General features: G+C 37.6%; 6 protein-coding genes and 1 pseudogene across 19 annotated transcripts; all 7 read right to left on the reverse strand.

The window, feature by feature from the left end:
- Positions 1–3,994: 3,994 nt before the first annotated feature.
- On the reverse strand, positions 3,995–7,866 carry LOC131314703 (scarecrow-like protein 33). 5 transcript variants are annotated; one of them, XR_009196479.1, is made up of 3 exons: positions 7,606–7,866; positions 4,602–6,932; positions 3,995–4,311 (listed from the first exon to the last, which is right to left on the reverse strand). XR_009196479.1 is itself a non-coding variant. In XM_058343532.1 (2 exons), exon 2 carries the CDS (start codon positions 6,908–6,910, stop codon positions 4,691–4,693), a length of 2,220 nt encoding a protein of 739 aa, XP_058199515.1. In that variant the 5' UTR covers positions 6,911–6,932; positions 7,606–7,828; the 3' UTR covers positions 4,334–4,690. The 5 variants fall into 5 exon arrangements, 1 of the variants encoding a protein (XP_058199515.1); XR_009196478.1 differs by having other exon boundaries at positions 4,597–6,932; positions 7,606–7,828; XR_009196480.1 differs by having other exon boundaries at positions 4,399–6,932; positions 7,606–7,828.
- Positions 7,867–13,588: 5,722 nt separating this feature from the next.
- LOC131314711 (scarecrow-like protein 14) lies at positions 13,589–16,156 on the reverse strand. Its single transcript, XM_058343546.1, has one exon. It carries the CDS (start codon positions 16,028–16,030, stop codon positions 14,048–14,050), a length of 1,983 nt encoding a protein of 660 aa, XP_058199529.1. The 5' UTR covers positions 16,031–16,156; the 3' UTR covers positions 13,589–14,047.
- A 4,218-nt stretch (positions 16,157–20,374) lies between these two features.
- LOC131314707 (scarecrow-like protein 33) lies at positions 20,375–26,057 on the reverse strand. The gene is made up of 3 exons (XM_058343539.1): positions 25,429–26,057; positions 20,748–23,159; positions 20,375–20,667 (listed from the first exon to the last, which is right to left on the reverse strand). Exons 1-2 carry the CDS (start codon positions 25,578–25,580, stop codon positions 20,927–20,929), a joined length of 2,385 nt encoding a protein of 794 aa, XP_058199522.1. The 5' UTR covers positions 25,581–26,057; the 3' UTR covers positions 20,375–20,667; positions 20,748–20,926.
- LOC131314712 (scarecrow-like protein 14) lies at positions 25,673–30,529 on the reverse strand (annotated as a pseudogene).
- A 4,337-nt stretch (positions 30,530–34,866) lies between these two features.
- LOC131314709 (scarecrow-like protein 33) lies at positions 34,867–40,203 on the reverse strand. Of its 5 annotated transcripts, none has more exons than XR_009196483.1 (4): positions 40,146–40,202; positions 39,850–39,939; positions 35,567–37,920; positions 34,867–35,332 (listed from the first exon to the last, which is right to left on the reverse strand). XR_009196483.1 is itself a non-coding variant. In XM_058343543.1 (2 exons), exon 2 carries the CDS (start codon positions 37,896–37,898, stop codon positions 35,646–35,648), a length of 2,253 nt encoding a protein of 750 aa, XP_058199526.1. In that variant the 5' UTR covers positions 37,899–37,920; positions 39,850–40,147; the 3' UTR covers positions 34,867–35,645. The 5 variants fall into 5 exon arrangements, 1 of the variants encoding a protein (XP_058199526.1); XR_009196484.1 differs by lacking the exon at positions 40,146–40,202 and adding an exon at positions 38,977–39,083 and having other exon boundaries at positions 39,850–40,074; XR_009196482.1 differs by having other exon boundaries at positions 39,850–40,203.
- Positions 34,867–47,913, reverse strand: LOC131314710 (scarecrow-like protein 33). Of its 4 annotated transcripts, XR_009196487.1 has the most exons (3): positions 44,395–47,429; positions 43,987–44,252; positions 34,867–35,175 (listed from the first exon to the last, which is right to left on the reverse strand). XR_009196487.1 is itself a non-coding variant. In XM_058343545.1 (2 exons), exon 2 carries the CDS (start codon positions 46,626–46,628, stop codon positions 44,439–44,441), a length of 2,190 nt encoding a protein of 729 aa, XP_058199528.1. In that variant the 5' UTR covers positions 46,629–46,644; positions 47,767–47,913; the 3' UTR covers positions 43,669–44,438. The 4 variants fall into 4 exon arrangements, 2 of the variants coding, with proteins under 2 accessions (XP_058199528.1, XP_058199527.1); XR_009196486.1 differs by having other exon boundaries at positions 43,987–47,428; XM_058343545.1 differs by lacking the exon at positions 34,867–35,175 and adding an exon at positions 47,767–47,913 and having other exon boundaries at positions 43,669–46,644.
- A 9,008-nt stretch (positions 47,914–56,921) lies between these two features.
- On the reverse strand, positions 56,922–61,932 carry LOC131314708 (scarecrow-like protein 14). 3 transcript variants are annotated; one of them, XR_009196481.1, is made up of 3 exons: positions 61,819–61,907; positions 57,072–59,597; positions 56,922–57,018 (listed from the first exon to the last, which is right to left on the reverse strand). XR_009196481.1 is itself a non-coding variant. In XM_058343541.1 (3 exons), the coding sequence occupies exons 2-3, from the start codon at positions 59,396–59,398 to the stop codon at positions 57,309–57,311; spliced, it is 2,019 nt and encodes a 672-aa protein (XP_058199524.1). In that variant the 5' UTR covers positions 59,399–59,597; positions 61,819–61,843; the 3' UTR covers positions 56,922–57,308. The 3 variants fall into 3 exon arrangements, 2 of the variants coding, with proteins under 2 accessions (XP_058199524.1, XP_058199523.1); XM_058343541.1 differs by having other exon boundaries at positions 56,922–59,306; positions 59,378–59,597; positions 61,819–61,843; XM_058343540.1 differs by having other exon boundaries at positions 56,922–59,597; positions 61,819–61,932.
- Between the last annotated feature and the right edge of the window lie 9,448 nt (positions 61,933–71,380).

A 71,380-nucleotide genomic window follows, 5' to 3' on the forward strand; every position in this document is an offset into this window, starting at 1 on the left:
TAAACCCCAGATCTTTTAGATAAATGTTCAAATTCCAACACTTTATCACTATGGTACACAATTGAGAATTTGTAATTTTAAAGGCTATTAATTATATAATATTTTCTTGTATGTTGGGGCTTTATTTTCAGGCTAAAAATTTGAGAAGACAGAGACCTTAAATGCCTCCGTCCTAGTGCTGGGCCTACACTTGTAGATCATATTATAGCCTATGTCATTGGTGTAAATCAATATGTCGACTATAATATTTTTTTTTGAAAAAAAGTACAATGACAATAAATTTACAAAATTATTTAGATATTACTTTCACGACCTAGTTCCAAGGATCACCATTAAATTTTGATTGGTATGCATAGGGTGAATGTTTGACACCGATCCATGTGTCAAATATATAGTGTCAATTGTTAAATGCACCGCCCTGAATATTAATAAGATTGGGTATTAATATTATTAATTTCACTAATTACAAAAAGGGGAGTAATTTTCACACTCTATTTTTTGGTATTCACACTTATTTTTTTGTACTCCATTTTAGTGTCGAAAATGTATGCATTTGAGACAGTAGGATAATTATTTTTTTAGCGACCTCTCATTTTCCACCAAGGAATTTTGATTTTTTGAATTAAATTTTGTAGAGAAAGAATTTGATTTAGACAATAGTTTGAGAGGAAATTGTAGTTGTATTCAAAAATTTGGATATAGTACTTACTTTTTGGTGAATTTCTTGGATGAAAATTTTGTGCGAGAACTTCATTTTTAGTTTAAATTATTGAGGTATTGTGTAGGGACAAATAAGAATTTGAAAAAATAGTATGGAGGGAATCGAAAATTAAGATAATATGGTGAAAATTTTAAAATTTTAAAAAAATAATGTGGTAGGAATTGAAAATAATTAGTGGTATTGTATTTTGCCAATTATAACTATCGTTTACTGAACATTCCGATTGAATTTTTTTTATACGACATGTTGTTAGTATGAAAACACCAATTTATGGTGTTGTCATAACAAATTTGGTTATATTACTAAATTTGTGGTATGATATTTTGTTAATTATAACTATCGTTAATTGAACATTTTGATTGAATTTTTTTATACGACACGGTTTGGGTATAAAAACGTCAATTTATGGTGTTGTCATAACAAATTTGGTTATATTACTGAATTTGTAGTATTTTAGACATGTGTTATTACGGAATATTTTAATTAATTTCCTTTGGTACGTTATATTGTGGTAAGAAAACGTCAATTTATGGTATTGTCATAATAATTATGGTTTGTTATATAATTTGTGCTATTTAAATATGTTTTCTTTTGATACAACACATTGTGTTAAGAAAATGACAATTTTAGGTGTTGTCATAATAATTGTGGTTATTTTATAAAATTTGTGGCATTTTACAAATATTTTTGGCTTGAGTATAACAATTGTTGATTCTAGTACGACATATTTTGATTTTGTTACGGAATATCATACGAGTCAAAAAAAAATTGGTATGATTCATTGTGGTAAGATAATGCCAATTTATGGTATTGTTATAACATTTGTGGGTAACATTATTTAATTTTTGATATTGTACGCATATATTTGGTTAGGGTACAAGTATTATGAATTTCGGTACGAATAATTATGGTTACATAATAACAATATTTTTTAATTATGGGTAACCTGCTAATGACCTATTCAACAGGTAAATTTTAATGTACAAGTCGTAACTAGAATCATAAATATGCATTAAAAAATCAAAAATCGGCATAATGAAAATCACAAATTGTCATAATTTAGACATACGGTATACCCTGTGTACGATAGCTTCCTCCTAGTTCAACCTGTCAAACACAGAAAAGGACATCCGAAAAAGAAAATGGGGTTCTGATTAATATTCCGTTTGTATCCTAAGGGATTGTTTGGCTAAAAAAGCTAAGTGGCTTATTTTTTTTATTTTTATTCAAATTTTTTTCGCATTTATTAGTTTTTCGTCAATTTTTTGAAGATTATTGCTTCGTCGTGACGAGAGGAATCTAAAATGTTAAAAATTACGATAAAAACCTAACTTTTTTGAATAAAGACAAAAAATAAGCCAATATGCCATTTTTTTCATTTTTATTCAAAAAAATTGGATTTCGATCATAATTTTTTACTTTTTAGATTCATTTCGTTATGATGAAGCAATAATCTCCAAAAAAATTGAGGAAAAACTAATAAATGCGAAAAAAATTGAATAAGGACAAAAAAAATAAGCCACTTAACTTATTTAGCCGAAAAATCCCTCAGTGGGTGCAACATTAACAATAAGAGAATTTTCTGGGTTGTTCCAGATCAGGTCATACACCTCCATCTTTTTTTATCATGGGTCCTCGGTCAGTCTCAAAGTCTAATCTTCTATTGCTTTTTTAATTTTCCTTATTTTTGCAAGCCGGCTTATTTGACTTTGTTCATTCAAAGAAGACTTCAACGTTGGCTGCAGATGCTGTGAGTTTTGGCATACCCCGTCGGTAGCTTCCATGAGTATTTGCTTACGGCCCAAAAATTGTCTCAAATAGTTTGAAATTAAAAAATATATTCATTATCATCCTATTGTATTTATTTTTTAGCGGAAATGTTTTGAGAAATTGGATACACGGGCAAAATATTCCCGAAAATATAATTTCAAAACTAGATCGCAACCAGAAGGTTCTTGTTTAGAAAACTATAACAGAAAAAAGAAACGAGATCACTTTTAGTCTCACCTTCTAGCATTTTATGAACCACGTAAAAAGGTTAATAGTATTACTCTCGTTATTTTCGCCTCTTTTCTTTTGCTTCCCTAAAAGAACTACAGAGCGATTTGAACATCCAAACCTAACTAGAACAGCTGTGGCAACAACAAAATGCTTGAAAACTATGAGAATGGCAATGGCGAGGAGCAGATATACGACAAGCTCCATCACAAACTGAAATCAGTTCCCATCCACAAGAGTGCATGAGAAGATTCAAATAAGAAACTAATGCTAGCTGAGAATGAAGTTAATGAGAAGAAGGGGTTTTCTCTTACTGGTGAGATATTAAGCAGCCTACTGGGCTGCTTCCTTCTTATGAACCTGCAGAGGTGTGCATCGCTGCTGATTCCACCTTTGCTGCACGGCATAATTATTACTCGAGTTCTAACAGTAACACGATATTATTAAGCAAACGACAGAGAAGCAAGTTTTCAATGACAGACATAGATGCATATACATCAGAATCCATGTTCTACAGCTTCTGACTTATGGAAGCTCCATTTTTCTGAACAGAAAACAAATGCCAACAAGTAAAGGTTATTTACTCGAATAGTTGGTTTTCAGTTTGTTGGGATAAGGAAGTCACTAACCATTAAGGCTTGGTTTACGTGACGTCACCCCATAGGGCTAAAATCGTGAGTCCAAGAAGACATGATCAAACATATTACAAACTTGGAGCACTGTTGAAGAGGAACCCATAAATTCAAGACCTCGAACGAACCATGATATGAACAAATAAAGTAGATAAGTTAACTAGAAAAGTTTCGAGAACAAAATAACTTCATCATTTTGATCAACCCTCAAGCGACGAGCATCCAGGAAAAAAATATGACGACTAGTTCCATAATAAATTAGACTAGCTCCGAAAATAAGTGTAAGTACCACTTCGGACATAAGTGTTGTTATATTTGTTTCCCTCTACGATACACTAAGGATGTGAAAGGTCTGACACCGTAATTTTTTGGGTGCTGCCATATATCTGCTTTCAGCTTTCATTTTGTGCTTCAGCGCCAATTTTAAGCTACCATTTCCAGTTAAGGGAAGCAGGGAAACTGGTACTCAACGAGTCAAGAGTACAAGATAGCAGAACTTTAAAAATGAACATCCATTTGTACATCTGACCAAACCACCAAATAGCTACTAGCTTAGACATATTTTCAACAAATAAGCAGTGCACTATTCTCAAAGTCAGATCCACCAACAATGCAGAAAAGTAAAGGAAGAACATAAGATTGGTTAACAAAATCTTGACAAGCAAACATTAATGGATACTTGGATAGCATAGCACACTGATAAACCAACACTAGAGGTCCTTAGTGAGTGACAAATATTTACTCCAGTAGACCACTTTTACATCCATAAATTCAAAACCATATCGAGATGAAGTTTCAAAACCCCGAGCAGTACGAGTTGTGCCACAGAATTCCCAAGACTGCCCATAAACATTATCCGGTCGTATTAGTACATGACACAAAATTCAGATAACCCATAAGCATCTTCTGCAATAATTTCCAAGCGTGTTTTGCATGAGAGCAGGTACCATTGCAGATAATCTGAAAGCAATAAACAAACAAATTCAACTCCTTTTGAGCACACAAGGAAATAACAAAATTTCAAACCAATGGTTGAACTTATAACACCTGAGAAATGTATAGCCTCGGTGTCATATGAAGAAGCAGACAAATGTATACTTCCGTGTACAAGCATACCAAGAAGAAAACACAAATACTTGAAGATGCATGCATGTCAGAGAGAGAGAGAGAGAGAGAGAGAGAGAGAGAGAGAGAGAGAGGGAGAGAGAGAGAGAGAGAGGTAATTAAAGTTGAAGAAACAGGTACATTGCCTGTTTTGTCAAACATCCTTGGCCAGCCACAGTTGGAACAAACCCATAGTCTACAATCCAGAAGTATAGTAAGCATGAGTCAAATACTTCTATGCAGGTAACCAACAGGACGTAGCACAGAATGTCCGACCCTTCCATCCTTGCAGCATCCATTGACCATCTTCCTCGATCTCAAAATGTTCATGATAAAATGCCTTCACCTTACCCCTGAACTTCTTCACGAGCTCCTGCTTCAGTGGGAGGATCCTGAAACCAGCCCTAATACTGCGAGCTTGCCACTGCTTATAAGTCTCAGGCCTCTCTACCCTTTCCAAACCCTCACATGCAATTACATTCATAATCTCACGCCCATAGAACCCTTGCTCAAAATTCCTCCTGTGCTGATTTTCGCTGGGTATAGTAGTGTCAAGCATATCAAACAGTGAAGAATAGTTGAAGAGAGCTTCACGAAATCGAGTGATAAAGAAGGGGGCAGTGTAGGAACCATTGATAGTAGTATGGACAAAAATGTCCGGCTTTATCTTCCTTATTAACATCAGAACGGCATCTCTTGGACTATCCTCCACAACTGAATCATCAAGTAGGTTCTTCAACGTGAAGAGAGAATTCACAGCAAGCACCTCATCATCGTATATTTTGAGTTCCTCAAGTTTGACAGTTTCCCATTTCTGAGCTACGGCATGGTATTCAAATTGGACATTATAGCGTTCACAATACTTTGCCAAGCGACGCCCTGTCTCCTCAACAAACTCTGCAGGGCGGAAACCAGGTTGAGGAAGCTCAATCCCGGTAATTCGCAGTTCAGGGGCCCCACCGGGAAGGGTTGAGAGATGTTTGATAAGCATGGGCCACTGAAAACCATATTGGATACCAAAATCAACAATATGGAGCTTTTTTTTGCATGAAGTAATTGCTAAATCTGCAATCATCAAGTTCGCATAGATAATACATATCTTCTTAAATGGGCAAGCTGAAAAATAAAGCTGGTAAGCTTTCAACTTTTCAGCAGCTGAAATCCTCTTGAAAGCTAGGGCTGCATAGAGCTGGCTTCCAGTTCCAGCCAAACGTGCCTCAAGGCCGTTGGCGAAGACATTTGCCAACCTCTGAGACCCATCACCAGAAGGAGAAGAGTGCTGCCTAATGTTCTTTAGTTGATCATATGCAGTTCTGCGATCCTCTGCAGCAACAGATTGTGCGCAATTAATCAAGAGTGTCCTCAAATCCACCACTTCATTTTTACTTTCCTGTTTCTTAGCACGAGTTTTCCCACCTTTAGATGCATGTGGTTGTTCATTCTGTTGGGTGGTCTTGGTTTCTTCACTCTGCACTTCTTCATCAGCATCACAGCATGTAGGCTCCGCTTTCTCATTACACTGCAAAAGCTTTTCAAACATGTCTGATAAGTCAGACTCTTCCACATAAACTGCTGAAATTTTGCTACTCCTCTCCTCTTCTAAGTCACTATCCTCGCGGTGATGACGATTCTTCCTACCCCTTGAGACATTAGGTGAGTCTTCCCTTTCATCCTTCTCCGTCTTGACTACAACCTCCGGAGCCTCTTCCTTTGACCCTGGAACCATCGTATAGCTCTCCAAATCAATAATCAATGGATTATTACTAGGAAGGAACTTGCTAGCTTCCTCCACCCCTCTCTTGAACTGCAATATGAACTGGCTATCGCTAATCATGTTTGGAATCAAATGGCTACTCATCGAGGAGTTCATTGGACCAGTACTGTTGTCAGTAGAACTCGCTGTAGTTGCCTCAAAATTGTATCCGAAAGTACCAGGATCAACAATCCATTGAGACTCAACAGAGTTGCCAGAGGTAGTGTTACTGTTACTACTCTGCTCACTAGAACTACTAAATAAGTTCTCATTAGGGCTTTCAGAATTTTGATTGAAGTAAAGAGGAGGTTGATTTGGGGAAACAGGGTACTTCTCACCAATAACATCGTACAACGATTTCTCAGTAGCTTGCAGGGCCAAAGGATCGTGGAACATACAGGGTTTCTGCTCCATGTTCTCTTCCATGAGTATTGTGTTGATGAACTTGAGAACATCATCAGAAAAGTCACTATCGTCAGGAGATTCAACTTCTGAGCTTCCACTCGAGGTCAAACCCACAAAACCGGGGTTGGGATCAGGGGGAAGAAAATGATCTAGTAAAAAGCTAAGATCATCAGGCTCATCTTGAGCTTGGAATGTGTTTCCAAGAATTTCGGACGGACTGAATGCAGGTGAGAAGGCATCATCATCGAATTTGAAACTGCTTGTCGGATAGGATACTTCAGTGAAACGTGGATCCATGACTGTATGCAACTCAAAAGCCCTATCAAAATCAACAAACGTCTTAATACCTTCTACCAAAACTAAGTATGTTTCAGGAAGTAAGCTTTCAACATCCAATCTAGGTCAGAAATCTATTCACCCAAAATTAAGTAGTTTCGAGGAATTAAGGTTTCAACATCCAATTCTAGGTTACAAATCTACCTACCCAAATTAACAATTTTTCAGGAAGTAACAAGTCTTCAACAAACAATTCTAGGCTAAAAATCTATTTACCCAAAATGAGTATTTTTCAGGAAGAAAGCTTTCTACATCAAATTCCACCTCTGATGTCTAATAACTTATGGAAACAGGAAAACCGAAAAACGAAAAAAACAAAAGTTCAGCAAATCAGAAAGCCAAAATCGCAATACAAAACTTAACGAAAAGAAGACACGAAATTTATAGATCACCATACCAACCATACACTAAAATAGCATAAAGAAACAAAGGCTGCAGCATACAACGAGTTATAATTCTTGGTGGAAATATATCATCTTAAAAACAACGAAGAGGAAAATAGACTAAGAAAGAGAAACAAGTCCCCATAAATTATGAGCAATAACGATGTCCAATAATACACTAATAAGAAAGAGAAACAAGTTGCATACCTGGCGCGCGCGCGCGCGCGCACACACACACAGTGTTAGAGAGAGAGAGAGAGAGAGAGTACTGACCCTTGTGAGAGGGGGAGATGGACGGAGCTATATACTATATAGACTGTATAGAATAGAGAATGGAGGGGTCGCAAAGGGGGAGAGAGTAGTGTCCACTTTCTTTATAAGAGATCTGGATTGAAACATGGGAAGTACTGGAAGTGGAAGTGTCCGATGAATGCTGATCAAAAAAAGTGTCCGATGAATAATTATTAGTCAAGCGGTGATCACCGGTCAACCCAATCTTCGAATGCCATTCGCTGGCCTGCTGGGTCTTTCTTGAGATATTAAACCACGTTTCGGTTTTCAATAATTATACAACCACGTCCATTCACACACTTGATGTGTGCAGGCTCCACTATCGGTATGAGTATAAGTGTGTAAATGAGTATGTAAATAAGTGTGGTGGTAGAAGGATTGTTCTGTGTTCCGGGGTTGGGAGATGCTTGGCAGCCGTGCGAACCGTCGTTTCAGCCGTTCATCTCGTCAATCAACGGTTTGGATCTTGATCGAACAATGGATGATTCAGATCTATGTGTGCGTTCAGATTCAATTCGAGTCGTCTGTACCGAAATAAACGGCCGGATGTCACTCAACATCCGCTTGACATCGGGATGCTTGGTACCATCTTTTCCATGTACGTGTAGGCTCAATCCGTCAGACGTATCCACAAAATTCACACCACATCACTTGGGCACAGCATGCATAAGAGATTTTCCAGTACCAGGTGAGTATCACATGGCTGTGCCTATGTAGTACCCGTGCTATCCATCCGAGCCGTCCAAAAGTGTTCTGGACGGCCCACATTGAAACCCTCTTTCTCCGCTCACCTCACCACTCTCTCTCCTCTTTCTCTCTCCAAATCCGAACCGCCCAAAATCAAAATTAATGGCTCAGATGCACCGAGCGAGAGGCACGTGATACCAACTGACACTGAAAATTTTCTCCAACATGCATACTTCTTTTACTATTTTTCTTATTTGTTTTTAACCGCCTCTGATTTCATGCTTACTGTTATCAAATGAGCAAGCAAAGAAAATTCCAAAAAAAAATAGTACTGTAGTACTTTGTCATGGTTTGATTAAATAAGTCAAAAAATTGAAAGAAAAGTACTACCAAAAAAGAGCAGTCGTCCATTTGGGCTTGCAATGAGGTTAACGAATGGATTTTAAATTTCCTTAACTTATCTCTTGCCAGCATGTTACATCAACTACTCCACACACCAATGAAGATAGTACGATTGTACTAGTATTTATATTTATCAATAGGGTCAAAGGTACCGAGAGTGTTCCGGTTTTTGAAAAAATAAAAAATAAAAAAAATAAGATAATTTTAAATTTAAATATAATGAAAATGAAAAATATATTTTAATTTTTTTTCATCGTTTAAAAGATCTCAATGAGATTTATCAAACAAGATTCATATTGGTAGCAAAATTATTTGCGTAAACACATAATTTTTGAACTTGCAATTACCTTTTTTTTTTCTCTAAAAGTTCTTTTTTCTAGAAACCGGAACACCCCCACTACTAAGGCTCCGTTTGTTTGGACGTAAACTATTTTTTGGTAAAATATTTTATCTATTTTTCGGTGTTTAGTTACGTAAAAAATGAGTAAAATATTTTACATGTAAAACATTTTCCATCAATTGGATGAAAATGACTTACTCTTAAATCCTTCATAAGTTATTTTCCGAAATGAACCCGCTGCCTTCTAATGTAATTCTCACTACTCAATTTTCTAGATTGTCAATCCTGACCCACGTTCAATTCTAATAATCTCATACCTCTTCACTGTTTAAGCTCCCTATCTCTCTCTTTACACTATTTTGTTGATTTCTGAAAATATTTTCAAGTGCCAACCAAACAACGGAAAATAAAAGTTTGAAGTTTGTTATCTAAAAAAATATTTTACATTGTAAAACATTTTACATCGAAACAAACGGAGCCTAAAATGTTGATCTGTTGGCTAGATATATAGTCCAAAAAAGAAAAGAAAACTAGTGCTGACCCAAAGGATTAACTAACAATCTCCTTAGCAAATTACGTCGATGTATATGGATGTCCCTATGTTGCATCCGCTTAAAAATAAAGAGAAACAAATAAGAAGAATGGTACGAACTTCGAAAGACACATAGATTCGATTGAAAGAGTTATGAATTACGATTTCCCTTTTTATAACTAAGTTTAAGCAAGTTGAAGTCAGGATTCACTTTTGGTTTGTCTATAAGTTTGACAAAAGAGATTCAGTGATACAAATATTTTTTGTACTTTAAAGTTTTTGTGCTAGTTTTTAAAAGACCAATCATGGGGAGAAATATATATTATTGCAAAACTAAATTCTGAATCACAAAATAAAATTAATTTTATTCGATTTCATGAAAATGAAAAAAATGAACATGGATTTATCAAGAAAATTTGTATTCATACTTCTTCTTTGTACGCAAGTTCGTTTTCACCAAAAAAGAAAAGTGCAAGAGCTACAAAAATAACAGTATATTCTTTGGAATACACAAAACGGTCTTGCTATTGTCAGCTCAATGGGCTGACGATAAACACACTATAAGACAAGGAAAACACGCATTTTTGTGTATTTTTTTATACCTTTTAATACACATACACATTCACACTCTCACTATTGTCAGCCCACTGGGCTGATTTTAAAATTTTCCTACACAAAAACATGCCCAAGAGACAGCAACATAACACAAAAGACAAAGACAAAGTCAAACAACCAGATGGAAAACCTATCAACAGTTATCCATGCTTGCTTGCCTAAAGGAGGATTGGCGACCACCTTTTTGTGTTGGGTTCTCCCGGGACGCGGGGGCTCTGCTGCCCGGGGGGCGCAGTAGCCCCTACCCACTCTTTTTAAACGGCACCGTTTTTATTAAATAAAAAATCTCAACCATCAATTTGCAATCTTATAGATCAGAAACGTGATTATGAGAGCTTTAAAGACAAAATTTGATTATATCTCTTTAGAATAATATGATCAAAATAGTAAGATCTTCACACCCGTTCAAACAAATTAAAAATTGGACCACTTAATTTTTTAACCATATTTTTAAAAAAAAATTATTGCTCAAATTTTCACTCCGATTGAATCGGTACAAAGATCTTGTTATTCTTGTCATATTATTCTAAAGGGTCATAATTTATTTTTATCTCTAGGGCTCTCATAATCACACTTATGCTCCATAGGGTCCTAATAAAGAATATATACTTAATATGAGAGCCCTAAAGATAAAAATGAATTACGACCCTTTAGAATAATATGATAAGAATAACAAGATCTTTGTACCGATTCAATCGGAGTGAAAATTTGAGCAATAATTTTTTTAGACCGTTTATATATTAAAAAATATGGTTAAAAAATTAAGTGGTCCAATTTTTAATTTGTTTGAACGGGTGTGAAGATCTTATTATTCTGATCATATTATTCTAAAGAGACATAATCAAATTTTGTCTCTAAAGCTCTCATAATCACGTTTCTGCTCCATAAGATTGCAAATTGGTAGTTAATATTTTTATTTAATAAAAACGGTGCCGTAGAGTGGGTAGGGGCTGCTGCGCCCCCCAGGGGCTCTGCCCCCGCGTCCGTTCTCCCGAACATGCCCTCTTAGAGAGGGGGAGGAATTTGGGTCGTTTCGCATCTTTGGGTGGTGGCCCACAAGCACTATTTACATATTGTTGCAAGTTCTAAATTTTTTTACTTTAGTGGGTTTTTTGACTTTTCATGATTTACCTCTATGTCATTTTTTCCTTCTTAGTTTTTTGTTTTTTGTTCTTTGCGCAGGGTTTATTTGTAAAATCACTTCGCCCAAATCCTGTGTTTATTATTTTGCACACGGCTAGAATCCTCCCAAGATATCTAATAAAGATTTGATTCTGATTCTGTTTCTCTACTCCAATAAAGATTTGATTCTGATTCTGTTTCTCCACTGTTAATTCAAATCAATTGAGAGAGAGAGAGAGAGAGAGAGAGAGAGAGAGAAAAGCACATAAAGAGTAGTAAGCATTAAAGAAAGAGATAGAGGAGAGAAAATGAATCAAACAAGGATTTGATTTCAATTTTGAAGATTTGATTCTGATTCTTATTCAGGCAATGAGCAATAGAACGTCGCGCTCTTCGCTAGTTAATCCTATAGATCCTAGAGCCCAACAATGAGTCTTCATGCACAAAGCAGCAGCTACCATATCCATGTCCCCTGCTGAAAAATCCTCATATTTCGTTACCCAATAGGAAGTAAATGGTTGCAGCCAAAGATAGCTTGTAAATATAATCACATAAACCTTTTCCTTTCTTATGGTTCACTGCTCATAGCAGTTCCTGCTCCAAATGAAGAATGGCCTGAGATACGACATTCCTATTCAAGACTTGCTTCCCAAATCGTAGCAGAGAAATGGCAATTGAAGAATAAGTGAGGATGAAATTCCACTTCATTCAAACACAGGCACAACACACATTGAGGAGAATAAAAAGAACAAAAATGAGGTTATTTGTTTCATTTGAGCAGGATCACCTTAACAAGAGAATGAACAAGATAATTGATGAAATATTCTTGAAAATAGAATTTCAAAAACTAAATGGAAAAAAAAAAAAATCTTGTGTAGAAAACTAGTATAACAGAAAACAGGAACAATAGATTCACCGTCCAGCTTTTTATGAACGTTGCCAAATGATATTACTCATTACTTCCACCTCTTTTCTTTTGTTTCCGTCACAATTAAAAGAAAAACAAGAAGGTGATTTGAACATCAATCCTAAAAGCAGACGAAGTAAACTAGTATTGGCAAACATCAATTTCCTCTCAAAATATTTCTCCAAATCAAATTCTCTCTCTAAAAAATTTAATCCAAAAAATCAAAATCCCTCCAAATTTTCATGGATAAATGAGAGTTTACTAAAAAATTAATTATTCAACTGTCTCAAGACAAGGATTGGGGTTCGACCTTTCAAGAGAAATAAGTTGAGTATGATTGTCAAAAGTATGACCAATTTTAAATTTAAGTTTCGTTTTTTAATTTTTTGTTAGGATGATTGATCTAAACCGTTTGGATATCAAGTCTTACGATATTCAACATTGTTACTAAAATCAAAGATTATCGGATATTGACAAGTATGTATCAGAAGACATTAAAATTTAAAAATGTCATGTTGATCAAATTGGACTAAAAAATTGATCATATTGAACAGTCTAACTTTATTGGTTTATTAAATTAGTTTTAAATTATTTTATTGTTTTCATAATTTTAAATTTAATAGTTTAGAAATTAAAAAAAAAATCCTAAAAACCCAATTTTTAGTCCACCCAAATTGATATTAGACCGCATTTGAAAGCTCATTAAAGATAGAAGAGAGAGAAACTCAACAATAGAGTAAGTGATGACCAGTTAGACATGTTGTCCTTTTTTTTAATTAAGAAATTGAACGGTTAAGATTAGATTATCTCAAATCCAAAAGAATATATAGACGGTGCGTATGGTACACACTTATTAAGCAGTAATGCTACACACACAGCAAATGTGCACAGATTTTGTGCACAGATTTTTTGTGGGGCCCACTACGGATCACACACAAATAATCCGAGCCGTTCATTAAATGTAAAACATTTTTTCAAGGGCCTCCGCAAAAAATCAGCTCAATCCGATACTCATAGATGCTTGATTCAATCATTTAACTTTTCATTCGAATCTTAGGATAATGAAAAGTTAAATGATTGAATCAAATACTTATAGATATCGGATTGAGCTGATTTTTTGCAGGAGCCCTTGAAAAAATGTTTTACATTTAATGAACGGCTCGGATTATTTGTGTGGGACCCGTAGTAGGTCCCACAAAAAATCTGTGTACAAAATCTGTACACTTTTGCTGTGTGTGTAGCATTTCTGCTTATTAAGACATGGTGTTTACAAGAGAAAAACAGTGCACCATTCTCAAAGTTGATCTCAACCAACAATGCAGAAGAGCAAAGTAAGAACATACGATTGTTCAACAAAATCTGGACAAGCAAACAGTTATGGATAATATAACACACTTATAATCGAAACTACAGCATCCTTAATAACAGACAAATCTTTACTCTAGTACACCGCTTATACATCCATAATTCAAAACCATGTCAAGATTGAGTTTTTTTTTTTTTTTTTGATGTTTTAAAACCACAAGCAGTACGCCTTGCGCCACAGAATTTCTAAGAGCACCCCTAAACATTATCTGGTCGCATTGGTACCCGATACGTCTTCAAGATAACCCATAAGCGCGCGCGAGAGAGAGAGAGAGAGAGAGAGAGAGAGAGAGAGAGAGAGAGAGAGAGAGAGAGAGAGAGAGAGAGAGAGAGAGAGGTAATTAAAGTTGAAACCAGTACCAGTTCCTCTGTTGTCAAACATCCTTGCCAGCAACCGTGGAAACAAACCCGTAGTCCACAATCCAGAAGTATAATAAGCATGCATTAAATACTTTTATGCAGGTACCCAACAGGAGCTAGCACAGTAATTCCGACCCTTCCATCCTTGCATCATCCATTGACCATTTTCCTCGATTGCAAACTCTTCATGATAACCTGCCTTCACTTTACCCCTTAACTTCTTCACGAGCTCCTGCTTCAATGGTAGGATCCTAAAACCAGCCCTCATACCGCGAATCTGCCACTGCTTGTAAGTCTCAGGCCTCTCTACCCTTACAAAACCCTCGCATGCAATTACATTCATAATCTCGTGCCCGAAGATCTCTTGCTCTAAATACCTCCTGTACTGATCATCGCGGGCCATAGTAGTGTCAAACATGTCAAACTGTGAAGAGTATAGGAAGAGAGCCTCACGAAACCGATTGATAAAGGAGGAGGAACCGTAGGATCCATTGAGAATAGCATGGACGAAAATGCCCGGATTCATCTTCCTAATTAACGTCAGAACAGCATCTCTTGGACTATCCTCCACAACTGAATCATCAAGTAGGGACGTAAATGTAACTAGAGAATTCACAGCAAGTGCCTCATCATCATATATGTTGAGTTCCTCAATTTTGATAGTTTCCCATTTCTGAGCTATGGCATGGTATTCAAAATGAACATTATAACGTTTGCAATAGTGTGCCAAGCAACGCCCTGTCTCCTCAACAAACTCTGCAGGGCGGAAACCAGGTCGTGGAAGTTCAATCCCGGTAATTCGCAGTTTGGGGGGCCCACCTGGAAGGCCTGAGAGATGTTGGATAAGCATGGGCCACTGAATACCATATTGGATGCCAAAATCAACAATATGGAGCTTCTTTTTGCTAGAATTCATAAATAAATCTGCAATCATTAGGTTCGCAAAGAGCATCAATATCCTCTTGAATGGGCTAGCTGAAAAATAAAGCTGGTTAGCTTTCAACTTTTCAGCAGCTGAAATTTTCTTGGAAGCTTGGACTGCATACAGCAGGCTTCCGGTTCCAGCCAAGCGTGCCTCCAGGCCATTGGCGAAGACATGTGCCAACCTCTGAAACCCATCACCGGAAGGAGAAGAGTGCTGCCTAATGTTCTTTAGCTGGTCATATGCAGACCTGCTATCCTCTGCAGCAACAGATTGTGCGCAATTAATCAAGAGTGTCACCAAATCTACTTCTTCGTTTCTGGTTTCCTGTTTCTTAGCGCGAGTCTTCCCGACTTTAGAACCACGTGGTTGTGCATTCTGTTGCATGGTCTTGGTTTTTTCACTATGCACTTTTTCATCAGAATCACAGCATGTAGATTCTACTTTTTCATCCCAAAATAGACACTTATCCAACATATCAGATAACTCTGATTCTCTATCATAAACTGCTGAAAACTTGCTTGTCCTTGCCTCTTCTAAGTCACTATCCTCGCGGTGATGATTCTTCCAACTCCTTGAGCCCTTAGGTGAGTTTTGCCTTTCTTCCTTCTCCGTGTTGGCTACAATCTCCAGAGCCTCTTCCCTTGACCCCGGAGGCATCGTATAACTCTCTGAATCAATTATCAATCGATTATTACTAGGAAGGAATTTGCTAGCTTCCTCCACCCCTCTCTTGAACTGCAATATGGACTGGCTATCGCTAAACATATTTGTAACCAGATGGCTACTCATCGAGGAGATCATTGGGCCAATACTGTTGTCAATAGAACTGTCCCTAGTTGTCTCAACATGGTTGCCAAAGCTAGTTTTATAGTTAATACTGTGCTCACTGGAAGTACTAATTAAGTACCCATCTGTGCTTTCAGCATTTTGATTGGGGTAAACAGAAGACTCCTCACCAATAACATCGCGCAAGGATTTCTCAGTGGCTAGCAGGGCCAAAGGATCGTGGAACATAGAGGGTTCCTGCTCTATGTTCTCGTCCATGAGGGTAGCGTCTATGAACTTGAGAATATCATCAAAAATGTTACTATCATCTGGAGGGACAACTTCTGAGCTTCCACTCGAGGTCAAAGCCACAAAGCTTGGATCCATGGCCGTATGCAACCCAAATCCCTATCAATATCGACAAACGCTCTTAAGAACTTATACCCAAAGTCAGATAAAAATAAAAAATAAAAAAAGCTTATACCCAAATTTAAGTACTCCTTATGTTTCATGAAGTAAGCTTTCAACATCCAATTGTTGTAGGTTACTTACCCAAATTAAGTGATGTTCAGCAAGTAAGCCTTCAACACAGTAAGTACTTATCATCAACATCCAATTCTAGGTTAGAAATCTATTTCCCCAAATTTAAGTATTTTTCAGGATGAAACCTTTCTACATCCAATTCTAGGATTGTAATCTAATTACGAACTATAACCATTTGAAACGGGAGAAAAAACGAAAGGTCAGCAAATTAGAAATCTTAAATCAAACATCATCACTTAGCAAAAGAAGAGAAGAAACTATAGATCACCACAAAGCCTGCAGCACAGAACAAATTAAGGCATGTTTTGGCTAAATAATCAAGAGGAATATTTGTTTTGTCTTTTTTATTAAATTTTTTTTCGCATTTATTATGTTTGCTTGAATTTTTCTGTGAGTTTTTTTGTTTTTCGCATTTCTTTTGTCTTTATTCTGTTTTGGCGTATTTTTGGTTGTTTTGTATAGTTTTTACGTTACATCTTTCATCTCAACCAGGGAGAATTGGAATAATGTAAAAATATACAACAAAGCCAAAAAAAAAAAATATGAACATAACACTACCAAAAAACAGTAACTTTTTCCAACTCCCCTGCTTAGCCTAAAGATGTGATGTACCCAAATTCATTAGAAAAACAACTAAAGGCAATGCCAAAAAGACAGGCGAAAATTTAGCCCAAAGGTCCCTAAGAAGAAGACAACATCGCACCATGAAAGAAAAACATGTTGCGTACCTGAGAGAGAGAGAGAGAGAGAGAGAGAGGGAGAGGGAAGGAAGGCTGTACAGGGAAAGCAATTGATAGTTTGATACAGAAGGGGTCGCAAGAGGGTGAGAGAATAATTAGTACCTATGATCAAAAGTCAACAGCATTTCGAAAAAAGAAAAAGAAAAGGTCAACATCACTTCGACGAATAAAACTCAACTGGTGCCGGTAACCGGTCACATCAGTATCCGAGTGCCGTTTGGTGGACTGGGTTTTTCAAATGGTTTGGACTGCATGAGATAGTTCATCTATCGACCTTGGAGTGTAAATTCTATTCACATTAGGTTGAAATTTCATGTTTTTCACCACCATCAATTGTGGGTCCCACCGCATGAGATAACCTCTTCGGACTGGTACAAACGAATTGAAAATTGGAGCACTTAATTTTTTAATTTTTTTTTAATATATAAACGGTCTACAAAAGTTAAGTGTTTCAATTTTCAATCCGTTTGAACCGGTGAAAAGATATTATTTTTCTGATCATTTTATCCTAAAGGGTCATAATTAAAATTTTCCTCTAGGGCTTTCATAATTAAGTTTTTCCTCCGATCTAAAAAAAAAATTAGAGGTTAACTGTTTGAATAGAATTAGAGGAGAAGACCAACGAGGTAAGGTGTCATGTGTAGGAGAGTGGGACAGGGATCCGGTGCCGAATAGGAGAAGTATAAAAGTACTTCCTTAGCTCATCATCAGTCAGTCTCAGTCCACTTTCACGAAAGGTAGATCAATGGTAGATAATGTGTTGCTTATGCAAGAGTTAGTACGAGGATATCATAATTCATAGGGATGATGGGGAACCCGGATGTGCTATTAAAAATGATTTACAGAAGTCATATGACTCTGTTCACTGGGATTTTGGGCTATTCTTATATACTTTTCGGATTTTCGTCGTTAGGCCTGAGGATGTAATGTAAAAACTAGACACAAATCAAGTTAGAAAAACAACCAAAAAGACTGCAGCTCCGAGGGTTAATTTGGTTGGCTGGTTTGTTCCCCACACAATTGACCATATTGGATTCTTGGGGTCAGGCGGTAAGAAAATAATTTCTTGTGAATTCCATAGTCCCTGCGCAGATAACTTATCTTTAACCGAACAAGGAACGAAATCTAGTTAAAGTGCACGTAACCTGGCCCTACACCCACCCCTACCGTTGAACAAAAAAAAGCATTAAAGACAGTCAATAAATCAATCTACATGGGCCTAAGAAGAAAACAATGTCACATCAAAATCACTATAAATTAGGGGCAATAATAAGAAGGAGAAACATGTTGCGTACCTTAGACAGAGAGAGGAGCTAGAAGGAGCACTGTACAGAAGGGGTCGCTGAGGGTAAGAGAACAACATAACAGGAAACTACTTACGATCTTTTTTCTACTAAAATTTCCACAGACCATATGATGAAGACTAGAAGTGAAAGACAATGACAATGTCCATGTGATACCCGTCTCGGACATTTCAGTATTTTAATTCACAATTTTATTGAATTATATGTTACGTGGTTTAATTGCATGCTTTAGAAATTTGAGGGCCTTGTGTGTGTTTTATGGGTGGAGCATAAGTTAGCACATGCTTTCTCTTGCACTCAATGATTTTCCTTGTGATGTTAACAAATATCCTGGGGAGATATTTCTCCCAATTCTCATTTTGTTTCCTACGGAGGGAGAGAGAGAGGGAGAGTCGGCTGGAAGAGAGAAGAAGAGGAGGAGAAGGAAAGGTAGGGAAAAACTAGGAGTTTTTTTTTTTTGTAATTTGCGCATTTTATAACCAATCAACTCAAAACAAGGGGATTAATCCCTCAAATAAGAACCTAAAAAAGGAAACTCATACATTCTGCCAAAGCTACGGAAATTCTACGAACCAAGCACTTTACTTGAAATGTTCCAGCATCGGCAAAGACTTCGATTTTCAAGAGAGTTTGGGAAATGCTCCCAGGTGCAAACTCGAAGTCTCACATTATCTTCAATACTCGCAAGCACATTATCAGCTCCTCTATGCTTTCCTCCAAACACTCGAGTATTTCTTTCCAACCACAAATGGTAAACCCCAGCTGCAAAAACTAATTTGAACAAGAAGGCCCTAAAACTTTTACCTCTATCAACAGCCCATGTGAGCTCACTATCCGGTTCATGTTGATCCTACTTTCCTAGAATTGAAGTCTGCACTTGGTAATTCATGCTTTCTTGTCCTCAAATTCATTTGTTAATTGTTGAATTCCATGTTTTGGTGGTGAGTTCGTGGGTTGGTACTTCGGTTGAGGTGGAGTTGGGTTTTGGGTTGAGTTCTTGGTGAAATCATGATCTTAATCTTGAAGTTTAGATCTTGTTTTGTGTTATGGGTTTGATGTTCTTGAGTAGCTCTTTGTTATATATGAGTTAAGCATGATTTGGTGAAGTTTTTGAGGAGTTTTAGATGTGTTTTGAGTTGTGGAAAATGGTGGAAATCGGAGAAAGAACAAGCTGCATTTTCACTGTTTTTCTAGTTAGTTCCGGAACTAGGTTTTTGGACTTTCGGAACTGATTGCCTCTGTTTGTTTAGTTCTGGAACTGAGTTTTTGGACTTCCAGAACTGACATGAAAATCTGCATTTTTGTGTAACTTCGGACATGCATAATTTTTTCATCCGAACTCCGTTTTGGGCAAATTATATATCAAAATTGATGAAACGTACTTTCTAATGGTGGTGGTTTCATGATCTGATTTTAATCCTAAAAGAAGTTAAGATCAGAATACGATGGAATGGTTATACGATCCTATACCGATTTTGGAGGTTATGTTGTGCTTGAATGCTACGCAGGTTTAGGAGATATTGGTGGCCTTGTTAACCTTTTTGATATGTGTTAGCATGGTAAATATGTTATGGGCTGTATCATATATTTACTTAAACATTCCAATGGATTCATATGCTAATAGGAGTCCGCTTGTGACTAGGTAACGAGCCAGTCAAATAGGAGGTGCCGAAACCGTAAGTGTGGCACACACATATATAAACATCCATATACACCAGAGCGTGATCACTCTGTCACTGCGTCGCCGTTGAACCAATAGAGCACAACCGAAACATCGTCATCGAAGTCGCTGCCTCGCTGTCTAGGTCGGAGAGAGAGCGGGGGGGGGGGTGGGGTGTTTGGGGGTTTTGGCTCGGCAAAACCTTCACTCGGAGGGAGAGGCGAGGCTGCTGGAGATGCTCTAAGTTCACTATTAAAAAATTTCAAGAACAAAATTTCTTCATCAAAGTAACCACCCTTGGAGTTGGGGCAACGAGCAGATAAAAAAGAACTACCCATCCAGCAACATAAAATAAGTCGAAGTACCAGTTCGCATAAGCCTGTAGATTGACCAAACAACTAAAAGCCTACTAGCTTAAGACATATTCGCAAGAGAGGAACAGTACAACATTCTCAAAGTCCTGTCTCAACCAAAAATGCAGAAAAGTAATGGATAGTATAAAATACTTAGTATTAATCAACACTACAACATCCTTGATAAGTGACAAATCTTTACTCTGGTAGATCGCTCTTACATCCACAATTCAAAACCATGTCGAGATTGAAGTTCTGAACCACGAGCAGTAAGCGTTGTGCCGCAGAATTTCCAAGAATACCCCTAAACATTATCTGGTCTCATTAGTACACGGTAGGTCATTCAGACAACCCATAAGCGCCTTGAAGTCTTCTGCAAGAATTTCCAAGCACATTCTGCAATAGAGCAACCATTGCAGAAGATCTGGAAGCAATAAACAAACAAATTCAGATCCTTTTGAACACCCCAGGGACTCAAATAACATAAATGAATTTGTACATTACCAGAGAAATGGACGGCCTTGGTGCGCATCGGTAGAAGTAGAAAAATATATGTTTCCATGCAAAAGCATACCTAGAAGAATACACAAATACTCGTAGATGCATGTGTGTGAGAGAGAGAAGCGATTTAAGTTAAAGAAACGGTAACTTTGCCTGTATCATACATCCTTAATGCTTGACAGCTAACTTGGTACCCAACAGGAGCTAGCACAGAAAATCCGGCCCTTCCATCCTTGTAGCATCCATTGACCATCTTCCTCGATCAAGAAATCTTTATGATAACCTGCCTTCACCTTAACCCTGAGATTCTTCATGAGATCCTGCTTCAATGGGAGGATCCTGAAACCAGCATTCGTATTGCGAACCTGCCACTGCTTGTAAGTCTCAGGCCTCTCTACCCTTTCCAATCCCTCACATGCAATTACATTCATAACCTCGCGCCCGTAGAACTCTTGTTCAAAGTTCCTCCTGTCCTGATCCTCGCGGAGTAGAGTAGTGTCAAACATATCAAACAGTGAAGAGTAGTGAAAGAGAGCCTCACGAAACCGATTGAGAAAAAAGGGACTGTATGATCCGTTGCTAGTAGTATGGACAAAAATGTCCGGATTCATCTTCCTAATTAACATCAAAAGAGCATCTCTTGGACTACCCTCCACATCTGAATCACGAAGTCGGTTCTTTAACGTGAAGTGACAATTCACAGCAAGCGCCTCATCATCGTATAGGTTGAGTTCCTCAATTTTGATAGTTTCCCATTTTTGAGCTATGGCATGGTATTGGAATAGAACATTAAAGCGTTCACAATACTTTGCCAAGCGACGCCCTGTCTCCTCAACAAACTCTGTGGGGCGAAAACCAGGTTGTGGAAGCTCAATCCCTGTAATTCGCAGATCGGGGGCCCCGCCAGGAAGGCCTGAGAGAAGTTGGATAAGCATGGGCCACTGAAAACCATATTGGATACCAAAATCAACAACATGGAGCTTCTTTCTCTTAGAATTTATAGCTAAATCTTCAATCATTTGGTTCGCAAATAACATACATATCTTCTTGAATGGACTAGCTGAAAAATAAAGTTGGTAAGCTTTCAACTTTTCAGTTGCTGAAATCCTCTTGGAAGCTAGGGCTGCGTAGAGCTGGCTTCCAGTGCCAGCCAAGCGTGCCTCAAGGGCATTGGCGAAGACATTTGCCAACCTCTGAAACCCATCACCGGAAGGAGAAGAGTGCTGCCTAATGTTCTTTAGTTGTTCATATGCACTCCTGCGATCCTCTGCAGCAACAGATTGTGCGCAATTCATCAAGAGCGTCACCAAATCCACCACTTCGTTTTTACTTTCCTGTTTCTTAGTGCGACTCTTCCTGCCCTTAGATCTATGTGGTTGGCCATTCTGTTGGATTGTCTTGGTTTGTCCACTCTCCACTTCTTCATCAGCATCACAGCATGTAGGCTCCGCTTTTACATCACACAACAAAACCTTATCAAACATGTCAGATAACTCGGACTCTTCCACGCAAATTGCGGAAAACTTGGTAGTCCTCACCTCTTCTAATTCACTATCCTCATGGTGATGATTCTTCCTACCCCTTGAGCCATTAGGTGAGTTTTCCCTTTCGTCCTTCCCCGACTCGGCTGCAACATCCAGAGCCTCTTTCATTGACCCTGGAGGCATCATATGGCTCTCCACGTCAATAACCAATCCATTATTACTAGGAAGGAACTTGCTAGCTTCCTCCACCCCTCTCCTAAACTGCCATATGGACTGGCTATCTATAAACATCTTTGGGACCGGATGGCTACTCATCGAGGAGTTCATTGTACCAGCACTCTTCTCAGTAGAACTCCCCGTAGTTGTCTTAAGACAGTATCTGAAAGCACCAGGATCAACAGTCTGTTGAGTATCAATAGAGTTGCCACAGTTAGTAGTACTATTAATACTCTGCTCGCTGGAAGTACTAAATAGGTACTCATCTGGGCTTTCGGAATTTTGATTGAAGTAAAGAGGGGGTTGATTCGGGGAAACAGGATAATTCTCACCAATAACATCATACAACGATTTCTCAGTAGCTTGCAGGGCCAAAGGATCGTGGAACGTAGAGGGTGTCTGCTCCATGTTCTCTTCCATGAGTGTTGTGTTTATGACCTTGAGAACAGCATCAGAGAAGTCACTATCATGTGGAGAGTCCACTTCTGAGCTTCCACCCGATGTCAAAGCCGCAAAACCGGGGTTGGGAACAGGGGGAAGAAATTTGTCCATTAAGCTAAGATCTCCAGGGTCATCTTGAAATGGGAATGTGTTTGCAAGATTTTCCGACGGACTGAAAGTGGGTGAGAAGGAACCATCATCGAATTCGAAGCCATTTGACGGATAGGAGAATGCACTGAAATGTGGATCCATGATCTTATGCAACTCAACAGCCCTATCAAAAAAAAAAAAAAACACTTCATAAGTTTTACCCAAATAAGGTATGTTTAACGAAGTAAGCTTTCAACATCCAATTCAAGGTTAGAAATCAATTTTACTACCCAAATGACATAATTTCCGAGAAGAAAGCTTTCAGCATCCAATTATAGGTTAGAGTTCATTTACCCAGACGAGTATTTTGTCAGGAAGAAAGCTTTTCTACATCCAAGTCTACGTTTTGAAATCTAATTTCGACCAATAACCCATTGAAACTGACACACACAAGAAAAAAAGGTCACCAAATTAGAACTCATAAAGTCAAAAATCATGACTGAACAAAAGAAGAGGCTAAATTATAAATCACCGTAACGTACCTTAGAGAGAGAGAGAGAGAGAGAGAGAGAGAGAGAGAGAGCGCAGTGACCCGTATGTGAGAGGAGCAATATATTAATGGAAGTGGAAGATAACGACAAAGTCTGATAGAAGTAGGATGAATAAAAGTCAACAGGTGATTACTGAAGAAAACTGGCAACACAGACGTTATTTAACTGTAAAGGAAAAAGAAAGGACAAAAAATTAGTATCGGTTTCCACCCATTTCCTTGAACAAGAGAATGGAGTAGCTTTATTTGAGCAGGATCACCTGAAAATTTCTGAACGTGCCGTGTCTTTCCCCTTCATCAGTTCTTCGTCTGGGTAATGTAAATTGTACTAGGAAATCATAATACAGTAGTTTTTCAACCTTGCGGTTGCAGTTTTCCTCACGGAGTGGGAGAGAGACTTATTAATGGTGTTTGTTGAACTGTAGATACACCTTAACGGTTTGGCTTAATAATCAGTTGAATCATTTTTTTCGTCATTATTCAAACTTTTCTCGCATTTGTAAGATTGGTGTCAAATTATTTTGTCGATTATTAATTTGTCTTGATTAGAAAAATAAAAAAAAAGCAAAAAATTATGTTCAAATTTTTTTGTTAACATGCAAAGACAAAAATAATCCAAAACGGACCTACTTTTGAATTAATTTTGTTGTTATTCAAAAACATTGTACTTTTGAACATAATTTTTTACTTTTTAGGTTCCTCTCATCAAGACAAATCAATAATCTGCAAAAATGAAAGTAAAACTAACAAATGCCAAAAAAATTGAATAAAGACAAAAAAAAAAAAAATTCCTTCAGCATTATTTAGCCAAAACAGGACGGACCGTCGGATTTAACTAACAAGCAAGATAGACTTTATGGAATAAATAGACAAGTTGAATGTATAAGACTTGCTCAAAGTGAACCTGGAACGTAAGTCTGGTGTTATAAAGCATATATCCATGTGAGAATTCAATCAATCTGTTTCCTACCTAGAAACATGCCGGGGAGGGGGCATCCCAAGTACAGTACATGTTACAGAATCTATCCAGTCCAGCCAATATGTTGAATCTACGATAGCTATACTTGTAGGTCAGATATTCTTGATATCAGAAGTGATCATGTTACAAACTTGGAGTGTTACTAGAAGTTCCAAGAAACAAAAAACAACATTAAGGTAATACCCAACCAGCAAGGAGAAACCAGAAACGAGCACAAAATTGCAAAATGTTCTTCCATTTGTACACCTGACTGAACAACCAAACAGGTACTAGCTTGCGAAAGTTAAATTTGCAAGAAACAAGCAGTACACCAGCCTCGATGTCGAATCTCCACCAAAAAAATGCAGTAAAGGAAAGTACATGGTGGGCTAACAAAATCTTGACAGGTAAACAGTAAGTGGTACTACCAGTGTATACTCATCTACACAACAGGGCACTTATTAACAAGTGACAAAACTTATTAACAAGTGACAAAACTTAACTCTGCTAGACCATTTTTACATCTATATGATTTAAAACCATGTCAAGATGATAGTTCCTCAAAATCACAAGCACTAAGAATTGCACTACTATATTTGCTCGAGTACTCATAAACTTTGTCAGGCAAACCATCAGTGCATGATTCGTGATTATAATCAGTGATCACTAATAAGCACCATCTGCGAGAAAGCAGCTGCCACTACCGGTGATCTGAAAAACAGTAAACAAGCAAATTCAGCTCCTTCCTAACCTCACTGGGGTATTATATTATTTGAAAACCAGGGTTGTACAACCCCTGAGAAATCTATGCCAGATGTAGCTCTCAAGGTCTTCATTATATTCCCAAACAAAAACATACCCACAAGCATGTACATTTTCATACAACTGTGCGTCCGTGGTAGATAGATAGAGGACGAAGTAACAAAAACTTGAAGAATGCAGTACCATAGCCTGTGTTCTCCACATTCTCGCGAATCTCGCCAGCTACCTTGGTCAGAAAGCCATAATCTCCAAATCAGAATTATAGTAAGCTCTATGCAGGTACCCAACAGGAGATAGCACACAAAAGCCAACCCTTCCATCCTTGCAGCATCCATTGACCATCTTCGTCGACCGCAAAATCTTTATGATAATCTGCCTTCACCTTAACCCTGATCTCCTTCATAAGTTTTTGTGACAATGGGAGGAGCCTGAAACCAGACCCCGTATGACGAACCTGCCACTGCTTGTATGTCTCAGGCCTCTCTAACCTTCACCCCTCGCACGCAATTATACTCATAATCTCACGCCCAAAGAACTCCTGCTCATAATTCATCCTCCCCTGATTTTCACAGGGTAAATTAGCATCCAACATGTCAAACAGTGAAGAGTAGTGGAAAAGAGCCTCACGAAACCGAGTGGCAAAAAAGGGTGAATTGAAAGATGCATTACTGTGAGATTGGATGAAAATGTCAGGCTTCATCTTCCTGATTAACTTCAAAACCGTATCCCTTGGGCTATCATCCATAACTGTATCATCTAGTAGGTTCTCAAACCGGCACATACAGTTCACCGCAAGCACCTCGTCGTCATATATGTTGAGGTCATCAATATTTATAGTTTCCCACTTTTGTGCTATGCCATGGTAATGAAATTGAACATTAAAGCATTCACAATACTTTGCCAAGCGACGCCCTGTCTCCTCAACAAACTCTGCTGGAAGAAAACCAGGTTGTGGAAGCTCTATCCCCGTAATTTGAAGTTCAGGGGGCCCACCAGGAATCATCGACAGATGTTGTATAACCATGGGCCACTGGAAACCATATAGGATACCAAAGTCAATAATATGGAGCTTCTTTTTCCTAGAATTCATAGCTAAATCTAAAACTGTTCTGTTTGCAAAGAATATTGTCATCTTCTTGAATGGGCAAGATGAAAGAATAAGCTGCTCAACGTTTCAGCTGCTGAAATTCTCTTGGAAGCTAGGGCTGCATAGATCTGGCTTCCAGTGCCAGCCAAACGTGCCTCAAGGCCATTGGCAAAAAAATTGGCTAACCTCTGAGACCCATCACCGATTGGAGAACAGTGCTGCCTAATCTGCTGTAGTTGTTCATTAGCAGTCCTGTGATCACTAGCAGCAACAGATTGTGCACAACTGGTCAAGAGAGTCCTCAAATCAACAACTTCGGGTTTTTTCCCCTGTTTCTTACCACGAGTCTTTCCACATTTAGATCCTTGTCGTTGTCCATTCAGTTGGGTGGCCTTTGTTGCTTCACTTGGCACTTCTTCCTCACTATTACAGCATGCAGCCTCCTCTTTCAGATCCAATAGCAAAACCTTATCAAACATCTCAGATAACTCAGACTCCTCGACATGAACTGCCGAAAACTTGCTATTCCTCTCTTCTACTACTCTATCGCTATCCTTGAGGTGATGATTCTTCCTACCCCTTGAGCCACTGGGCAAGGTTTCCTTAGTATCCCCTACCACAACTACAACCTCCAGAGCCCCTCCCTTGGATTCTGGAGGCAAGGCATAGCACTCCAAATCCATGACCAATCCATTATTATTAGGAAGGAATTTGCTAGCTTCCTCAACCCCTCTATTGAATTGCCAGACGGACTCTACCCCTCCATGGAATTGCCAGATGGGCTGGCTAACGCTAAATATGTTTCGAACCAAATGGCTACTTATAGAAGAGCTCATTGGACCCCTAACATTATGACTGAAATTCTCCATAGAGCCAAATGAAGTCCCAAAAGAATAACCTTGTACAGACGACTTATACTCTTTAGGATTAACAATACACTGAGAATCAACAGATAAGGCCCCACTAGCATTACTATTAATATTATGTTCACGGGAACCACCAAAGAAACACTGATCAGGGCTTTCGACATTTTGATTGAAGCAAAGAGAGGGTTGACTGGGGGATATGGGATACTTTTCTCCAATGACATCATACAAAGATTTCTCAGTAGATTGTAGGGCTAAAGGATCATGGAACATGCTGGGCCTGTGCTCCATGTTCTCCTCCATTAGTATTGTGTTTATGAACTTTAAAACAGTATCTGCAGATTCCAATTCTGAGCTTCCACTGGATATCGAGTCAACAAAACCAGGGTTGGGATCATGGGGAAGAAAAGGAATCTCCATGAAGTTAAGATCTCCGGGGTCATCTTCAAAATTCAATCTGTTTGCAAGATCTTCAGATTCAGCAAAAGCGGGTGAAAAGGCATTGTCATAAAAATGGAACTGCTCATAGAATTGGTAAAGGTAGTGACATGAGGATCCATGAACACATGCAGCTCAAAACCCTGTTGGGAATCAGAAACTACCCCTAGTTACTTTTACCCAAATGAACTAAAATTTCAGAAACAAATTCCAGCATCCAGTTATTGGTTTGAAAACAGCCATTGCGTTAAGGAAATGGGAAAAGCAAAAAGCAGAGGTAATTAGGAAGCGGTCCTTAGTCTCCTCGTCAATACTATCATCATAAAAGAAATCTTTGGGACCCTGGAGGGTGTTCACAAATAACCTAATGAAAGGAAGACAGGCTGTTAGGTCTAGGTCAAGGGTGAGACCTAGGGGAAGAGTCATAATAGTCGTCGGATTGGGTGTAACAAGTCTTCAATCTCTTCTACGGCCATGATAGCCATAAAAAGAAAGAGACGAAATTGGGGAGCTTCATCCATGAGGACTGCGACACCGTAATGAAAGAGCTTAAAGACTAAAGTACTAAAGAACTGTGTAGCTGAAGTCAGTGGCGGACCCAGGAATTTGACAAAACGGGAGCACCAATTTTTTTTGTAACCGTAATATACGAGTTACAGTTAAGCACATTTATTCCAAAATAATTTTGGCATTCATAATAAATTAACAATTTTAAAGTATATATGTATTTTAATAATTAGCTACTTGGGCAAACTTGCGTGCATTGACTAAATGCATTAAAACAACATTATCACATGTTCATCATCTATTTTTTTATTACTAACTCTACTATTACAGTTTTGGGAACAAAAAACATACAAATGAAATGTGGTGGTAGACTCGAACCCACAAATAATATAAAAAACAAGGTACGCACTACCGTTTTCTAGTGCCTTTTGGAGAGAAAAAAAAACCCTACCATTTTCTAGTGCCTATTGGGAAAAAAGAAAAAGAAAAAGAAACACACACACAGAGACAACTAGGTTAGAAGGAGAAAAGCAGTAGAAAAAAAATTGTCTCTAGGTTAGAAGGAGAAAAGCAGTAGAAAAAAAAACCTATGTACGAATGGGAGAAGTCTTGAACCGCCCAACTCTTGTTTAGAAGGAGAGTGTTTTGCCAGTGCAACAACAAATAATTTGTTGTATACAATCAACATAAATAATATATATATATATAAAACCGAAATTTTTATTTTTATTTTTAAAGGGCGTGGGGGAACGTGGGGCACGTGACCACACGTGCCCTATGGTGGGTCCGCCCCTGGCTGAAGTATCAATTGTTCCATATCATAGATACATCCTTGGAAAAAAATTCCAGCATATTATAGATAGTTAGATACAACCTTGGAGTACCCAAAAAAGAAGTAGCGTTATCCGTGTTCATCTTAAATGTGTATGAGTTTGCAAGATTTTCCTACGAACCAAAAGTGGGTAAGAACAAGAAGGCATCATTTCAAATTTGAAACTTTCTATACAGAATCTGAGAATACATCCATAACCATGCCATGTGCAACTCATCACAATAAAAAAATCTCCCTTCAACACTCTTTGCCAAACTATCCAATTCTAGGTTTCAAACTAATTAAAACCAATAATCAGGGAAAAAGGGAAAAAAACAAGAGGACAGAAAATCAAGAATCCAAAATCAGTGTAGACAAAGAGGAATGAATTTACCACTTCCATGTTATCTAAATGCACCTTTTTTTTGTACTTATTCATGTGAAATACAAGATTACCTTTTCCTGTGGGAAGAAAATAATGTATGGCGAATGGTTTGTAATTTAACATGGATAAGGACAAACAAGGAGTGTATTTGAATAAAAAATGGAGTGCTAAATTCATTTCCTATGGACAAATAACAAAATCAAAGCAGAATAAAAGTAATTATAGATCACCATATGACAAATTAAGTTCGTTTTAGGACCCATACGACGAATTGAAATAAGGAAAATGAAGTGTATGGAGTAAACATTTGGACGGAATGGCAGGGCCAGTGAGAGTGGAAGATTCAGAAGTGCTTATATCAGTCTTTGAATTCGGCTCCTACCTGCTACTGGATATAAGATAGTTGAGCTTTTCAAAATCATATTCTTTTTTTAACACCAAAAAAGGATTTTAGCATTCTAAGGTTGGCCTCTGATGCTCCCTTTGCGACTGATCCCTTTCCTTTTCTCGTGCAAAAAGTTTATTTGCCAAACCATTAAACAATGGCTTTCACAGTGATTTATCAATGTTGTGGTGTAATTCAGTGAATTGTAGAGGGATTTATAGCAGAAAAAGAAAATAGTACTAAAAACGTATAATTATTTAGTTGCAATTCTTTGCTTCACTATTCATCAAATAAGTAACACAGCTTACAGAATCAACAAAAGGTACTGTTTAAACTCGAATAATTTTGGGGAAATGTGGATCCATAACAAGGGAAGTGCTACAATACACATCCCTTATTTGGGTGTGTATCATATGCACCCTTATTAAAATACACCAAAATGTTATGAATCCCAAAATGTTACGAATCTATTGCTAAAAAGTTACGAATCATATTGTTGAAAAGTTACGAATTTTTAGTTTAAAAGTTACGATACGAAATAAAATGTTATGAATGACCGGTCCTACAAGTAATTTTTTATGAGGTGGCACAATATGAACCACACAATAGGTGCATATTGTACACACCTTAAAGGGGTGTGTATTGAAGACTTTCCCCATATATATAACAATATGCAACTTCAAAGCCCTATAGATATAACTTACCCTTTATGAATCTTTACTCAAATTGCTTGAATTCCATAAATAATTTGCTTTGTACGTCCAATTCAAGGTCTGAACTCTGATCAGAGCCAATAACTGGTAAACAATAATTCTAGTGACACACCCATTTTCACACCCAAACACACACCCACACTCACATGAGTGGTGGGCCCCATACACATACTAGAGTGTAGTGTAAAACCCTGGAACCAAAAAAAAAAGGGTGTAAACTTCCAATTTTTCAAATAATCAATCAATTTTAGGTTTCGTGTGTAAACTTAAATGGCATCTACGCTCATGCACATAATCTCGTCTTTTCCTCGGACATCTATATTATAAAACAGAGCGGTTTTTATGTACACATACAAATAAGAGTACTTTTCCAGCCGTCAGATCAAATTTTCAATAGGTTATAGCCATCCAATCAACTTCTTTAATAAATTTATCCTCTCCCTCCCTCCCTCTTTCCTTACTTCTTTGGCAATGTTGTCATTTCTAGAGACAAACATATATTTTTTTCTTTATTTAACAATGAGCCTTTTATTATCAAAACGTTTTCTTTTTCCTATCGTCAATCTTTAACTCTATTATTGGGATGTTGTGCATTGTCCACTCATCTGTTAGAAAACTCTATTTAATTTCTTTCTTCCATCAACTGAGGTAACAATAGAAAAACATTATAAAAACTTTACTCATACAAAAGAATAAACTTAAATTTTTTGTTTTTTGGTAAAGAGTTGTTTCACATATTTCTTGGACGCATGATTGAAAGTAGTAGTGCTTAATAATTTGTCTCAGTTATAGGCCTGTAGCATTCCTTTGATTAATTTGAAGGGGGAAAAAACTCAAGTTGTGGCATTCCGTTGCAAGAATTATTTTCAATGTAAAAAAAAAAACAGCATTCATTAACTTACAGGAAGTAGAGTTTTAAAATTATTCATTTTTTTTTTGGATTAGTTGTTGGTTGAACTATATTAGATACGGGTGTGATATAAGTATTGGTTGATCGTGATAACTGTTAACAAATGATTGTGCATAAGTTAATTACAAATTTCATTTGGGTATGTGCTCCTACTTTTTCAACGAGTGTGGTATTATTTGTTGTGAAACTATTCTTAGAAGAAATTAGTTCAATTTATACCATTTGTCTATTTGAAGAGAATTTTAAAAAATAAATTATAAAAATTTTCATTTGGGTTTTTTAAGATTACTGGAAGGGAATGATAATTTTTTTTAAGTTGTAATAAAAAAGTGTTGTGTAGTGTTTTTTTTTTTATCGGCGTATTGTGCCGTGGCTTTAGCGTATCAACTGCCCCTGGCAGATGGGAAAAGTGTAAAATCCCTTTGTTAATTTTGGTTCTAGCTTGAGAGAGAGAAATGAAGAAACCACAAATGATGAAACTTAATTCTGACCTCCCTTTTTTTTTTATCTTCATACAATAGCAGAAAGTACCATAAAAATAAAGCACCAGCCATCAAGGAGCAGAAAGTGAGAACAATCTTGGGTAAGAAGATAAAGTGAGAACAATCTAAGATTGTGTCATGTGAACTGAAACTTAGCAACACAAAAAAATTCACATTGATATTTTTTTGAAATATTCTGGAAGCCCAAGTCGAGCCCAAGAAATAAGCTCAAATATAAATGATATTTTTGGAGGAGTCTTAATATCGAGCTTCTAGATACTAGAAGTTCTTTGTCAAAATATCTAAATTTGTTAGAGCACATGTATAAATCTAGAATTTTCTGTGTAGAAATATTTTGTAAGAAATATCTTCAGACTAGAATCATCCATATAGTAGTATAAATATTAAATAGAGGTGAGTTTAGTCATTTTTGTACCAAGTCAAAAACATTTGAATTCTATTGTAATACAAGTATCCCTCCCTCCATCATTGTCTTAAACATTTCTTCATCTTCCAAATACTAAAAACCTCCTCTTCTTCCAACACAACAAAAGTACCCCTCCCTCCATCAGTCTTAAACATTTCTTCATCTTCCAAATAGTAAAAACTAGCGTTTAACCCGTTCTATGCACTGGCAAAACTAACCCGTTCTAGCGTTGTGCCCGTTCGATACACGGGACAATTAATAAAAGTAGGTTTGAACGGGCACAATGCTATAACGTGTTAGTTTTACCCGTGTATAGAACGGGTTAAACGCTAACTTTTACTATTTGGAAGATGAAGAAATGTTTAAGACCGATGGAGGGAGGGGTACTTTTGTTGTGTTGGAAGAAGATGAGGTTTTTAGTATCTGGAAGATAAAGAAATGTTTAAGACAATGATGGAGGGATGGATACTTGTATTACAATAGAATTCAAAATAGAGCGGTTTTTTGTCTACTCATATAAACATGAGCATTCTTTTAACTATTGGATCTCAATTTCAATAGGTTATGGCCGTTGGATTGAATCATTGATTCCAACTTATTTCCCACACCTGTCCCAGCAGTTTTCCTCTTCTCCATCGTGTCTCCTCCTCTTCTCCATCGTGTTTCCTCTCTTCTCTTCTCTCTCTCTCTCTCTCTCTCTCTCTCTCTCTCTCCGCAGAATCCACTCCTCGATGCTTCATCAAAAAAAAAAAACAGCGTCCACAAAGCTCCTCCACCAATCAGCCATCCACAAAATCGATTTAGTTCTCCCTTTCCGGTACGATTCCCATCATCTTAGGTCTTCTTGCAGAAAAAATAATGTGGCCTAAATTGCTATTTAGGATGAGGATTTTTTTGATGGCAGTCTCAAGTCTTACGGGGAAAAAAATTGTTGTTTAGGATGAGAATTTTTTTGCTGTTTAGGATAGGAATTTTTTTATCTATATATTTTGTTATTTGTCTTTCAAAGATACTCACTTTGTATTTGTTAAAATGCATGTTTGACAGAGTGAAAATAGTGGAGAGTGAATTAATTCTTTATGCCCACTTTGTGTAGCTTTCTTAATTTTTGGATAGATTTTGTGGTCCGATATTGCGAGGACAGGCGACATGACAGTAACAACATGTGGAGACATGTCTAGGGAAATACTGGGGACACGGCAAAGTGAATTTAACACTTTTTAAAAATAATTCCAATTGAGAGTTTATTTGTTGTGGTTTTGTTCCTCTTTCGTTTTAATGGTATTGTTTGATCAAATCAAATCATGTTAGGACCAGCACATCCTTTTCCTTGAGTAACAATGTGATCAAATCATTACAGGACCAACACATTCCTTTCCCTCGCTCTCTCCCCTATCACCAAGCGTATGACCGAAACATACTGTGCCGTGCCTTCAGGCACGGGCATGCACTAGTCTAGTTACAATATATACTTGTGGAAAACACTTCTTATTCGGAAATGATACAACGCAAAATACATGTGGGTTGAACTTGAACCTCGCTGATCAATGGTCACAAATCTTGTTGAAGACCCTTCTACTTTTTTACTACCACACTCCATGCACGACTTACGCATATTAATTTTGTATTTATATGTAAATTGTGCAAAAAAAAAATCCTCTTCACAATCCCTGCTAACAAAATCTCTTCCTCCCCCAAAATTTGATCTCTCTACTCCCACCTGATCCATCTTATTCACCGGAATCTCGGTCATTCTTTTCTTTCAGTTTTCTGTAAAAACATCTTTTTGGTTTTATGTTTGTTTTTAAGGGGTGTGTTTGGAAATGAAATCGGTATTATTTTCACCTTCTTTTTGTCCACGATTCTCAATTCTTGTCAAATTTGCACTAAATATATTGAATTACTCATTCATCTTGATAAAAATCATCTAAAAACTATGACCAAAAGGTCTAAAAATTTGTTATAGATGAAAATATCTCAAGAAAGTTAAAATTCCATTATCATTAGAACGTCCACATTATCCTCTCTTAATTTTGAACCAAATTAGAGAAAAAAAACTATTTTTTTACCTTAGCAAGCCACTTTTTTAATGCTCACTGCATCAGACTCTTTATTATACCTCTCTTCTATTAAATTAGTCTTTTTTGAAATATTCGTTTTTTTTTTTTAAATTCTTCTTCAAAAAGTGATTGAGAGAGTTGAAGGAGAGAGAAACAAACACTAAAATTAGAGTGTTCTAAGTATTTCTTCCCATATATTCCAGTTATCAAACAAGGCCTTAGTGTCTTTAGGGTCATCTTATATGGCCCTACTTCAACTTCGGTCCATACTTCAACACTTCACTTCTTCGATTCCACTAGGCGAGACGGATATGCAACCTCAAAAATTTACCAACTAATATGGAACTTATACGCCACAATTAATTATACCCACAAATTTTACACCAGTTGTCCATGTTTGGGAACCAACCCAGTCCAATCAAAGCGTTGAATCTATTTTAGCGATTCTCGTAGATCTGGCATTCTTGGTTTCCCCAGTGATCAAAGATCAATCATGTTCCAAACTTGGAGAGTCACAAGAAGTTCAAACATAAAATAACAACATTGAAGGTATTACCCAACCAGTAAGGAGAGACCAGATAAAATAACAGAATCTCAAAATGTACTTCCATTTGTACACACCTGACCAAACAACCCGAAAGCTACGAGCTTGTGATTTTTACAAGAAACAAGTAGTACACCATCCTCAAAGTCAAATATCCACCAAAAACGCAGCAAGGGAAAGGAAAGAACACGGTGAGTTGACGAAATCTCGATACAAGTGAGTGGTTCTACAAGGGTAGATTCATCAACACAACAGGGTACTTCTTGATAAGTGACAATCCTTTACTCTGCTAGACCATTTTTACATCACATAATCCTTTTTTTTCTTTGAAGAAAAGAGGATAGATCGATAACCCAAAACAATGTCTGGATGATGTTTCTTCAAAGCCACGAGTAAGAGATTGCGCCCCTAAGTGGGAGTACTCCTAGATAACATCTGGTAAATCAGAGCATGACTTGTCACTATCGATTACCTGAAAAACAGTAAACAGAAAATTCAGCTCCTTTCCGACTAGTTGGGGCTTTACAAAATTTGAAAACCAGAGTCAAACTCGTACAACCATGAAAAATATGCGCAAGATATAGGTCTCAAGGAATTCCTCATATTCACAAAACAAAAACATAACTACAAGCATGTAGATATTTGAACAGGTGTGTGTGCATTAGAGATAGCGTACGAAGTAACTAAAAGTTGAAGAATGCAGTACCATTGACTGTGTTCTCAAACATTCTCGCCAGCTTCCTCAGTCAGAAAGCCATAGTCTCCAATTCAGAACCATAAAAGCTCTATGCAGGTACCCAGCAGGAGCTAGCACAGAAAATCCGACCCTTCCATCCTTGCAGCATCCATTGACCATCTTCCTCGATCACGAAATCATTATGATAATGTGCCTTCACCTTACACCTGAACTTCGTCAAATTCTCCTGTGACAATGGGAGCATCTTCAAACCAGCCCTCGTAGTGCGAACTTGCCACTGCTTGTATGTTTCAGGCTTCTCTACCCTTTCCGCCCCCTCACACGCAATTACATTCGTAATCTCGCGCCCACAGAACTCTTGCTCGAAATCCATCCTCTCTTGATTGTCACGGGGTATATTAGTGTCAATCATATCAAACAGTGAAGAGTAGTGGAAGAGAGCCTCACGAAACCGAGTGACAAAGAAAGGGGAATTGTAAGATCCATTAACGACTGATTGGATGAAACTGTCTGGATTCATCTTCCTAATTAACTTCAAAACAGCATCTCTTGGGCTATCCTCCGTTACTGTCTCATCAAGTAGGTTCTTAAACCGGAAGAGGCAGTTCACAGCAAGCACCTCGTCCTTATGTAGGTTGAGGTCCTCAATTTTGATAGTTTCCCACTTCTGTGCTATGGCATGATATTTGAATGGAACATTAAAGCGTTCACAATACTTTGCCAAGCGACGCCCTGTCTCCTCAACAAGCTCTGCTGGACGAAAACCGGGTTGTGGAAGCTCTATCCCAGTAATTCGAAGTTCAGGGGGCCCACCAGGAATCATTGACAGATATTGGATAACCATGGGCCACTGGAAACCATATATGATTCCAAAGTCTATAATGTGAAGCTTCTTTTTGCTAGAATTCATAGCTAAATCTATAATCGTTTTGTTTGCAAAGAATATCGACATCTTCTTGTAAGGACAACATGAAAGAAAAAGTTGATAAGCTTTTAACTTTTCAGCAGCTGAAATTCTCTTGGAAGCTAGGGCGGCATAGATCTGGCTTCCGGTCCCATCCAAACGTGCCTCGAGACCATTGGCAAAAACATAGGCCAACCTCTGATACCCATCACCGGAAGGAGAGGAGTGCTGCCTAATCTGCTTTAGTTGTTCATTAGCAGTCCTGCGATCATTAGCAGCAACAGATTGTGCACAATTGGACAAGAGTGTTCTCAAATCGACCACTTCAGTTTTGTTTCCCTGTTTTTTACCACGAATCTTTCTGCCTCTAGATCCCTGGGGTTGTCCAGTCAGTTGGGTGGCCTTCGTAGCTTCACTCAGTACTTTTTCATCACCATGACAGCATGCACCCTCCACTTTTGGATCGATTAGCAAAACCTTATCAAACATCTCAGACAACTCGGACTCGTCGTCATAAACTGCTGAAAACTTGCTATTCCTCTCTTCTTCTACATTATAACTATCCTGGCGGTGATGATTCTTCTTACCCCGTGATCCATTGGGCGAGGATTCCCTTGTATCCTCCACCTTGACTACAACCTCCGGAGCCCCTCCATTAGATTCTGGAGGCAGGTCATAGCACTCCAAATCGATGAGCAATTGACTATTTTGAGGAAGGAACTTGCTAGCTTCCTCTACCCCTTTATTGAATTCCAAGATGGACTGGCGATCGCTAAATATGTCTGGAACCAAATGGCTACTCATATAAGAGGTCATATGACCACTACCATTATGACTGAACCTATCCGTAGAGCCAAATGACGTCCCAAATGGGTATGCGACAGAATAACCTTGTACAGACTGCTGATACTCTCCAGGATCAACATTCCATTGAGAATCAACAGAGAAAGACCCACTAGAATTACTGTTACTACTATGCTCACTGGAACTACCAAAGAAAGACTCATCTGGGCTTTCGACAATGTGATTGAAGTAAAGAGGGGGTTGACTTGTGGAAACAGGGTACTTTTCTCCAATGACATCATATAAGGATTTCTCAGTAGCTTGTAGGGTTAAAGGATCATGGAACATACTAGGCTTCTGCTCCATGTTCTCCTCCATGAGTATTGTGGTTATGAACTTTAAAACATTATCGGAAAGGCCAATATCATCTGGAGAATCCACTTCAGAGCTTCCACTGGATATCAAATTCACAAAACCAGGGTAGGGATCATGAGGAAGATAAGGAAGCTCCATGAAGTTAAGATCTCTAGTGTCATCTTCAAAATTGAATCTGTTTGCGAGATTTTCAGATTCATCGAATGCCGGCGAAAAGACATCATCATTGAACTTGAAACCATTCATAGAATTGGTAGAGTGAGTGAGGTGTTGATCCATGACCACGTGCAGCTCAAGAGATCTATCCCAGATAAAGAAAAGTAAGTCAAGTAACAATATTTCACCATCCAATTCTAGGATTCCATAAAGGCTTTCAATAATAGAAATGGAATAAGTAAAAGGAGAGGTAATTAGAATTGGGACAAAATATAAACAAATTAGAAAATAGTAATACAAAAAAAAAACTGAAGGCCACCACCATTCAAGGGGACCGCGACGTAAAAATGGAAGAGCTTAAAGACAAAACACTTGTATAGGTAAAGTATCAATTGTGGCATATCATAGAAACATCATTAGAAACTAAAAATATTCCTAGCTACAGCGGAGATAAGCAACAAGAAAGTTCATATCTATGTAAATGCTTATATCATTCGTTGAATCGGGTTCTTGCCTGCTACCGAATATTAGATAATGTCGATTACACAATTCGAATAATTTTGAATTCGCCTCATCATAAAAAGCAATGTAATAAAGCATCAAGACTTATTCATCCATAATAAAAATGAATCTGTTCATAGAATCGAACAAAAAAAAAGAGTCATCAAAAATGACTTAGATAATCATTTTTTTGTAATGTATTTCTTCTGGCTTAGATAGGTGGGATAGCCCCTTTCTTTATCATACCGGTTCGGTAAAAACTAATAAAAAACCAAACTCTCTTCAACGAGAAAAAGGAGATGGAGGGATTCGAACCCTCGATAGTTCTTTGTTCAAAACTATACCGGTTTTCAAGACCGGGGCTATCAACCACTCAACCATCTCTCCGAAAGACAAATTTTCTTTTATTCCCACAAATTGCACATAGCCGTATGAGTGGATCACTGCTAATCAATAAGATTTATGAAGTAGTAACAATTAGTGCATCGAAAAGATCTTTCATGCTGTGCCCAATCCCAAATGGATAGTAATGGGGGAGTATGGCACAAAAAATAAATCAACTAGGTTTCAGATTGGGTAAAACCCAAAATCATCATTCCCGTTGGTTTGAACACCCAAAAAACTATTTGGAAGGTCTGGAAGAAGATCAAAACAATACAAGATTATAGAAGAAAAAGTAAAGTACGTTGGATTAACTTACACAGGTTTCTTTTTGAAGCTGGGATTGTTTTTTCAATTTCTTATCATCTTCATACGAGAAAAACGATTAGAGCATTCTAATTTTAGCCTCTCATACTCCCTTTCCGACTGGCACATAGAAACAGAAGGGTAAGAAGTTAAAAGTCAACTGCAAAAATCCGTGTTCTTTCTTTTTTGGCTACAAAAAGTTTACTACCAGTCAGAGCAATAAACGACGACTTCACACTGATCTACCAACGTGACAGTGTAATACAGAGAATTTGATAAGGGATTCATTGCGGAAAAATAAATAGAAGAAAAATACATATAATTGCAAAAGTGTAATTGTTTGCTTCATTACTACTTCCTCCGTTCATAACTGGTTGTCCCCCATGTTTTTACGAGTAATTTTTGAACCAAAATATAAGGTAATTTCGTGCATAATTTTTTAAATTTCTTGACACCAAATTAAAGATCTCAATGAGACCTTTAATTAAGTCAAATGGCTTACGGAATCAAGGAAAGGTACACTTTTAGACACACAGATCCGTTAGCAACCATATACAAGTCAAAAGCCCTATCTAAATAAAAACTTAACCTTACTGAATCTTTACCCAAATTGCTTAAATTCCAGAAATAATTAGCTTTCTATGTCGAATTCTAGGTCTGAAATCTAATCAGAGCCAATAAATTGTAAAAACAAAAAGAAAGGTAATGACGAATCCAAAGTCAGAGCAAACAAATTTAGAACTAGCAAAAGAACAAAATTATAGTAAAATTTAGAGACACCCATAAAACGATAGAATCGGACAAAGAACAAAACGAATTATAAGACAACACCACCACCACATAGAGATAGCTTAAAGAATCAACAAAGGGTGTAGCTCATATGCACCTTTGAAGAACAAACCACAGCGAAACAGTAGCTATTAGAAGAGACAAACCACGGCGACAAGCTATAAAAATGGTAGTTCTCTTCCGGAGCCTGAAGTCAAGTCAGAACCACAGGAATAAGCAGGAGAGAATTGGAGGTACGAAGACCAAGAAATCGAGTAGTGACAAAGTGCAAGACGAAGTACGAAACACAGAGAAGCAAAAAATCACAAACAATTTGGAAGTGAAACGATTTGCATGCCTTCTGGAAGGAAGGTAGAGAGTCTTGGGAGAGAGAGACGAGTCGGAGATCTGAACCTTCGCAAGAAGCTACAAGGCGGAGTATATAATCAGAGCATCTCCGGGCATACGGCCCTCCTTTTTTTACTCAAGTCAAACTTTTTCTTTTCCACCGAGACAAGAAAAAGAATTTCATAACAATGGTTCTACAACCAAAACACCCTCGTACTCATAAAAGGGCGGGTCCCACTATGTGTGGGCCCATTCTTGTTGTGAGTGTAGAGAGAAAGTCTACCTGTACAGATTTTGTGCACAGCGATTTTGCAGAGGTGTAAGGCTCCCTCCGGTACCACACCAACAATTTGAGCTATTCATTAATATTAAATTTTTTTTTGAAAGTTTCTGCGAAAAATCTGTTCAATCTTATATCTATTGGTATTTGATGTCATCATCTAACTTTTTATTCAGATCTTAGGATCCTGAAAAAGTTAAATAATTTAATCGAACACTTATAGATATTGAATTGAGCTGATTTTTAGAGCTTTTAAAAAAATATTTTACATTTAATAAACGGCTCCAATCATTTGTACGAGAAAAAATGAGCCTCACACTCTAATTTGTGCACAAAATCTATGCGGTTAGCAGCTCTCATGAAACAAACGGTACAAAGGGACTCACGGATCCCAGAAATGCAACAGAGGACCTAAATGGCTTGAACAAAAAACAAAAAGAAATATAAAAAAATAACAAAATAAAGATCTACAAAAATGAATAGCTGCAAGACAAATTTTTAAGCAAGCGTTGGAGATGATCTAAGAGAAGGGATGGGGATTCTTGTAGGGGGTGAGAATCTTAGGGTGCGTTTCCGCTCAGGGCCAGTTCTGAATCGAGACGAACAAAACGGCGGACTTAAACTCTTGAATTTTGGATCAAAATTAAGACCCCTGATAAGCATAGCCAGATATGTAATATATATTTAATTTAGCACTTATATATCAAATCAGCTAATTAGCTTAGTGGAAAAACTTAATTCCTCTACATGGTTCAAGGCTTAGGGACTTCTTTTTTCCTTCCCTATATGATTTTTTTTTCCCCTCGTAAATTTGTCTTAAACCCCGAGAATCTCCCACAGGTCTTGGTCTGAGGGAAAGGAATGAGCAAGCCAGGAGGACTTCACTGATAGTTGAATAAGTCGAGACTCACCTTTCACTCTCCTGCGCCTCTCAGTCAAAATTCACCAGCCATAGGGAACTGTAATCAACTTTCATTTAATGGCATGCGAGAAAGGACACCGGCCCTGTTTCCGCTACATTATTAGATTATACATGCCAACAATAATGGTTAAGTTATTTTCGCTAAAGTCTAAACGATATTTAAATGGGTGGTTTCACCATGCTAAATGGGCTAAAACCTAATTACTGACAGATTTCTAGATTGATCATTCTCTTCACATACACAGACAAAAGTACCTTTTAGTAAAAATTACTTGACTATTGCCATTAACCTACAACAAAAAATTATAGTGAAAACTACCTCTTATTAGTAGATGTACTCAGGGCGGATTAAAAAAAAAAAAAAAAGTTGATGTACTCAAGGGGTGTTTAAAAATCTGTGAAAACATGAAATTTATTCGGAGGTGTTTCTACTGAGCGTTAAGTTACAGACTACTTCTTGTAGTTTATAAACGTTATGTTATTTCCACTAACCTGTAAGTACTAGAAAATGTGTTGGGTTTGTGGAAAAAAATGTGTTAGATGTTTTAGTTTAGTTGAAACAACTTAACTATTGACATAAAGTTTTAGCTCAACAACGTAACTAAAACCAATAAGTTGTAGTGCAAAAACGTTACTGGAAGCAATGAATCTTGATCGAAGCAGGCCATGACTACGGGCAGGAGATCGAAGTACCTCCGTCCTATTTTGTTTGTTCAGGTTTCTGTTTTGAATTGTCCCAAATTATTTGTAATTTTCCATAACTAGAAACCACCAAATGGGCAAAGTTCCAATTATATCCTTTTAGTGTATAATTAGAGGAAAAATGTCAAGTTATTTTCACTAATCCATAAATTGTTAGTTGATATGAATAACTTGACCAAAAAACCTAAGTTGTAGTGCAAAATTGTTAGTCGAAACGGAGCTTTAGTTGATAAATGTGAGATAATGACTTGTCTCGAAATTCGTCTTTTCTTGAAATTTAACCCGTTTAATCTATTTGGACAATAGGGAAACCCAACCTTAACTTGTTCAATATCAGCCATCATATGTTTGACTAAATTGGTAATTGTTACTCCCTCCGTCCCTTTTTAAGTGTCCTGCTTCGTAACTCCAACTTATTAAAAAGACATCATCATTATACCTTTCACATCAACTTTTTCCTCCACTTTCCCTACTTACCCATTATCATTACTCTTTTACCCACTAACTTTTCAAAATGAAATCTACTTTTAGGGACAAAATAGACAATGCACCAACTTTTACCAACTAACTTTACAAAATGGACATTTATTAAGGGACAGCCCAAAATGAAATACTGGACAATAAATAAGGGACGGAGGGAGTATATAAATATTATGTGTTTAATTTTGTTTAAAAATACTTTGTCTAGTTTATCTGTTAATATTCCTACGAAGCTAAGCTTTGAGTACCGCAAAAGAAAAAGAAAAAGAAACGAAGTATTTGACCATTAATCAATCGTGCTGCCCAAGACATAGTATTCATTCCCATAATTAAATGTTCGTTTGTCAAACACAGTAGCAATCGTGCTGCCCAAGACTTCATTCCCATATTTAATGTTCGTTTGGAAAAGGAATTGGTAATATTTTCGCCGTCTTTTTCGTTGACGCTTTTCTCATTTATTGTCAAATTTGCACAAATTCTGAATCAGTCATTCGATAAATAAAATCTAAAAACTATGACCAAAAGCTCCAAAAAAAAAAGTTCATTTGAAAACGAAAAATAGCTCAAAAAAATATCTTTTCATTATTAGTATCTATCCCATCAGGACCTTTTTCAACTTCACTCCATAACAAATGTTTACCCTAAAAAATTTGACCAAAAGCTAAATAATCAATAATACCCACCAACTTTAGGAAAGATTAATTTGGACTAAACACTCAAAAGAATCTCAGTCTTTCTTTTGACCTAAAAATCACACTCATTTCATTTCTCTCTTAGTGTGTCTTCATGCATCAATCACTCCTATATGCTCAATCTCTATAATTTTCACTCACTTATGGCTCCATGGTTTTCTCAATATCCGCCCCACACACACACACCCCCCCCCCCCCCCCCCCCTCAAAAAAAAACAAGAAAAAGAAAAAAGAAAAAAAAGGTTTCTTACTTTTTCCGCCCAACAATATTTTAAGTGCAATTTAGATCCTCATTTGAAAATCTCCTTGTCAGGATGCCGAGGATAGTCTGATGACGAAAAAACCTAAACAATAGCAAGATTGAAGAAAGTAATGGCCAGCCAGTCACTTAATAACTATGGAAATTAAAGATCAATCACGTTCCAAGCTTGGAGAGTCGCAATAAGTTTCGAAAACACAGTAACAACATAAAAACAAATACTAGTTGATATGTGTGGATAAGAGTGGATAATGTGATAAATTACTTGGTTGACCTCATTTAATCATTTCATTGAGAATACAAAACGATTTGAGGGGTAATTTGATCTTTTTCCCCCACCTGACCAAACGACCCAACAGCTACGAGCTTGCGAAATTACAAATTTACAAGAAAACGAAGCAGTACACCATCCTCAAAAGTCAAATATCCACCAAAGGCGCAGTAAGGGAAAGGAAAGCACACGATGAGTTAACAAAATCCAGACAATCAAACAGTAAGTGGTACTACAAGGCTAGATTCATCAACACAAAAGGGTACTTCTTAATAACTGACAATCCTTTAATCTGCTAGACCATCTGTACATCACATAATCCTTTTTTCTTCAAAGAAAAGAGGATACCATAATCCAAAACCATGCCTGGATGGTGTTTCTTCAGAACCACGAGAGTAAGAGTTGCGCCTCTAATTTTGCTGGACTGCTCCTAGATAACATCTGGTAAATCAGAGCATGATTTTGTCGCTGCCGATGATCTGAATAACAGTAAACAGCAAATTCAGCTCCTTTCTAACTAATTGGGGCTTCACATAATTTGAAAACCAGGGTCAAACTTGCACAACCCTGAAAAATGTATGCCAGATGTAGCTCTTAAGGCAGTCAATTTATTCACAAACAAAAACATAACTGTCAGAAATAGATAGAGTACGAAGTAAGCTAAAAGTTGAAGAATGCAGTACCATTGACACACATTCTCGACAGCTACCTTGGTCAGAAATCCATCGTCTCCAATTCAGAACCATAAAAGCTCTATGCAGGTACCCAGCAGGAGCTAGCACAGATAATCCGACCTTTCCATCCTTGCAGCATCCACTGACCATCTTCGTCGATCACAAAATCCTTATGATAACGTGCCTTCACATTACACCTGAACTTCCTCAAAAGTTCCTGTGACAACAATGGGAGGATCTTCAAACCAGCCCTCATTGTGCGAGCCTGCCACTGCTTGTATGTCTCAGGCTTCTCCACCCTTTCCGCCCCCTCGCATGCGATTACATTCATAATCTCGCGCCCCAGGAACTCTTGCTCAAAATCCATCCTCTCTTGGTTGTCACGGGGTATATTAGCATCCAACATATCGAACAAAGAAGAGTAGTGGTAGAGAGCCTCACGAAACCGAGTGACAAAGAAAGGGGAATTGTAAGATCCATTAATGACCGATTGGATGAAAATGTCCGGATTCATCTTCCTAATTAACTTCAAAACAGCATCTCTTGGGCTATCCTCCGTAACTGTCTCATGATTCTCATCAAGTAGGTTCTTAAACCGGAAGATGCAGTTCACAGAAAGCACCTCATCATCATGTATGTTGAGGTCCTCAATTTTGATAGTTTCCCACTTCTGTGCTATGGCATGGTATTGAAATGGAACATTAAAGCGTTCACAATACTTTGCCAAGCGACGCCCTGTTTCCTCAACAAGCTCTGCTGGACGAAAACCGGGTCGTGGAAGCTCTATTCCTGTAATTCGAAGCTCTATCCCAGGAATGATGGTTGACAGATGTTGGATAACCATGGGCCACTGGAAACCATATACGATACCAAAGTCTATAATATGAAGTTTCTTTTTGCCAGAATTCATAGCTAAATCTACAATCGTTTTGTTTGCAAAGAATAATGACATCTTCTGGAAAGGACAAGATGAAAGATAAAGCTGGTAGGCTTTTAACTTTTCAGCAGCAGAAATTCTCTTGGAAGCAAGGGCTGCATAGATCTGGCTTCCAGTGCCAGCCAAACGTGCCTCGAGACCATTGGCAAAAACATTGGCCAACCTCTGATACCCATCACCGGTAGGAGAAGAGTGCTGCCTAATCTGCTTTAGTTGTTCATTAGCAGTTCTGCGGTCATTGGCAGCAACAGATTGGGCGCAATTGGTCAAGAGTGCCCTCAAATCGACCACTTCGGTTTTATTTCCCTGTTTTTTACCACGAATCTTTCCACCTTTAGATCCATGTGGTTGTCCATTCAATTGGGTGGCCTTTGTTGCTTCACTCAGCCTTTTTTCATCACCATGACAGCATATACCCTCCACTTTGGGATCGAATAGCAAAACCTTATCAAACACATCCGATATCTCGGACTCATCGACATGAACTGCTGAAAGCTTGCTATTCCTCTCTTCTTCTACATTATTGCTATCCAGGCGGTGAGGATTCCTCTTACCTCGTGATCTATTTGGCGAGGTTTCCCCTGTATCCTCCACGTTGACTACAACCTCCGAAGCCCCTCCATTTGATTCTGGAGGCAGATCATAGCACTCCAAATCAATTAGCAATTGACTATTATCAGGAAGGAACTTGCTAGATTCCTCTACCCCTTTATTGAATTGCAAGATGGACTGGCTATCGCTAAATATGTTTGGAACCAAATGGCAACTCAAAGAAGAGTTCATTGGACCACTACCAGTATGGCTGAAACTCTCCGTAGAGCCAAATGATGTCCCAAAAGGGTATGCGACAGAGTAACCTTGTATAGACTGCTCATACTCTCCAGGATTAACAACCCCTTGAGAGTCAACAGAGAATGACCAGCTAGTATTACTGTTACTACTATGCTCACTGGAACTACCAAAGAAATGCTCATCTGGGCTTTCAACATTTTGATTTAAGTAAAGAGGGGGTTGGCTGGGGGAAAGGGGAAACTTTTCTCCAATGACATCATACAAGGATTTCTCAGTAGCTAGTAGGGCTAAAGGATCATGAAACATACTAGGCTTCTGCTCCATTTTCTCCTCCATGAGTATTGTGCTTATGAACTTCAAAACATTATCGGAAAGGCCAATATCATCTGGAGAGTCCGCTTCAGAGCTTCCACTGGATATCGAAGCAACAAAACTTGAAAGATATTCAGAATCGTCAAAAGCAGGTGAAAAGGCATCGTCGTCGAACTTGAAACCGTTCATAGAATTCGAAAAGTCAGTGAAACGTTGATCCATGACCATGTGCTGCTCAAAAGCCCTATGCCAAATGAAATTTACCATCAATCCCTCTTTACACACAATTATAGGTTCGAATACAACCACTAAATAATGGAAATGTGAAAAAGAGAAAGGAGAGGTAATTAGGAATTAGGATCAAACAGGAGTTATAAAGAAATTAGAAAATAAAATGAGTGAAAAGAATTTGTAGACCACCATCCGTGAGAAGCGTGAAGCCAAAATTAAAGGGCTTCAAGACTAAACAACGGCATGGCTAATACATCGATTGTGGCATATCATAAGCACATCATGGAAAATAAAAATATTCATAGCTATAATGGTGAAAACAAAACAAAAAAAAAAAAGTTTAGATCTATGAGTTTATCTTTAAATGTGAACGCGTTTGCAAGATTTTCATATGTATCAAAATTAAAAAGTGGATAAGAGGGCGACATATTCGATTTTTTTTTTAACTCTGTATTATGAACCACAGAATCCATCCATGACCATGGGCAACTCATCACAACGAAAAATTGCCCTCATACTCTTGGCCCAATTTAAACTACTCTTCAGAAAGTAACTTGTGGTTTAAATCCAGTTCTAGGTTTGAAACTAATTATAGACAATAATTTATGAACGGTCTTTCTGTTGTTGTCAGCCGACTGGACTGACAAAAGCATACAAGAAAAACACGTATTTCAAAAAACTTAGAAAATTAAAATAGAATACAGGTAAATTATATATAGACCACCCTATAAAATGACGTTTTTGTGCTAAAAAATAGTTATTTCGCAAAATACTTGGGTAAAAGTAAAAAAAAAATACTTTTCCGATTCCTCGGTTGAGAAGAATCAATAACTCACAAAAATTTGGCACAAAGCTAACAAATGCGGAAAAAATTTAAATAAGGACAATTTTCAGATTTAAGTTAAGTTCAAGAAAACGGGAGTTGTAATTGTATACAGCTTTGAAGAACAAATCACAGTGAAACAGCAGCTATTGGAAGAGACAAAACGAAGTGACAAGCTATAAAAATGGTTATACAAGTACAAGACGAAATACGAATCACAGAAGTGAAGGCAGAGAAGCAAAACAAAGGACAAATACTAATTTGGAAGTGAAACGGGAGACAGTTTATGAGTAAATGATAAGTTTTGCATACCTTTCTGGAAGGAAGACAGAGAGTCTTGCAGGTAGAGAGAGAGAGAGAGAGAGAGAGAGAGAGAGAGAGAGAGAGAGCCGAGTCGGAGATCTGAACCTTCGCAAGAAGCTACAATGTGGAGTTATATAAGAGCATCTCCGGCCATCCGGCCATTCTCCTTTTTTTTACGAGTGCTGCTTTTTCCCCCCCCATGACACCCCACCCCCCCCCCCCCCCCCCCCCCGGGCCCCACACCCCATTTCCCATATTACCCCTCCCCTCCCCCCATTTTACTTCTCCTGCCCCTCCCAGTCCCTCCTCCCATTTACTTTTTTTTTCCTCTCTCCTTCTCCTGCTTCCCCCCTCCGTCCATTTACTTTTCTTTTCTTTTTCTTTTTCCCTCTTTATTTTCTTTTTGTTTCTTTTCGGCTGGATTTTTTTTTTTCGTTTTTTTTCTCTTTATTTCCTTTTATTCCTTCCACTTTGAATCCTTTTTTTTTCAATTATTTTCTTTATTTGTTTCTTTTCCCATTTACCTCCCTTTTTTTTTTTTTTGGTTAACTCAAATTCTATTTTCAATTAAGATTACAATTAGTGTTCGGGAACTAATTACGAAATGTATTTTGCAAACGACATACTAATCCAAAATACAAATGTTATATTTAGGATTACTTTTTTTTAACTATAGTACAATTTAATAAATTTGTTAACTATTATTTAGCATAAATCCTCTTAACTGATTCAGTAGTATGTTGCTTCAAATCACGTCTCTACTCCATAGGATTGCAAATGACTGGTTTCTATTTTTTTTATAACTAAAACGGAAAAGTTTTAGGGGCTTCGTAGGGGCTACTGTGCCAATGAGGGCAGTTGAGCCCCCCGGGTCCCACCTATTTTTTCATTTATTTTTTTATTTAATTACTTATACCTTATTTATTTAATTTCTATAAATACATCATTTGTATATTTAAAAATATAATTCAAGAATTAAGTGTTTTAATTTTCAATTCAGTTAAATCAGAGCAAAGATCGTTTTTATTATTATTTTATTTTAAATGGTCATAATGAATTTTTTGGTTTAAAGCCTTTCAACAAATACCCTAAGACTCATTATTTAGTTTCAAAACTCTCTTATCTTAGGGTGTCCATTGAAAGGCCTTGGAGCCAAAAATTTACTAGATCCATTTAGGATGAAAAGATCAGAAAAATAACAACTTTGCACCAGTTCAAACGGATTGAAAATTAAAACACTTATTTTAGTAACTATATTTTTTAATCTATAAAGGTCAAAAAAATAAAAATAAAACAGTCGGATAAACATGATCAATTAAAACACTTTTTTTTTCTCTCAATTACTTTACAAAGCCTAGAATTAGACTTGAACCTATTATTAAAGAGAAAAAAAAATTCAAACTGGAAAGAAAGAAAAGGAAATAAAATGAAAAAAAAAACGAAACTGAAAATAAAATGAAAAAAAAAAACGAAACTGAAACTGAAAAGAAAAAGAAAAAAAAAAACCAAACGGTAAAGAAAAAAAGAAAGAAAGAAAGAAAAGAGAGAGAGAGAGAGGGGTAGAATGGGAAAAGGGAGGTGGGGCCGGGGGGTGTGTCGGGGGGGGGGGGGGGGGGGGAATAGCAATTTTCTTTTTTACTCATTCAAAGTCAAACTTTGTTTTCCCCACCAAAAAATATTCTAGAAAACACACACTGTATACTACAAGGTCCTGAATATCGTTTTGGATATGGTACCGGATTTCTCATTGAAATTGTATGTATCAATACCGATATAATATTGGATACTGTTTTCAGATTTGTCGTTAAAATATAAAAAAATATATACATTTAGTAACTTGTGGTTTAAATCGCCCTCGTACTCTTTGCCCAATTTAAACAAAGCATTCGTAACTTGTGGGCAACTCATTACAACGAAAAATCGCCCTCATACTCTTTGCCCAATTTATTAAACTACTCTTCAGAGAGTAACTTGTGGTTTAAATCCAGTTCTAGGTTTGAAACTAATTTCAAACAATAATTTATAAACGGTCTTTCTATTGTCAGCCCACTGGACTGACAAAAGCATATAAGCAGGGAGAGGCCAGTAGGGGCGGTCGCCCCTGCAAGAAGGAAAAAAAAACACTATTATTATATGTAAAAAATAATAATTCCTATGAAAGTATATAGGCTCGACCTTGTGTAGAATTTTGAAAAACAAATTATAATAGTAACCTTTGAAATACGAGGATATCAACATTAATTACTAAATGCTAAGGTTTAAAATATAACAAAACATAAAACTAGAGGGTTAATATTGTGAATATTCAAGTAATAAACTTCCATCTTAGATGGATTTAGTGTTTTACAGTTTTATTTCTTTTTGCCCTAAAATCTTAATCTCCAACTAACATCTCCAATTGCTAAGACTTCATAGACAATTTCAAGAAAATAGCAACAGAGGAGAAAAGATTTTGAAAACCCTAAGTAATTTTGGTAAAATATAAGTTGTAGGTATGTCTTTCCATAATTATTGTTCTAGACTTCTAATTCTTTGTTTTTTGACTGATAAAATCAAGTAACATGAAAGCTCATGTACTGAATTCGTCAAGTTGTGATGAATGAAAAAAAAAAGATGAACAATAAAGAAAAACAAGACACATACATCAAGAATTCAAGATTGATTCCATTAGTTAAACCGATTTATGCATTTACGTTATTTTGAATTTTAAGGTATTTACGTTATTATGCATGTGTATTTATATTTTTTTATTGCATACACGATCGCCCATACATGATGAAATTTCTGGCTCCGTCCTGCATACAAGATGACAAAAGCATACAAGAATACAAGGAAAACACGCTTTTCAGACAACTTAGAAAATTAAAATAGAATACAGGTAATTATTATATATAGACCACCCTATAATGACTTCCGTTATCTTGAACTTAACTTAAATTTAAGAACTTTGTTCTTATTTGAATTTTTTTTTGCATTTGTAAGTGTTGCGCCAAACTTTTGTGAGCTATTGATTCGTCTCGACGAGAAGAATCGGGAAATTAATTTTTTTTTACTTTTACCCATGTATTTTGAGAAATAACCATTTTTTAGCCCAAAAGTGTCATTTTTGCGCTAAAAATTGATTATTTCTCAAAATACTTGGATAAAAGTAAAAAAAAATTACTTTTCCAATCAATAACCCACAAAGTTAACAAATGCAAAAAAAATTCAAATTAGTACAAAATTTCCAGAGAACGGGAGTTGGAATTGTATACAGCATTGAAGAACAAAACCACAGTGAAACAGCAGCTATTGGAAGAGACAAAACGAAGTGACAAGCTATAAAAATGATTTTTACAAGTACAAGACGAAATACGAATCACAGAAGTGAAGGCAGAGAAGCAAAACAAAGGACAAATACTAATTTGGATGTGAAACGGGAGATAGTTTATGAGTAAATAAATAAGTTTTGCATACCTTTCTGGAAGGAAGACAGAGAGTCTTGCGGGTAGAGAGAGAGAGAGAGAGAGAGAGAGATAGAGAGCCGAGTCGGAGATCTGAACCTTCGCAAGAAGCTACAATGTGGAGTTATATAAGAGCATCTCCGGCCATTCTCCTTTTTTTGACTCATTCAAAGTCAAACTTCTTTTTTTTCCTACCAAAAAAATTTATAGAAAACACAGACTGTACACTGCCGTTCCAATTTATTTCTTCCCTTTTTAGACTTTTGCATGTCTCGAATTGTTTCTCTATTTGACTTTTTGAATGAATGAAATTTCTGTTTTACCTTTGCTTTTTTAAAATAAAGTTGCTTTTCAAACAATTTGAAAGGCAAATGTTGAAAAGTTTAGCATTTTTAGGTGTAATTATTGCATGTATTTTCTAAAAAGATGAGTTCTCAAAATTGGACAAATAAATTTTGGACGGAGAGAGTAGGGGTCCCCAGAGAGTATTTATATATATTTATAAAACAAAACAAAGTACTCATCGATCTTGAAAATGCAACAAAGTACGGACCCAAATGGTCTGAACAAAAACAAATTAAATAACAAAACAAAGATTGGCAAAAATGAACAAGCTACGAGACAAATTTTTATTCGAATTTGATTAAAAAGTTGAGCAAGAGATGATCTAAAGAGTGGGGAAGGTTGTGAGAATATTAGTGTGTGTTTTTGCTATATTGGACTACAAGCTAATGGTAAGAGTTAAGTTGTTTTCGCTAAATGGTATTTTATGAGTGGTTTTCACCGTGCTAAATTTATTAAATTGACTAAAACCAACTTCTCATGGATTTTTAGGCATGTCATGCTCCTCACATACATCAATAAAAGTACCACTTAGTAAAAACACTTGACTATTGTCATTAATCTGCAACAAAAAAATATAGTGGAAACGGCCCTTTAGTTGATATGTGTGAAAAGAACGACCTATCTAAAAATATGTGGAAACATGAACTTTAATCAATTTAGTTTAGAAAAATACCTCAAGGCTCCCATTTAGTTTTTTTTTTTTTTGTCTTGTTTGGGCCCTAGAACAATGATCGGAATCTTTTATTTTGTAGAGCTCGTCAAGGTAGTCATTCCCGTTGGAAATTAGATTGATCGAACATCAGTAGATATATGATCGAAACATAGTTGTACAAGAAAAATGTTGTGAAAAAAAATAACTGGAAACTTGAATTTTACATTTTTTCCTTGTACAAATATGTTTCGATCTTGTCTTCCGATGTTCAACCAAGCTAATTTTTTATGTAGATAAGAAACTCAACGAGCTCTACAGAATGAACGATTCTAATCATTGTTGTGGGTCCGAGATGGGCCCACAAAGGCACACAAACCTAGACAAAAAACCCTCCCTTTGAGAGATGATACACCCACCGAACCAAGCCCCACAGCACCACCCACCGCACGTTGCCGGGCCCACTCCGGCCACCGGACGGCCAATCCAAACCGTCCAAAAATTCTATAAAAAAAAAACCGAGTGGGCCCACGCGAGAATCAACGGCATCCGTCGTGTGTAGGTGCTTGATCCGAACTTTCAAAAATCAGATGATCCGAGCCGTTAAAAATGAAAGTTTGGATCGAGCACCTACACAAGTCGGATGCCGTTGATTCTCGTGCAAGCCCACTTGGTTTTTTTTTTTAGAATTTTTGGACGGTTTGGATTGGCCGTCCGGTGGCCGGAGTGGGCCCGGCGACGTGCGGTGGGTGGTGCGGTGGGGCTTGGTTCGGTGGGTGTATCATTTCTGTTTTTGTTGCTCAAGGCTATGTGAAATGTCAGAATATCAGCATCCCAGTTCAAGTCAACGGGCTATTACAGGTCAAGCCCGCCTCTTGATACCATTCTCGCCGCTTGGGCCCGTGTTTGCGATATCCATTGAAGCTTAACAGTCGTCTTACCATTAAATGGCTCAAATCAAGTACTCCGTATAGCAATTATTCTTTTTGAATTTCAAAAAAAAAAACTTTTTTCTACTAATTAGTTTAAATTTCTTAGCTCGCATTACATGACCATGTAACAGTAGGTCGTGTTAGGATTCTTTCAACCTAAACCTTTTGGGTTTATAATGTCGTGTCATTTTCAGCGAGGGTCCAACGAGTGTCATAATAGCATATCGTGAAAAACAAATTCATTTTTCAGTTAAAGTATCAAATATTCATCTTAACCCAATCTTTGCTTAATCGTGTTGTGCCGTATACTTGTTCAGGTCGAGAAAAGCCCGCTCGAATCCGCTAACTTTGTGTTTGGATCATATTAACGTGTCGAAAAACAAGCCATCTGTGCTCCGCTACCTCTATGTATGGATCATAATTACTTCTTGTTGTGTCATAAATTCTCGCCCTGATCCACGTGGTTAGAATCTCAAGACTCGCATGTCCCCACCAGCAATATTCCTTCCAAGCTAAGCTTTGAGCACCGCAAAAGAAAAAGAAAAAAGAAAGAAAGTATTTGACCATTATTAATCAATCGTGCTGCCCAAGACATAGTAGTATTCATTCCCATATTTAAATGTTCGTTTGTAAAACACAGTAGCAATGCTTGTGGATAGCAAACCCGTTAAGATGTAGATCAAATCTATATATATAGTGGGTGTACTTCTATAAATCGAGTCAAAGGCATTAAATTGATGATCTATTTTTAAGGTAGTTTAAGGAATGAGATAACTCATTAAATTTCGGTTAAGTAATTGTTTACACTCATTTTTGGCCAAAATTTAGAAAATCAATTTGTGGTTAGAAGAAGGCCTTGAATGAAGGTCTCAGGCGCTAAAAAGCCTCACGATCGGTCATCCACGAAATCGGGCCGATTTGAACGCCACTGATCGAGTTGAGTTTTCAAAGGCCTGGGCCAAATTATGCCTAAGATTTCATTATCACAAGCCCAAGCCCAAGATTGGCCGAAGACTTAGGTTGACCCACTAGATCTGAGTGTTTTATTCAGGCCTAGGCCAGTTCTTAGAAATAATAAGGCCTTCTAAGTGGGCCTAAATCAGTTAAAGCCCAAGTTTTCTTTCCAAACTTGGGCCCGCATGGCTTACAAAGAGAAGAGGCCTATGATGCTCCTCAAATTCAGGCCCAAGTAAAATAGATGGGCCTACTTCTTAAAGAAAACGTCACCTATGGCCTTCAGTTGGCAGGGAAAAGGTCTCAAGCTGCTCACAAGCAGCTCAAAGGCCTAGAATGTTCCTATTAGACAGGTCTGGATAAGCTGCTCACAAGCAGCTCAAAGGCCTAGAATGTTCCTGTTAGACAGGTCTGGTAAGCTGCTCACAAATAGCTCAAGGTCTGAGCTGGTAGGACCCCATTCTTTAGCATGAAGCAAGGCTTGGGACACGTGGCAGCCATGCATGGAGTCATCCTAAGCAACTCAAGCCTGCATAAGCACCTGCATAAGCACCTGCAAGCAGCGCAAAGGCCTAAAAGGTTCTCTCAAGCTGCTCACAAGCAACTCAACTAGGCCTGCTGTATGAAAGCCTAAAGAAAGCAAGTGGTAGGGCACAAGTCCCACAAAATCTCTCTTTTCCACATATAAATGTATATGTATATATATGGAAATGCCTAATAATAGCAAGTGGACCCTCAAAAGGGGCTCAAGAGCCAATGAAATGGCTGAAAGGCCTGATAAAATTTTGGCCTTTGACCTTGGTGGGCCCAAGATCTTCTATTCAGGCATTCAAGCAGCTTACAAGCAGCTCAAAAGGCCTTCGTGATTCTGCACAGCCAATTCTTTTTGCCCTTTTACAAGTTTTTTATGCAGGAAAAGAGAGCTTTTTCAGGCCTTTCAGGCCTTAGCTGAATTCTTGGAGTGAGGAGTAAGGCTTGGATAGGTGGCAATCGCTCATTGGAGGAAGTAGAAACAGCTCAAGCCTAAGCCTTTACCAGGAGGGCACTTGGCAGCCATGCATGAAGGCCTGTGGAAGCTGCTCAAGCAGCTCAAGGCCTGGAACTTCTGCCTATAAATACCACAGTTGAAGGCCTTGGCAGGGGTCCCCGACCATCAAGCCCCCCGCTTATGCAAATTTATGTTTTAATTATCTTCTATATTTCGGTCCACGACCATCAAAACCCATGGCTTATCCAAATTACATTTCAATTATCTTTTAACTATTTTTATCTTTTGGTCCCCGACCATCAAGCCCAGCGCTTACCAAATTTATCTTTCATTTACTTTTCAGCAAAGTATTTTACTTTCCCATTCAATCTAGCCCAGCCTAGATTAGATCTTATCTTTCATTTTCTTGTACCCAAACTTTGTTAAACCGATTAATAAAGTTTGTTTATTCCTTCATTATCTTTCAGTCCTTTCATTTTCTTTTATCCATTTTCTAACAACGGTTAGGAAATATTTAAGTCCTTATCCAGCAAAGGCGAACAACAAACCATCACGAGGCCTTACCCTTTGGGCCTAGCACTATCGTTTGAAAAGAAGTCAGATTTTGAGGCACGAAGGCCTTAAAACAATTCGGACAGCAACCCTGTCCTAGCACGCCCGCAACACATTTGCCAATTCGGTTTCAAAGCATTTTGTGGAGAAACATTTTGGCACGCCCAGTGGGACCCTAATCGTTAAAGGGTGATCATGGTGAAGAAAACAACTCATGAAGAACCAGGCAGAGGCCTTGAGCAGCCTCTCCTCAGCGCCCAAGACCTGAACGAGTCTATGGACAGTGTACGAAATTATATGCTGGAGACCAACCGTGAGATGTCACAAGAGATTTCCCAATATGTTGGTTCAGCAATGACGGAAATTCGAGATTCAAACTTGCACCTTGCAGCCTCCATGGGGTCACTCATGACCAACGTGAACGCGATGTCCGCAACCATGAGTGACTTGGTGGAGATGATGAAGGAGGAAAGGAAGCAGAAAGGCCTTCCCGACCTTCCCCCGCGAACACCGGTGATGCCTCATTTCGGGGTGTTTAACGGTTTCTCTGGACGCCAGCCCCCTGCGGGCTACCCATCACCAACACCATTTGGATTCCAAGCCTCTAGCTCTGTTGGAGGCCCGACTCACGATGGAATGCACCATCAAGCTCAAGAGCCAACAAGCAAAAACCTGCCCAGGCCTGTTGAAAATTTGGAGAGACGTTTCATGCTAGGGGGAAACTCCACTCCTCGCCCTCATTTTGGAAACCAAAGCGTAAGGCCTCCTCCAATGGGAGAAGGCCATAGTCCCCACATGGCAGCCAACGAGGGATTCATGCAGCAAGATGCTCGGGGGGCATGGCAAGGCCAGCAACAACCAGCCCACGTCGGGCAGGAAAGGCCACTTCCCTTGAAGCAAGTTCCCGATAGAGACCAGATCATAACGCTACTTCAGGAGCAGCTGGGACCAGAATTTAGGCCTATGGGAAGGCCTATGTACACCAAACCCCACTCAGAATTTAGGCCTATGGGGAGCATCCCAAACACGTACTGCATTTCTTAATTTTAATTTTTTTTTGTTCTTCATGCGTTCTTTTGTTGTGTCGCTGCAACGGCCTAGTCAACGAGCCGAGCATTCTCATAACCGGCAAATCTGTCATAACAAAATAGAACCAAAATAGAAGTGAGAGTTCTAACGGTAACAGAAGCTGAGAGATGAAACTACCAATAGCAAATATAATGCAAAACACAAGCCAACAAAAATACCTGCAATGCCGATTACAAAAACAGAAATACATGCAACTTCTCCAGTCATTCACGTTCAAAAACCTCTCCTTGCAATTGAGTGGAATCGGTGCCAGCTATACATATATGAGAAATTCCTGGTTTCCTCAGTGATTTCCTCATGTTCTATAAACTGAGATGCTATACTCAATTCACACTTGTATGACATAATACAACATTACACACTTGTATGACATAATACAACATTACCTATATCAGATATCCTTTTTTCTGGATCATCAGTTCACATTCTCTTCATTCCGATAAGTTACAATCCCCAAGTGATTTTCACCAGAACCTCTACTTAATGATTGAAAAACATGGAGTCTCGCATTGGTTTTTCAAGTAATCAACTAGCCACGTTCTGGAAGAAAGCCTAGTCAGTAGTCACCTACATTCTGTGTACCGAAAACTTTCAATAATCTATGAAGGTACCCAACAAGAGCTCGCATAAATAATCCGACCCTTCCACCCCTGCAACATCCAGTTGTTATCTTCTTCAATCACAAAATCTTTAGGACAATCCGCCCTCACCTTCGCCTTCAGTCTCCTCACAATGTTCTGGTTCAACGGTAAAATCTTGAACCCAGCACTCGTATTCCGAACCTGCCAGTGCTTGTATGTCTCAGGTCTCTCTAGCCTCTCTGACCCCTCACATGCTACGGCACTCATAATCTCGCGGCCAAAGTATTCCCTCTCAAACATCAACCTCTCCTGATCCTCGCGAGGTATATTTGAATCAAACATATCAAACAAAGCAGAGTAGTGGAAGATTGCTTCCTTGAACCGGGTGAGGAAGAAAGGTGCGCCGTGGGACCCACTAACAACCGCGTGAAGGAAAATCGTCGGATTGATTTTCCTGATAAACCTTAGGACAGCATCCCTTGGACCGTTTGCGGCAACTGTATCATCCAGTAGGTTTCTAAAGCGGAACAGACTGTTTACAACTAGCATCTCATCGTTCTCAATCTTTAGATCCTCGATTTGGATGGTTTGCCAGTTCTGTGCTATTGCATTGTACTCAAACTGCACATTGAAACGCTCGCAATACTTCGCCAACCGCCGTCCTGTCTGCTCAACTCTTTCCGCTGGGCGAAAGCCAGGTTGTGGGAAGTCTATCCCAGTAATGCGAAGCTTGGGGGGTCCACCGGGCCTGGTTGACAGGCATTGGATGAAGATGGGCCACTGGAAACCAAAGAGAATACCAAAGTCTATAATGTGAAGCTTTTTTGCTTTCTCTGCCACTTCTAAAATCTTGCTATTAGCATAGAAAATGGCTATCTTTTTGAACGGGCTGGCTGAGATATAAAGCTGATGGACTTTCAACATATCGGCGGCTGAAATTTGTTTGGAAGCTAGGGCCTTATAAATCTGACTTCCAGTGCCAGCCAAGCGTGCCTCAAGAGCATTAGCAAAGATGTGAGCTAATCTCTGAGACCCATCACCGAATGGAGAAGTGTGCTGTCTAATCTTCTTTAGTTGTTCATCAGCGCTCCTGCGATCATCAGCAGCAACAGATTGTGCACAGCTAATCAGTAGAGTCCTGAGATCCAATTTTTCCTCTTTATTGTACCTTTTCTTACCACGTGTTTTCCCACTGTTGGACCCACTAGATTGGCCATTCTGCGTATGCATTTCTTCATCACCAGCGCAACACAGAGGAGGCTCCACCTTTATCTCATCATTAAGCAGAACCCTGTCAAACATCTCTGATAGCTCAGCCTCTTCAACACAACTGATAGACTGCTTGCTACTCCTCTCTTCCTCTAAATCACTATCTTCCCGATCATGATTCTTCCTTCCCAAAAAGCCGTTGTCCCTCTCGTCCTTATCTAAATTGACTACAACTGGCGAAGGCACTTGTTTCGATACAGGAGGCGGTGCATACTTCTCCAAACCAATTAGCAATGGATTACCCATCGGAAGGAACTTACTGGCCTCCTCCATGCCTCTCTTGAATTGAAAGATGGAATGACTATCGCTGAATATGTTCGAAACTAGATGGGAAATAGAAGCAGTGTCCACTGGGAAAAGAAAACCATTACTAAAGCTGTTTGAAGAGCTAAAATGCAACTGAGAACCAGATTGCAAAGTAGTTTGGGAGAAACTCTCAGCAGGTTGGGTCTCTATAAGCGATGAAGAAGGTGTAAACTCAACAGAATCAGAAACACAATGAGGATCCGTGAAGTTGCTAGCATAACTGCTGCTGTTTGTCTGGCTCTCACTGGAAATTCCACAAGAGTTACCGTCTGGGCTTTGGACGTTCTGGTCAATGTGAACAGTGGATTGGTTGGTTGAAGGCGTATATTTGTTGTCCAGGATCTGATAGAAGGAATTTTCGGCAGCTTGTAGAGCCAAAGGATCAAGGACCACTGACGGGTCTTCTTCCACGTTCTCCTCCGTGAGAATTTCATTTAGGTACTTCAAAACAGAATCAGAAAATTCATTATCATCTCCAGAGGTCATTTCAGAGTTCAAGTTCGAAGAAGTACCAAAATTCGTAGGCTCAGCATCGTGAACAAGGTCAGGCGGAAGGGAAGGAATATTCAGGAAGCTAAGATCCGGAGAGTCCTGACTAAACATATATGTATCGGATACATTTGGAGAACAATCAAAACCACGCAATATGTTCTCATCATCCAATCTTGAAACTCCTATTGAATCCGAAAACTCTCTGAAAGTTGAGTCCATGATCGTCAACTATGCACCAACCTGTCAAGAAACATCCTCAATAAGTCCAACTAGAAACGAACCTAGACTGTCAATCTGTGGGTGGGGTCAAACACACTCAAAAGAACAAATATAGACACGGACTTCTCATTTCTACTTTCTTATTTGCACTGGTGGCCGCACACCAAGCAATGGTAATTATTATTATTATTTTTGGATCATAATTGAATGCCTAATTTATTAGACTGAACAAAGCCCACAATCATAATGTCAAAAAGAAACAAAGAGAGAAAGGACCAAGTGGTACTTATATCGTGCTCTGCTTTCTCTCTCAACAATAGTATGTCTGTATGTGCATCGCCTACCGTCTAAACGTACTAATTCAGTATTCATAACCGTAATTTCTTTTAATTCTTTTTTATTTAGCTTAAGGAATTGTAGGCAAATTTTTTAAAAGAAATTCAGCTCTATCTGGTGCAAGACACATCTTCTACGGAAATTTTTGTTGATAATAAGTTAATAACATTCAAATTTCTTACGCGAAGCCCTGTGGACTCAAAGATTTTTTCTTCGGGTCCAAGACTACGACAAAAAAATCTTGTACACTCATTCCAATGATTAAAAAAAATAATAATAATAAGAGCATATCTCCAAAAAGATTTGTACCAACTTAATTGTGTCAAGTGGATTAATGTGCCGATTTACTTCTGTTGGGTTCAAAATATGCGAACTCAATGAAGACAATCATGTCTTATTTTTGACCGCACCATTCATACTTTTTTTTTTTTGATAAGTAATAAAACGTTATTGAGAACGCATCAAAGGGATGCCACCCATGTACCAAAAAAAATGAGGAATAGAAGAAAAAAAGACAAATAACAAAAACCCTGTACCCCCTCTATGAGCCAAAAATATTTAACATGTCAAAGAATTGACTCAAAGTAGGGTAGCAATCTCCAGACTCCCAACTAAAAAAAAGAAATCAAAAGATTGATCGCACTATTCATGCTACTATGTGAATTTTGTGGACAACTTGTCGGTTAATATTGCCAGTAGTAATTTGTGAACACCTTGTGCAATTTCTTGGAGCCGCCACTAATAATTTGGCTGATTATGGTACGATTATGAATATCTCCCAAAGCATATGATAGTTTGACAACAAAAAACTAATTATTTTTCGTGAACCAAATGGTTTATCATCTAGAAAATGTTCACTAATCAACTTAACCTAATTAAAAAGCTACTTATCTCATGCGATCAGCTTTGACATTTTCGTTCCAAGATTTTTTGAAGTCAGCTGATCCCATTAAGTTTTTGACGGAAATATAACAGATAGGGGAATTTGGATATTGTCAGACAAAGCGAGGGAGGGCAGTGGCATTTCAGAAACCTCAGGGGAGATCTTTGTATTTGTCAGAAACCTGAGGAGGGGGGGTTCAGTGAAATTTGCCCTAATTTCCAAAGCATATGAAATATTAACAACAATAAACCAATTATTTTTCCTGAACCAAATGGTTTAGCAACTAGAAAATGTCCACTAACCAACTTAACCTAATAAAAAAGCTACCTATCTCATACCGACCGATCAATTATAAGCATTGAAAAAATCAAGTGAATGGCTCATTTACAAACTCTTTAGACGGATATTTAGCTTAATCGACGCTTATTTAGAAAACAAATAGCTCTACTACATGCAAACGCAATAGTCTCAAAGTTCCCATCCCTTCGTACCCGCAGTAAATCTACTTCCAGAAATAAATTACTTCCTATCCCTAAAACACCATTAGGAATTTTATGGTGTGTTTCATATATAACATCACAAAATAATAACCCTACGAGAGAAATTCGAAAGAAAGGGTTATGGTTTCAAGACAAATCACTCACTTGGATTGAGTATTTTGATGTGAGAAGTGGAGAGTTAAAAATGTAATTTTCGGGGGAGAAATTGAGAAGAATTTTGGTGAGATTGGGTGAGAAACGGCTCCCGTTCCTTATCTTACCCTTTCTCACCATCCAACCATCCAAGTAAGCTCTAGATGCGGAATTAACAGATCGGCTCGCGATCAGAAGAAGAAATCCCCAAAACAAATCCAAACTTTGAAAAAAACCCTAGACATGGAGAATCACTTGAAGATTGAAGCAGTAATAAAGCAAGCAACTAGACAACGATGCATACACACATCTTCGCAGTTATTAAGATGCATGAACATAAACACTTGTAGGTATACATATTCATACTTACAAACACAAGAGGAGAGCGTACCTCGTCGAAGTAGAGAGAGAGAGAGAGAGAGAGAGAGAGAGAGAATATGCAGAAAGCAGAGGTTCCTCAATCCTCCGGGAAAGACTACTGTAGTAGCAGTAGAATCGAGAGTCCAAGTTTCTTTCCCAAAATACGGCCACTGCGTTGGCGACAAGTCAACATGCGGGTCCCTATAACATACGTAACAGGCTAACGGCCCAATATAATACTCGTTGACGGGCTAACACTTCATAAGCATGAGTGGGCCCATCGGCCCAGTAGAGTGTTCCGCTAAAATTTGTGGGGAAAATGACGACCAATGACGTGTTTTGATAATTAATATCTGTCAAGGGCATTTTTACTATTAACAAATGTTCTTATTAGCTTGTCCTTGGGAAATATTAATTATCAAAACACGTCATGGGCCGTCATTTTCCCAAATATGCGGGGATACCGTGATAGGTCCGGTCCGGTCTAGACAGGATCCTCTATGCATAAAATCTTTGTGCCTATGTGTCGATGGGTTTTTTGGTCGTTAGAATAACACATAAAAAATTACACAATTCAATAGCCGAAAAATCTCTTTGCACAGAGACACGTAAATTTTCGGGACGAAGGTAATTGGACTCCGGTCCGGTCTGAGTTTCCATCCTACACTTGAGAACACGTGTGCGAAGAAATTCTGCTGCCCTAATTTTTCTTACTTCTAGCCTTCTTGGCAAGATGTTTAAAATTGCTCATTAGACTGTTAACATATAACAGGAGTGCTGATATATTGGAAAACACATCTGATCAAAAATAAGATATTGAAATACACAGCATTGAAAATATTACTATAATTTTAGATTTTTGTTTATATTGTTGATAGTGTATCATCATAGTAGGTTCCTTTCCATTATTCGAAGAGAAGATGCGTTTAATACTTTTCGTATTTTAAGACTTGGTACAAAATAGAGAGTTAATTACTTTTAAGACTTTGCCTTTAAGGCGTGTTTGCGGATAAAAAAAAAATTACTTTTAAGACTTTGACCATCTTTGAGGATTGAGAAATACACTCTCATTAGTAGAGAAAGCGTAGTTTCGTCTAAAAAAAAAATACTTTTATGATGTATATCAAGAAGTATGTTTATCTCATAACCTCCACACATTTTGACCTTATTGATATGAGAATAAGCTAATTATTTGGCAAACCTTTAGAATAAAAATTTGAACAAATTTAAAGGTTTCGATCATTAATGTGGGATCCATAGTTGGATTCTTCTTTTATACACTAACAATAAATCTAGGTACACTACCTCCAACCATTACACCATTCGCTACATTGTTGTAGGGTTCACCTCGGGTTCCAAAAAAATACAAAAAACTGTTCATAAATTTTAAAATAATATATTATGGGTCCTGTAAAAAATCAGCTCCAGCAAATATCGGTAAGTATTATTTCTAGATTCGTAAGGGCGAAACTGTATAGTTGAGCAGTTTCGCCCCTATAAATCAAGAAATAATACTTATCGATATCTGTTGGAGCTGCTTTTTTACAAGGCCCCATAAAATATTATTCTAAAATTTATGGTCCTTTTTCTTTTTTTTTTTTTGGAACCCACGATGAGCCCCACAAAAGATGTAGTGGATGGATGATAGTGTATGTAGTATCTCTCATATACTAAAGCACGAATTGATCAAACCATTGCCGATATCCAACTTAGCTAATTTTTTTATAGAAATTTCAAAAATGTGTCTTAACTAAGGCGTGAGAATGTTTCAGAATAATGAACGGTTTGAATCTTTTTTATGGGACCCAAAATGACCCTTCAGAAAATCAATTGAGTGCCAAAACGGAGCTTTAGCAAACACAAGTAAAAGCCCCCTCATACCCGAAGAAACAATGTCCCAATATGAGTTCTACATAGATGATTTAAACCGTAAGTTATTCTTAAAATATTTTTATACGTTCCTGAAAGAAATTAGCTCAATTCGATATCGGTAATGGCTATTTCAGAATTCATAGGGCGAAATTAGCTCAATTCGATATCAGTAATGGCTATTTCAAAATTCATAGGACACCCTATGAATTCCGAAATAGCCCTTGAAAAAAATAATCAAAAGACCGTACCAATCTTAAAAGTTAGGCAAAAGAAAATTTAACAAAAAAAAAAAAAAGCAATCCAAAGAAGGAGAGAAAAAAGGTAAAAATGTCAAAGAAATACTACAAGTTGCTCTCGAAATAAGAGTTGTGAGAGCAGCAGATGGAGTATTAAGTGTTTTGACAGAAAATAGCAAAGCTGTTAAATACAAATACATGTGGGACGTGAATAGATATAAATTACTATTAAACTATTACTCTAGTTACGAGATTAAAGGATGCAATATAGCACCCGTTAGCAGGACCGTTGTAATATTCTATTGGATCATGGTGCTGCATTCACGGCTTGTTGGTGGGATTTGCATGCCATTCTGATCAACATATCGGACCATTTCCAAAAGCTCTTCCAGACGGACAAATCCTCTCCTTTTGTGAAAGCTCTTCCGGAGGGACAAATCCTCTCCTTTTGTTTTGTGAGCAGGTAGATTGACAGTCTTCACTAGAGATCTCCATTTGCCCTACACCAGCAGTTTGCCATGCATCCACACCAAGTGATCAGAAATACAGTCAAAGAATTAAGTATATTAATTTCAAGAAGCAAGATGGAGCTTGTACTTGCTAGTACTTTTTTTTGGCCAGACAACTTGGATATAGTAATTGTAATTTGTGTTCCTCATTTGTTTATGCTTTTTTTAAGGCAATGATCATAACGGTTCATTTCCTAGATTAATATGACATTTTAACTCTTCCTAAAAAAAATTAACTTGATCGGATATGAGTAAGTGCTTGATAAAATCACCCAATTTTTAGTTTAATTACAAGTTTGATAGAAATTTGAACTGAAAACAATGTGATTTAAACAAGAAGTTACCGATATCCATTTGCAGTGGGAGTGAGAGTGGCTAAGTTAATGACCCAATGTGTCTTGCCATTGATTTTCCGCGGGGTTAGTTAAGATATCATGTTTGAAGAGATAAACCATTAGTAAAATAGAACTAAGAACATGGCGGGTATGTTAACCCATTTTAAAAAAGTGGGTAAAAAATTAATTTAAATTGGGTAAAAAAAATTAAAACTCCAAACGCAAAAAAAAAAAAAAAAAAAGCACTGAATTAATCAACAATTATGGAAAGGTTGTAGTGAACGTCTCACCCTCAAATCTCACCACCATCATCCACTGCTTGCTTCTCCGACAATCCAAGCCCTATTTCTGGGGTCCAAACTAGCGACGATTGAGGTAACATAATACCTATCTCCATATCTCAACGTTTCGATCTTTGATTTCTACTTAGTGTTTAAACGAATTTTGGGACTTAGAATTTTATTGTCATTTGCTCACCACCTGTTTGGCAAAAGTCCACAATGGAAGCAATTCCTGAAATTGACCACTTGGTGGTTAGATACAGAGAGAAAGTTTATTAACAGAGAGAGTTTATATGACCACATGGTGGTTATATTTTCTTTCACCCAAAAATTTTAAAATCAAAGGTAATCTGGATTGTGTCTTTCATTCAAGGGCCAAATTGAACCCATACATGTACTTTGTAGCCCCATTCTCTCTCTACAAGCAATAAACAAGATTATAAAGAAGATTTAAAGTTTCTTACAAAATTGCCGACAAAAAAAAAAAAACCAATGTAAGTCTCTCAATTGAGTTCAAAGAGGCTAGAATATTCAATGAATAGCTCAATGAATACACCAGAGCTTCAACCAACACTATCTGTTTTCATTTTTATTTGGTTCTATTTGAGTTATAATGATAATCTACCTTTTGTTTAAAATAGAGTTACTGAATGCAAAACTCAATTGTTTCATTTGGGTGTTCTGTTTGATATGTAATTTTCTTTCGAAAAAGGATATAGATGGCATCTCCTTTTGCGTGATTGATAAAGTGCTTAATGAGTATGATGTTCCGTGGTGTGAACCTTTTTCTTATCTTATATATATACATAAAGTTTTCCTCTCTTTTAATCACTAATTAAGCATCGGATGACCTATTTTACTTTTATGAAGTGTCGAAGCCGTCATACATAAATTGAACAGTTTTTCTCAAATGCAATATTTTAGAATAAGCACTTGATTGTGGAGTCTTTGATTTGGAACAATTAAAAGTTGTGATTAGAACCAGAAATCAGATGGTAATTGATGTAATTACAAAGTACATGCACTACAACACGAAAGGCTTGTAGCGAGGATTTAGTTTCCTCGCCAAACAGCTGATTTCCTCGCAAAATGTATTTGCGAGGAAATTTTTCGTCGCCCGTTTTCCTCGCAAAAGGCTTGTCGCAAAAAGAATTTGCGAGGAAAAAAATTTCCTCGCTTATTCTGACACAATTAGCGAGGAATTTTTTCCTCGCTATAGCTTTTCCTCAGTAGACTAATGCAATGTTTACAAAATAGGCGAGGAAATTTTTCCTCGCTAGACTAATTTTTTCCTCGCCAATTATAGTTTAGGCGAGGAAATTTTTCCTCGCTAAAACTCTTGAAACTAAAAAAAGATGGTTCTCCTGCTCGTTTGCTTCTGCGCGAATTCGAACCGTGGCCTCCTGTATGGAGGCATTCACTCCATCCATCACACCAACTTCCTTTCCAGTTCAAACCTTTGCCTTTTTTATATATAAACCTTTTGTACATCCTTTCACCTCTCTAAATTTGTTTTTTTAAACATTTCTCTCTAATTTTAGTCTTTTCGTAGTGTTTCTTTAAACTTATTTTTTAAATCATTAACATTATTCACTTTTATTGAATTTTTTTATAATTTAATATTTTGTTATATATCTTTAATAAATCTTTATACCTTTCTAAATTTGTTTATTTTAACTTCGTTTTAATTCTCTCTAAGTTTAGTAACCTTTTGTAGTGCCTAAATTAGTTTGAGCTGGCACTTTAAATTTCTGCAAATACGATATTTTTTTTGGTGGGTTAATCTGTTCTTACTGTGTATATGCGTCCATAACAATTTTAACTCAACTACAATATTACAATAGTAATAATTTGTTATGTTTCTTTTTAAATGGGGTTAACCTTACATATTTTGAAAATAGATTAGTGATATTTTGAAAATAGATTAGTGATATTTTGAAAATACATTTCGCAATTATTAAGTACTTTATCTTTTGTTTAGCTTTTCATTAATTTTTTTTGTATGAATTAATAATCAGTTATATCTCTATGAAAAGCAATCTATACATCCCATGCATTCTTTTTCTGAAAAGCATATCATTCATCCACAAACTTATAATCCCTATGTCCAGTCCTTTTTTTGGGTTTATAACAGTCAAACGAACAATACGATAGAATTAATGAATGCACTCTGTTACCAAGAGTGTTCTATTTCTTGGGTATTTATATACAAATACGGTTACAAGTGATAAGCTTTACAAAAGATATTGCAAATGATAAAATATAACCACTGAAATATTGGTTACATTATCAGGACTTGTTTTCTTGATCAACTGATTTGCACTGATTGGTTGACATCCCCCCGCAAGCTGATGGTCGAGGCATGACCTTCAGATTGAAACGCAGTGTCCGAATGCGGGAAGACGCAAGTCCTTTTGTAAAAATATCGGCAATTTGATCCTTGGTGCTAATAGATTGAATAGTTAAATCACCCCGAGCGACTTTGTCACGCACAAAGTGATAATCAATTTCAACATGCTTTGTGCGGGCATGGAAGACGGCATTGGCTGTAAGATATGTTGCACCAATATTATCACACCACAGTAATGGAGTGGCAGAGATATAAAGACCAAGTTCGAAGAAGAGTGACTAAACCCAAGTTAATTTGGCGGCCACATTCGCAATAGCCTTGTACTTGGATTTAGTTGAAGAGCGAGCAATAGTGCGTCGCTTGCGAGAGGACCTCTTTTCTTGATCAACTGATCATTTGCACTGATTGGTTGACAATAACTATGGGATGAACTTTTTTTTAGCATGTCCTTAAAAATGTTTGTATTCAAACAATAAATTTTAGTACAATTTGAGCATACTGACGTTGTTAACAATTAATTTCAGTTGGGGAAAAGTGAGTTCATATAATTCGTGAGAAACATATTTTTTATTTCATCAATTCAATGCGATTGGTGAGGAAACTATTTTTTTCCGTTTCTCTTTTTTATTTTAATAAATTTGCTAATGATATTGAACTATGTAGTTGATTATCCCTTACCATCGTGATATTAAAGATACATGAACATAATTAATAATGACTTACATATAAAAAATTTAATGAGTCCTAAAAAAGGTGACAAAATATTTTCTCGCCAAAAGGTTACATTTAGCAAGGAAAACAGATTTCCTCGCAAAAGGGTTACATTTGGCGAGGAAATAATAATTTCCTCGCTAAATGTAACTTTTTGGCGAGGATATTTAATTTTCTCGCTAAATGTAACTTTTTAGCGACGAAATTGAATTTCCTCGCAGATTGTGTACTTTTAGCGACGAAATCTATTTTCCTCGCCATATTTCCTCGCAATAGGCCTTTCGTGTTGTAGTGATGCTAGGATTAGTCATAGAAGGGTGGAATCAAGTAACTTATGGCTAAACTTAATTTCTCTAAGAACTGAAATTCAGTTTCAAAGTGCTGAAATGTTAGCAATTCCGTTTCCGTTTCAGATGGTATTGAAACCCTGTTGGCACATCTCGAAGTACCATTCAACATTACCATTTTTGATCAGGTATGATATTCCCAAAAAAATTTGTTTCAAATCGATAACAATTTCACTTCATTCAATTTTACCGTGACACAACGTTATTTTTTTGCTATTGATAGGTGGACAAAGATTTAAGGGCAACTATAACTAATTCTTCCTTCATTCAATTCCTGTTCCCGTGTTTTTTTCGTGCTTTTTTCGCGCCCGTGCTTTTTCCGTGCCCATGCTTTTTCTGCGCCATTGTTGTGCCGATGTCACGTTTTTCAAAACAACACACCAACCATACCCATCTAGAGTGATTGGCAATGCACTTTTTCACTAGATTGATTAATTTGGTTCGGAAAGAATACATTCACCAACATATAGAGAGAAGAGTTTAGAGAAAGAGGATTTGTTTCAGTGGTTGCCCCAACCAAATGCCATAATCTTGCTTCATTGAAATCTAATTCTCTTCATTTTTTAGGCACAAACCTTAGGGGGAGTCAATGTAATTTACCCAACAGATTTATTAAGTAACATCATAAAATGTTATAAAAACAACAAGGCTCGGCTCATCCCGGAGTTAGTCCACAAGGCTCGGCCATGTCTCCCATGACAGCTCCCACGAAGCTCGGCTTGACCCGGAGCTAGGCAACTGAGCTCGGCCATGTCTCCCACGATGCTCCCTCGAAGCTCAGGCTCGGCCCGGAGTTAGGCAACTGGGCTTGGCCATGTCTCCCGCGCTGTTCCTTCGAAGCTCAGCTCGGCCCGGAGCTAGGCAACTGGGCTTGGCCATGTCTCCAATGACAGCTCACACTAACCGCCTTATCCACTACGTCATGGGTGACGTCAGCCGACGCGTGTCAGACGCATAGACGTACTTGGAGAGCTAGCCAAGAATTCTCTATAAATACCAAGGGATAGTCGCCCTAAAAGGTACATCGTCTCCTACGCTCGAAACCCTAGTCCTTTGCTTTCCTCTCTTGGCACTATTCTCATCCTCACGCCGGAGGGGCATTCCGGGGCTCCTCCGGTGTGGTCTTTAGTTGTGCTTCGTGGTGCAGGTTAGGTTCAAGAGAACGAGGTTAGATCCAGACGAACAGGAGTTCCAAAGAAAGCGAGCTACGTTCATCAGAGCCCCACAATTTATTCATGGCATGTCTTGATGAGGTTAGGCTCACAGAAAGATTAATCCTCATAGAGAATCTGGATCCGGAAGTTGATCTTTCTTTTGTCATTACCATTGCACCATTCAGAACTTTGGCAATTAATCGATCCCTTCATAATTGTTGGGTTTTAGTAACATGAAGTACTCCCTAATTTGTGCGAAAATGAATTAGCATATGATTTCAATTCAATCCAACATATATAATAGTATAATGCAGCAACAACCGCTAACTTACCTGATGTGAGCAGGTAACGGGTCATATCCAAATAAGGGGAAGCAGTTCCCGCAAAATCGAAGACGGAGTTGGGAACTTCTCCATCCAACAATATATTGAAGGGGCTATATATATCCTCGGCATTCTGAGACAAATAAATGCCTGCGCCAAACTTATTAAGAATCTTTGTCATGTCCCCGGCCAGCATTAAGAAAGTCAAGAAAGTGCAGTTCACATAAAAGTAACTTACATCTGGACTAATAATCTTGAAAATGAGCATGGTGTCCATGAAGGTTTTTTTTTTGGTCTTCTTTTCTCTTTTTTGCTTCCCACAGTAAAGCTTCCCAATCAGTCTTCCTAAAGCAATCACGTGGTGCTCCGGCCAGGGGCCTCTCCCACTAAACATTTGTATGAGAACCACACATTTGGTGGCAGAGCCCACATCAATGTGTGGTGGATGAGCAATATCTGCAATTTAACAGTCTCAGCGATCTGATGAAAATCGTTTAAAAAAAAAAAGTCTCAGAATATTAAAACATGTCGTACATGAGCAGGCTCCGTAAGATCCAGTCGAATAAGTGAAATAGAGAAAGCTTTCTCTATTTCACTTATTTAATTTAAGATTCAAAAAAATGATTACGTACCCAATCTATTATGAATTGTAACAATTTCATAAACAAAATCATGAAGAAAACGTGACCAATAAATTGATTTTTTTTTCATCGAAAATAAAAGAAAAAATTTGCTTACGACTCAAAATTTCTATCTCCGAAATAAGAATAAGAAAGAAATAATGATGAATATTTGAAATTGAAAGGGGCCACACATTAATAATACCCCCAGAACTACTAGAACAAAACCTTGCATCAGCGAGAAACCTTAACAAGGACCCCGGCCGTGTGTCATTGAAATCATGTCAAACATAAAACCACGCAAATGGGCAATATATATATACATTTCCCGTCGTGAAGCAGCTGCCCACTCAGCTTACAGCTATCCATTCTTTGAAAAAGCTTTCCAGTAAGAACTTCGCATGTAAACAAATGCATGAAAATCTTTGGGTATCATTGTCGGAACAAAATAGTTGGATTAGTTTTTAGTTAAAACAAAAATGCATAAAATTATAACTAAAAGTCCTAAAAGATCAAAAATGCTACTGATACAGAAACCCTTGCACAGATAGCGCATACAATGTGCTTTTGGGCCCGTCTTGGGTCCAACAAAGATAATCGAAACCACTCATTTTATTCAAAATATTTTGTTTAGGGTTCCCGCAAAATATCAGCTCCATCCAATTTCGTTAAGGGTGTTTACAAAATGTCCATATTTGCTAGCCTAAATTCTGAAGCAATATTGGACATTCGTAAATGCCCTTAACAATATTGGATGGAGCTGATTATTGGGTGAACCTTAGACAAAATATTTTGAACAAAATGAGCTGCTCTGATTATCTTTGTTGGACTCGAAATGGGCCCAAAAACGCCTTA

This window comes from Rhododendron vialii, chromosome 13a, assembly GCF_030253575.1.
Source record: "Rhododendron vialii isolate Sample 1 chromosome 13a, ASM3025357v1".
Taxonomy (NCBI): Eukaryota; Viridiplantae; Streptophyta; class Magnoliopsida; order Ericales; family Ericaceae; genus Rhododendron; species Rhododendron vialii.

Excerpts from the sequence above, each read along its gene's own strand:
- LOC131314710 (XM_058343544.1), bottom strand. The coding sequence starts at position 46,667 with ATGGTAAATTTCATTTGGCATAGGGCTTTTGAGCAGCACATGGTCATG.
- LOC131314709 (XM_058343543.1), bottom strand. The coding sequence starts at position 37,898 with ATGGATCAACACCTCACTCACTCTACCAATTCTATGAATGGTTTCAAG.
- LOC131314703 (XM_058343532.1), bottom strand. The coding sequence starts at position 6,910 with ATGGATCCACGTTTCACTGAAGTATCCTATCCGACAAGCAGTTTCAAA.
- LOC131314707 (XM_058343539.1), bottom strand. The coding sequence starts at position 25,580 with ATGGATGCTGCAAGGATGGAAGGGTTGGCTTTTGTGTGCTATCTCCTG. Across the intron at positions 23,160-25,428 it reads TGTGGAGAACACAGGCTATG|GGCTGTTGAGTTGCATAAGA; the intron begins GTACTGCATTCT and ends TTTTTTTGATAG.
- LOC131314708 (XM_058343540.1), bottom strand. The coding sequence starts at position 59,576 with ATGGACTCAACTTTCAGAGAGTTTTCGGATTCAATAGGAGTTTCAAGA.
- LOC131314711 (XM_058343546.1), bottom strand. The coding sequence starts at position 16,030 with ATGGATCCAAGCTTTGTGGCTTTGACCTCGAGTGGAAGCTCAGAAGTT.